This window comes from Magnolia sinica, chromosome 3, assembly GCF_029962835.1.
Source record: "Magnolia sinica isolate HGM2019 chromosome 3, MsV1, whole genome shotgun sequence".
NCBI classification, from domain to species: domain Eukaryota; kingdom Viridiplantae; phylum Streptophyta; class Magnoliopsida; order Magnoliales; family Magnoliaceae; genus Magnolia; species Magnolia sinica.
Genome location: NC_080575.1, coordinates 106887537 through 106959625, shown reverse-complemented (window position 1 = coordinate 106959625; position 72089 = coordinate 106887537). Strand labels below are relative to the sequence as shown.

At 38.6% G+C, this 72089-nt stretch overlaps 1 protein-coding gene and 3 long non-coding RNA genes across 4 annotated transcripts; all 4 read right to left on the bottom strand.

The window, feature by feature from the left end:
* Positions 1–31417: 31417 nt before the first annotated feature.
* On the bottom strand, positions 31418–32060 carry LOC131238683 (uncharacterized). The gene is made up of 2 exons (XR_009168021.1): positions 31889–32060; positions 31418–31636 (listed from the first exon to the last, which is right to left on the bottom strand). It is a non-coding gene; the product is annotated as an uncharacterized LOC131238683 (long non-coding RNA).
* A 2003-nt stretch (positions 32061–34063) lies between these two features.
* LOC131238682 (uncharacterized) lies at positions 34064–35292 on the bottom strand. The gene is made up of 2 exons (XR_009168020.1): positions 35196–35292; positions 34064–34564 (listed from the first exon to the last, which is right to left on the bottom strand). It is a non-coding gene; the product is annotated as an uncharacterized LOC131238682 (long non-coding RNA).
* Positions 35293–35422: 130 nt separating this feature from the next.
* LOC131238681 (uncharacterized) lies at positions 35423–36754 on the bottom strand. Its single transcript, XR_009168019.1, has 3 exons — positions 36496–36754; positions 35690–35728; positions 35423–35575 (listed from the first exon to the last, which is right to left on the bottom strand). It is a non-coding gene; the product is annotated as an uncharacterized LOC131238681 (long non-coding RNA).
* A 15709-nt stretch (positions 36755–52463) lies between these two features.
* On the bottom strand, positions 52464–54863 carry LOC131239048 (F-box protein SKIP1-like). Its single transcript, XM_058236610.1, has 2 exons — positions 54523–54863; positions 52464–52929 (listed from the first exon to the last, which is right to left on the bottom strand). Exons 1-2 carry the CDS (start codon positions 54861–54863, stop codon positions 52470–52472), a joined length of 801 nt encoding a protein of 266 aa, XP_058092593.1. The 3' UTR covers positions 52464–52469.
* Between the last annotated feature and the right edge of the window lie 17226 nt (positions 54864–72089).

The following is a 72089-nucleotide window of genomic DNA, read 5'->3' as shown; positions in this document are numbered from 1 at the left end:
TAAATAAAAACTTTAAATTTAAATGATAGAGAGAATTGGGACGAAATAGGGATTTCGAATGTGATGGGGGTAAGATTTAGAGATTTTTAATCGAAAATTCCTCATGTAATCATTTCTTAGGTTACAAAGCAGTGTGATGTGTTTTTGAAATCCACACTGACCAGCAGTTACAGTTGCGTGACTCAAATTTAAGTGTATGGCTAAAAAATGATTAGAAAAGGTGCATATTGCAATGCACGCCCACCAAACTGCTTCTCTTGACGTGGCTCACTTAAATCACTGATTGTCTTTATTTTTATAGTCAGGTCTAAATTTTGGTGTGGTGTCTGATCAATTTTTTATTTTTTTTTGGGTTAGCTTGTTAGTACACAACTTGTACACACACTCCATGTTAGCCACTCCCGCTAGGGATCGATACCAAGACCTCAAGTGTTGACCACATCATGGCGGGCCTTATAAAATATCAACTGCGAATGTCCATCTCTCAAATGTTTCGTTTGATGTGGTCAATGTAAATCAACAATCATCCTGATTGTTTGGCTTTGGACCTAACGTAGGATTACACGTGTAACTTATATACATCATGTGAGCTCCCGCAGGCATTATAACTTCTTTCTTCTTTTTCTTTTTATTTCTTTTATTTTAATACATAAAGCTAAGCCGCTTTCAATCAACCCGGAAAGCGACCGAGTCGGAGCGCAGCACGCAGGCCCAAGGGCAGCGTATGGTGATGCACAACCTCCATGGACCACCATGGTAAAGCCTGGTGATGTAAAAGGTAAATTAGATTTCTTTCCTTTTGACGCAGGGGAAGGACGTGAGGTCGAGCACCGTCTTCCTCAAGAGGATAACTATTCTGAATCCATGGAACTTCTCTAGACTCCTCATAGAGACTTCTCAAATCTACGAGGAAAGAAAGCAGAAATTAGAAATTAATTCTAATAAATTCGAAATTGATTAATGAATGAGTAAAAACGAGTTCACAACCCTTTAAATAGGGGTACCAAGCAATAGGAAAAAAATCAGAATCAAACTACAACTCAAACTCCTAGAATCCGCAACTTACTATAAATAGTAAACTTACTATTTATAGACGGTCGTGATGTCTACTAGTGCGCAAGGTTTTCGGCCAAAAATAGTAAGTGTCCTATTTGGCTTCACCAAACGGTTCTCCTAATTATTCTAAGCTCTTTTCACGTTGAGCGCAACTCCTAAAGCCCGACGGATGAAGAGTTATAATCAAACTAAAACTTACTATTTATAGTAAAAACGAAATTAAAACAGGGAAACGACCGTCGATCAGGGGGTTTTTCGCAATTCCAGGCTACATAACCCGGCGTAGCAGGGTTGGTTGGCTAAAGTAGCTCATTTAACCCCAAAATCATATATTTTACATCAGATAACTCATTCTGGATTGCGAGATACGCCCGATCTAAGGTCCGATGGTCCGGATCACTTCTGTCGTCGACCGGGCCTTTTCTGATCCATCTTAGCCATGAAACTGTCCGCGACCCACTCTACATCAGTCCCTTCCACTTCAAAAGAACTCGTCCTCGAGTTCTTATCCTGCGTTGGTTCATGATACTCGGTCAGGTCCGCGACGTTGAAAGTCTGTGAGATTGTCATGTCATCTGGAAGATCAACAACATAAGTGTTGTCATTGATCTTTCGGATGATTGGTACCGGTCTAATCTTTTTATTCTTCAACTTGTTGTACGTTCCGGTTGGAAATCGTTCTTTACGCGGATGGACCATTACTTGGTCACCTACCTCGAACACTTTTTGTCGTCGATGCTTGTCCGCTTACTCCTTGTACTTTTCGTTCGAGGCTTGTAGCTTGGTTTGTATGTCCGCATGAATGCCCATGATCTTGTCAGCCATATGTTCCGCTGCAATGCTTATGCCTGTGAGCTTGGGTAGAGGGACCAAGTCCAGTGTGTGGCGAGGTACTCGTCCATAAATAACCTGGAACGGGGATTTTCTTGTCGAGCGGTTCACCATGCTGTTGAATGCAAACTCCGCTTGAGACAAGGTCAAATCCCACTACTTCGCTTTTTCTCCTGAAATACATCGAAGGAGGTTTCCCAACGTGCGATTCACAACCTCAGTTTGACCGTCAGTCTGTGGATGGTAGGCGCTGCTGAACTGAAGTCATGTATCGAATCGAGTCTACAAAGTCTGCCAAAAGTGGCTTATGAACTTCGTGTCACGGTCAGAAGTAATAGTCTTGGGAACCCCGTGTAGCCGCACAATTTCTCTGAAGAATAGATTCGCCACGTGTGTTGCATCAAGAGTCTTCTTGTATGAAATAAAGTGCGCCATCTTGGAGAAACGATCTACTATCACGAGCACCGAATCCATGCCGCGTTGTGTTCGTGGGAGACCAAGCACGCAGTCCATAGATAAATCCTCCTAAGGGCCGTCAGCCACAGGTAACGGAGTGTAGAGGCCTGTATTATGAGATTGCCCCTTAGAGGTCTGATAAATATAACAACGTTGGACTGCCTTTCCCACATCACGTACCAATTGCGGTCAATAATACCGTTCTTTCACAAGAGCTCGCGTCTTGTCTCGCCCAAGGTGTCTACTGAGGCCACCTCTATGTAGCTCTTGGATTATCTGTTCCCTTAGCGAACTATTTGGGATGCACAGTCGATTTTCCTTGAAAAGGAACCCGTCTTGCATATGTAAGTCGCCGGGGTGACCCTCTTGGCATCTAACCCATGCGTCCTTGAAGTTGTCATCATCGACATATATGTCTTTGAGGCTCTCGAACCCGACAACCTCATTGCTCATAGTGACTAACAAAGTTGCACGGTGACTCAGTGCATCAACTACTTTGTTCTGTTGCCCTGACTTATGTTTTAGTACGAATGTGAATTCCTGCAAAAATGAGATCTATCTAGCATGTACACGGTTAACGTTAGCTTGACTATTAATGAATTTGAGACCTTGATGGTCTGTGTAAAGTATGAATTCCCTTTGAATCAAATAATGTTGCCAGTGCCGCAGTGCCTGGACCACCGCGTATAACTCGATCTCATATGTAGACCACTTATGTGCATCGCTAAGTTTCTCGCTGTAGAAGGCTACCGGCCTACCTTCTTGAGACAAAGCTCCTCCAATTTCGACATATGAGGCATCACATTCGACTTCAAACAGTTTGTCAAAGTTGGAAAGTACAAGAACAGGGGTCGTGGATAATCTGCGCTTGATTTCGGCAAAGCTCCTATCGGCTTCGTCAGTCCACTGAAACTGCCCTTTCTTCATGCAATCTGTGATTGGTGACACAATGGTACTGAAATTTTTCATGAACCGACGATAGAATGTCGCCAGTCCATGAAAACTTCGTACTTCGTGAATATTTGTAGGAACCGGCCATTCTCTGATTGCCTTCACCTTTTCCTCATCCACCCGAATGCCCGTGGATGTTACGACAAAACCCAAGAACAATAAACTATCAGTCATGAAGCTGCACTTTTTTAAATTGAGGTACAGTTTATTTTTAGTGAGCACTTGAAGGACCTTCTTGAGGTGTTCCATATGGGTGGTTTCGTCTTGACTGTATGTCAAAATATCATCGAAGTAAACCACAACGAACCACATGCATTATATCAGGCCTTGTTGCAGTCAAATACATTAAGCTCCCCACAATTTGCTTATAAAGAGTATTGTTAACCTTCTTTCATCCATCATCCACTACAAGAAACAGAGCTTTTACCGACAAAATTTTTACTAACGAAAAAAATTTCGTCGGTAAAAGTAGTGTTTTATAGATGAACCTTTTTTTCGTCGGTAAAACAACACTTTTACCGACGAAATTCTTTTCGTCGACAAAAACCACTTTTACTAACGAAAATTTTCATCGGTAAAACTGTTATATTTTTAAGATAAAAAATTTTTGCGCTATTTTGAAAACTTTCGCTGTAAGAGTTTTACCGACGAAAATTTTCGTTGGTAAAAACATTTTTCCCGATGAACAAAAATTTCATCGGCAAAAACCACTTTTACTAACGAAAATTTTCGTCGGTAAAACTGTTATATTTAAGATAGAAAATTTTCACGCTATATTGGAAACTTTCGCGGTAAGAGTTTTACCAATGAAAATTTTCATCATTAAAAACTTTTTTCCTGACAAAAAAAAATTTTGTCGGCAAAAAACTACTTTTACCGACGAAAATTTTTGTCAGTAAAACTAATATATTTTTAAGGTAGAAAACTTTCCCACTAAGAGTTTTATCGACGAACCAAAGCCGTCGAGAATAATGTTTTTACTGACGAAAAAAGTTTCGTCGCCGTCGGGAATAATGTTTTTACCAACAAATAAACTTTTGTCGGTAAAAAACCACTTTTACCGACGAAAATTTTTGTCGGTAAAACTGTTATATTTTTAAGGTAGAAAATTTTCCCACTAGGAGTTGTACCGATGAACCAAAGTCGTCGGGAATAGTATTTTAACCGATGAAAAAAGTTTCATCGGTAAAAAACCACTTTTATCGACAAACATATTTGTCAGTAAAACTGTTATATTTTTAAGATAGAAAGTTTTCCCATAGAGTTTTACTGACGAAGTAAAGCCATCGGGAATAATGTTTCTACCGATGAATAAACTTTTGTCGGTAAAAAACCACTTTTACCGAAGAGAATTTTTGTCGGTAAAACTGTTATATTTTGAAGATAGAAAATTTTTCCACTAAGAGTTTTACCGACGAACCAAAGCCGTCGGGAATAATGTTTTTCCCAACAAAAACAATTTCATTGGTAAAACTTCTGTTTTGCTGAAAAAAACTTTCAATGGTAAAAATGACATAAATTTTAACTTAAAAATTTTCTCGGTAAGAGGTTTCCGAAGAACCAAAGCCGTTAAGAATACTGTTTTTTCCCGACGGATGAAAACCGTCAGTAATGTTTTTTACCGACGAATAAAAATCATCAGTAAAGGTAGTATGCTTGTATATATATATTTAGTTTTTATATCACATGAGTAGAAATTTTTTTTATATATAATTAAAAGGTAATATTTAGGATTTGTAATATTACATGAAAAAGAATATTGAGAAGTGGAGTAATTTCAACTATGTTTGAGAAAAAAATTTGAGAACAAAATGATGCTTTTGAAGAAGAAAATTGGTATTTTGAAATTTTTGAGAAAAAAATTAAAATATGAGAAATTTTTTGAGATTTTGAAAATAAAAATTTAGAATTTGTATTTTAATTTTTTTTGAAATATTTTATAATAAAAATGATATTTTGTTAAAAGAGTAAAAAAATATACATTTTGAAAAAAAAAATGTTATTTTTAAATGGAATTTGAAATTTTTGTGAAAAATAAAATTACTAAATTATTAGGCACATCCACTAATTGAACCTTTAATCGTTTTTGGACGGATGTAGTTTATGTTTGGATGAGTGTAATTTATGTTTGTATAGATTTACGTAGTTTGGGTTTAGATGGATGTGAATGTGAATATGATGAAATATATTATATAATAGGTGTATATCAGGAAGAATATATTGTAACAAGTGTATATTAGGAATTTTGTGCTGGAATATTGAAAAAAAAAAAAAAAGACTTTAACCTACGAATTGAGATTTTGAAAATAAAAATTCAGAATTTGTATTTTAAATTTTTTTTTGAAATATTTTATAATAAAAATGATATTTTGTTAAAAGAGAAAAAATATACATTTTGAAAAAAAATGTTATTTTTAAATGGAAATTGAAATTTATCTGTGAAAAATAAAATTACTAAATTATTAGGCACATCCACTAATTAAACCTTTAATCGTTTTTGGACGGATGTAGTTTATGTTTGGATAGATTTACATAGTTTGGGTTTAGATGGATGTGAATGTGAATATGATGAAATATATTATATAACAGGTGTATATCAGGAAGAATATATTGTAACAGGTGTATATCAAGAATTTTGTGCTGAAAAATTGACAAAAAAAGAAGTGACTTTTACCTACGAAATATTTTGTAGGTAAAAGTCTCATCCACTTTTTCACCTACGAAGCAAGCAATATTTTAATTAAGAAAAATTTTTAACTTATTTTTTACCAACGAAACAATTCGTTGGGAAAAGTTTTGTAAATATTTTTAGCTACAACAATTTTCGTAGGTAAAAGTATCGTGAAATATTTTTACTAACAAAAAATAACGTCGGTGAAAATTTTTAACTTATTAAAGGTTTTGTAAATATTTGTAGCTATGAAAATTTTCGTAGGTAAAAGTATCGTGAAATATTTTTACCTACGAAAAAAAATCGTCGGTAAAAATTTTTTACTAACGAAAAAAATTCTTCGTTAAAAATCTTGCCATCGTCGACGATTCAAATTTTCGTCGGTAGCCTTTTCCGTTAGTCTTTTACCGACGAATTTTTTCGTCGGTAAAACTTTTTTTTTTTCAAAAATTATGAGATATATTCATTTTGGACAAAAATTACAAAGCTTCGGGTCGTCCTCCGAAAAAAGACCAAAGGAAAACCTATCGCAAAGCGGAACAGAAAAAAAAACAAAAGGAAACCGGAGAGAAGACACAACTTAAAGCTTCCTCTCTCTAATCGCTCCGAGCCCCACCTTGTCTCATCGGTAAAACGTTTTACCTACGAAAAAAAATCTCATTCAGCGACAAATATTTTCTTCGATAAAAGTAGGTTTTCTTGTAGTGATCCTAGTTTAGCTTCAAACCAAACTTAGACAGTGTATTCACAGGATTACAATCCTTCATTTGAAACCTGTCAAAGATTTCTCTCATATACTTTTTTTTAGAAATAAGAATGCCAGTAGAGGACTGCAACACTTCTATGCCAAAAAAGTAATGCATCATGCCAAGATCAGATATTTCAAATTCAGTCATCATGGATTTCTTAAAGCTTTCAAACATGGCCTAATTACTTCCAGTATGGATTAGATCATTTACATATAAGCAAAAAATGAACATTTTCCCTCCATCCTCAACTTTTATGAAAAGTGTATGTTCATAAGGACATTTTTGATATCATTCCTTCAAAAAATAAGTTTCTATACGATTATACCAAGCCCGTGGAGCTTGTTTTAATCCATATAGAGCCTTCTTTAGTCTATACACTTTATGCTCATTTCCATATTTCACATAATTACCAGGAGGTTGATCGATAAATACCAGTTCCTTCAAATCTCCATAGAGGAACGCCGACTTCACGTCTAGCTGGAAGATAGGCCATGAGTTCTGAGCTGCTAATGCAATCACCAATCTAATTGTGTCATGCCTAGCAACTGGAGCAAAGACTTTTTTATAATCAACACTGTACTCTTGCTTATAACCCTTGGCCACCAAGCGTGCCTTGTACTTGTCGACTTCACCATTATCCTTCACCTTTGTCTTGTAAACCTAGTTCACATCAATTGTTTTGTGCCCTTCTGGAAGATTAGATAACTCCCAAGTGTCATTCTTTTCGATGGCTGCAATTTTAGCATCCAAAGCCTTCCGCCATTTTGATTCTTTGACAGCACTTTCAAACACTGTAGGATCATAATCTGAAAATAGAGCAAAATGAGTGAGTTGGTCTTCAGATTGATCAATTTCGGTTACCTCATAATCTGACATCTATGCTGGCCTCCTTCGAACATGATAAGAACGTGATTCAGCTACTGCTTCTGGTGCTGTTGGAGTGACTTCAGAGGCTATAGGAGTTTCATTTTGAGGATTCTCAAATGCATCAGTTGCTGAAGCAAGGTGTTGCTGCGGCTGGTTTGCTTCATCACCATTTTCTCCATCAAAACTAGTTGGAATTGGCTCTCCAAATACATTTTTGCTTCATTCCCAGATTTGATCTTCATCAAAAACAACGTCTCGACTGATAAGTATTTTCTTAGTGTTAGAATTGTAAAGCTTATAAGCTTTTGACTGATCACTAACACCAAGAAAAATACATTTTTCTCCATTGTCATCCAGGTTCTTCCTCTTCTGATCTGGAATATGGGCATATGCAACACACCCAAAAATTCTGAAGTGATCAACAGCTGGTCTCCATCCGCTCCATGCTTCCTCTGGTGTCATATTTTGAACAGTAAGTGTGGGACTTCTATTTAATATATGAATGCTCCAATTATCTGCTTTAAGTCAGAAGCCCTTTCGAATACAACTCCTTATTAAAAGACTTCACACCATATTTATAATAGTGTGATTCTTCCTTTCACAAAAGCCATTCTGTTGGGGCGTATAAGCTGTTGTAAGCTGCCTCTTGATTACATGAGTCTCACAGAAACTTCCAAATTCATGTGAGTTATATTCTCCACCATGATCTGTGCGAAGAATTTTTATGAGACTACCAACTTCTTTCTCAACCAGCGCTTTATAGCTTTTAAAGGCTAGGAAGGCTTCAGACTTCTCTTGAAAAAAATAAACCCAGCTTTTGCGACTAAAATCATCAATGAAGGTAAGTATATATCTCTTACCTCCATTAGAGCATAGAGTTATTGGCCCGCAAATGTCGGAATGAACAAGCTCCAGTGCATCCTTCACCCTCCATGATTTCCCTTGTGGGAATTGATTACAGTGTTGTTTGCTAACAACACATTCTTCACAAACTTCAAAAGGAGATGTAATTTGAGGAAGACCAGTCACCATATTCTTCTGTTGTAAAGTCTTCAACTCACTAAAGCTAAGATGCCCATAGATTTTTGTGAAGATCTATGTATGATCTTGTATGATCTTTATGAAGATCTTTGTATGATCATAGACTTGTGCACTGAGCTAGACTATGTTAGTGTCAAATCTTGCCATCGACTGATCATGAACGAAAAACTCAAGAACAGGGCCACCAGAATTGCAGAGTTCAACTACTCCCATGGTGTTCAATTCCATATCCCGTCAATAGCATCCTGGGCCAGCCCACTGAATTTTTTATTTTTAAATTCAAATTTAGATTTGAGAGAGTATGGATCTTAGAATCCCTTTTCAATTTTTTTAATTTAAATTTAAATTTGAGAGAGAATTAAGAGGCAGGGAATTTAAATGTGATAAGAATAAGATGCAGGGTTAATTTAGTACCCAAAATTCCCCAAAGTGAAAAGTCTAATTTACTATTTAAAAGAATCACGCACGACATACGTAATAAAGTCAAGGGTGGTGTATGACGCAGCACCAAAGGTAGCGTGTCGTGGTGTAAAACCTCAATGGCCCCACCATGATATATGTGTTTATCCACCCTGTCTATCCAATTTTTTAGATCATTTTAACGCATCCGCCCCAAAATGAGATAGTTCCAAATATCAAGTGTACTACACTCTAAGATACGGAAACAGCGGTGATTGAAAGTTTTAGATCAAGCTGATATTTGTGTTTTCCCTTCATCAATGTCCTCATGACCTAATCAACGAATTAAATGCCAAATAAATATTATAGTGGGACTGGGATGTTTTCAATGGTGGGTGTTCAATCACCATTTTCCTGCTATGTAATCCACCCGAGATTTGGATCTTCTTTATTTTTGGGATCATGTCCTAAAATAATCTAGAAAAATAAAAGGACAGAGTGATTAACACTCTTACATAGTAGTGCTGTCTACAAAGCTTTTCCAGCACCACCTAGTAACTACGTTGGTATGTGCTACAATAGCCTGCCAAATCCAAGAGCGACCCATTTTTGGGGCCAGCCATGTGTATGTGAAATCCTCTTCGATCAGTAGATGTGCCTTGAATTGAACATGCTTATGGTCATAACTATATTGATGGAATGTCACATGATGATTTTGTTGTAGGACATGGTAACGTGATTTGTTTCCAAACTTGCATGGGATACAACATGCATGTCTGTAATCCCAAAATCAGTTGGGTAAGCTCATGTTACGATATTATCTCAAGTTGAATGCTCACTATTGAAAACTTTTTAGGTGCCATAAAGTTTTGGATCATGCTGATATTTGTATTTTCCCTTTATCCCTGTTGGAGTCACCATATGAACAGTTTAGATGGCATATAAACATCATGATGGACCCCATTTGTACAAATTGGTCTGTCAGCCTTCCTTCTAGTTCTAATGCGCCGGGGCTTCTGAATTTTCTTACCATTCATGGTACAAAAATAGTCATTGCAATTGCATGCCTTTCAGGTCCAATTTGAAAAAAAAAAAAAGAAAAGAAAAAAAAAAAGAAAAGAAAAAAAAGAGAGAGATTTAATTACAATTTGAGCCTGCTCTACAAATTTAAGCCTACTCTCCCAAACATAACTCGTTGCTAACTACAGTTTGCTCACTCTATATGGAGTTACATGTCACGATTCAGTTGGTTTCTGCATCCAAATGCAGCATTAGGACTGCTCACTAGGGATGCTGGTAAGCACCTCCACTCTATGAAAATTTTAAACATGTCTACTCCATAGAACTTTAGACACCACTCATTTGTTTTGGATTATGACATACACCGCCTTTTGTTTTATGAGAATTCTAAACACCTCCACACATGCAAAGGCAAAACTCTTCAGACATGGTATTTTACTCATTTTGTACATATTCCTCTAATCGATAATGCAAGGAGGTACCTTTATGCTTGTCATAAAACATTATAATTATTCCTTTTAATTAATATCAATTTTATATTAGAGATCATAATTTATATAAATTATTGATCATACTTTTAATCCCCACCAAAAAAAATATTGTGATCGTTAATACATAATTATGATTAAATAAAATGAGATGAACTCATTTTTAAGTGGTATCAAACACAACCTTTTTATTTGGCAGAGACAATCTTGGCAGGAGCTATTGGAAGTACTTGGGACTCTGAATTACATGCAATACATGTCTAAAGATCCGAAAGCTCATGGCGGTGGAAATGTAGTTTTTCTTTGCCACTAGTGGCAACGAAGTCTTTGGTAATCAGCAAGGGGGAAGGAAGATCTCCACTCATTCATTCAGTGCCTTTTTCCTGCAGTGAGGCGCGACTCACAACAAACGAAGGGGGAAAGCTTGTTGTAGCCCTATTTTAGTAAACTAGGCTTGGTAAGCATAAGCTATTTAAGTAGGCTCGCTCCTAATCTAAGTAGGCCCGAGAAGCGTAGGCTCACTGCCGCTTTGCTCAGTAGAAGAGTACGTGCACTAGCGAGGCTTGCTTCTTCTTATAATATGGGGTCTTCCCGTGCATGTTGGGACTCTTATGGTGTGTTGAACTCCTCCGCAAATACGCAGAGGGGAGTACTTGAACTCTTCAATTCTACTGGACCTGTTCTGGAGCTCGTTGTTCATGATCAGTTGACGGCACCATCTGACGCTAACGTGGTCTAGCTCAGGGCATGAGTCTAGGATGTTACAGAGAACTTCAGAAGATATAGTGGCATTGTTGAGGTTGAGCCACTTGAGTTTCGGCGTGAATTTCCTGATCGCTGTTGCCATTTCTTCTGTCACACGTTGATGGCTCAAATTGAGGCCTACTAGGCTTGCACAAGATTGACCCATTTCTTCGATTACTGAGGCAGAGACGGCCTTGCAGAACTTAACGTCGATGAGCTTCAGGTGCTTGCAAGTTCGGATTAGATTGAGAAGAGCAGCTGGTGAGATTCGATCAGCATCTCGAAGTGAGATTTGACTCAATTGACGGGCATCTAGCATGCAATTGGATTCAAAATGATTCGTGTTAATGAATTGAAATTTTAGGGCTTTAACCCCCTTTGACCCCAAAAATGACTAATAAACAATGATTACATGTTTCTAAAGAAAAGGTGCAAGACAAAAGGAGAAGCATATGCTTAATTTGGTCACGAGGGAACGTAAAATATTCCTAAACATGTAGTTAAATATGCCAAATGACCAATCCTCCATGTTCTAGTTCTATCATCCTCCATTGTGAGTGGCCTGCAAGTGGATTTTTCTAATGGATGAACAAAGAATACGACGGGTCATTGATGTGGTAGGCCCCTGATCAACAGCCTTGTCACTCTTTCTCTCAATTTGATTAACAGCCGGCATACTGCATTCCTCCTGCCTGAGATTTCTATCATACTAAATAGAAAAAGCCAGGCCAACCAATGACTCATCCTGATCTCTTTCTCTATATATAGAATGCTCAGCTACACACCACAGTTTTCGTGAGAACTCATGAGAACTTTTTCAAAACTCATCTCTGGTGACATGAATGCAAAATCTGAACTGTCCACGTGATGCAGCATTTTATGAAATGATAAGGGCCCAACTTTCAGACAAATCAAGGGAGAAAAATGTTTCCTTTTGTCATGGCCCACCAAAGTTTTGGATAAATTTAAAAGTTGGGCTTGCGGGTTTCATGGGGTGCTGCAGCATGTGGACCATTCAGATTTTGGGCTCATAATCGAAGATGAGTTCTGAAAAAGTTATCATGAGTTCTCGTGAGAACCGGTGGATAAGTGAGCATTACTCATTGACTGGAATGGGACTGGGTCACACCATGATTCGGCCTTGATAGGCCTCGGTCCATCCCAGCCAAGCATATTTGAACCACTTTCAAACACAACCAAGCCAGCTATCTCAGCACTTTTGGCATTGATTCAGTGTTTTCGATATGACTAGTTTATAACAAGCTATGCCTGCCCCGGTGGGACCACATGCAGAGATGATTGGGATATGATCGTCCAAATTCTGGATGCTCATATTCCTAAAGTTATGTTTGGAGGGAAACCCTGATCATTGATTGGTCCTGTTAAACTTTCCTTTTTAAACGGTTCCCATTCGACTACTATGCATTGCTAGAATAATCTATGAACAATTCTGATCATTCCACCATCTCTGCATCCCGGGCCCACAAGGCTGACCATTTGGTACCTAGAATCAATCGAAGAATCCAAACCTGTCAGCAATCATCTGGACCGTTGTGTCGTCAGCAATGCTGGGGACACAGATGGACTTGGCTCCTGCTCCAACATGCCTTATCATGTATTCAGACTCCCTGAACGTCCTCTCTCGATTATCAGGTATTACAGTTTCTTTGATGTAGTTGTCTAAAAATCTTTCATGATGATTGAAGTGGACACAATCCCAGCACTCCGGATAATGAGCCACGGAGCGCCACAAATGGCACACGCTTGCGGCCGGGATCAGCGAATAAAAGTCTAGCTTGGAGAAGATTTCGATCAGGACTCCATCGATGACCGATGCCCAACATACATTGCCGGCCCCGTTATCCATGGCTTGCTTGCGTTTGCTTGGTAACCTTTGGAATTATTTTTTGAAATTTGTTACAATACATCTCTACCTATCACAATATGATGCATCGTTAATTTATTATTAGGATTTGGATTCTTTTCAATGAACTAGATCGTTCATGTTGTAGGGCTCACTTTGGATGATGATGTCCCAAAAGAAAACTTTAAAAGATTTAGCGTGAAAACCGTTTGATTATATAAAGTACAAGATTACCATTTCTTTTAACAGTGAAAAGAGTCAAATTATCAAGGACTCAGATAATTTGATTTCAACCCATCTTATAAACGGTTTGGATGGTTGGATGTGAATACCGTTTGGATTGTTGGATGTAAATCAGGATTGAAAGGCTAAAATTGCGAAGCATCACAGTGAAATGCATCGGCATGTATTCTAAGTTCTGTTTTCGCCTTGAGCGATGATTCCTAGCATCTGGACTTTTCCGGAATTTGGGATTATGCGCCGCACACGTGCTTCCAAATGCGTGCCGATAAGGGATATGCTTTGCTAGGATCGCTAACATGCTGGTGGTTGCATAAACGTTGTATGCAGTTTCCTCCTGTGGATACACGTTGGGAAAATGGGCCTTGTGATCGGGACTGTTGTTCATGTGGGACTCCATGTAGGTAAGGTATATCCAAAGGAAAAAGGAGGATTAGATTTTGGGTATCAATCTAGTAACTTCCGAGCATGGGAAACGGTTGTGGCAGCGTTCTGATCATTTGAACGTGGACTGTTGATTTGTTTATTTTTTTGCCACAATTGAGAATTTAGAATTGTTTTGTAGAAGAGACTTTTGGGCAAGACCCACCTGTTATGATAGATATACCACCATTCACGACCAGGCCCAAATAGAAGTGGTCTGGATCACTCAGCACCATTCACGACCGGGATGTACATGTTGCTAGCATCGCAGAATATATGGTGGAACCATTGCAGATGGCAGACACCTTAGAAATACAGATATTACCGCCCATGAAGTCTTGGATCGTACATGTATTTCTGTTTCCCCTTCATCAGCGATGGAATCACCAGTCCAGCCCCAGATACTCTTAACGCCATTCTAACTATATGCCGTGTGGCACTCACTTATTTGGCCCGACCATGTTATTTTCCTAGCTTTTCTAAGCCCTTTTCGCCAGTGGGCACGACTCCTACAGCTCAAACTTCAAAAGTTATATTCGAACTAAAACTTTCTTTTGACCGTCGAATGAAATCTTACAAATCTGGCATGGGCAAGCCCTCGTAGCAATTTGGTTGGCTTAAGTAGCTTCTCCTACCCAAACTCGCATATGATATATTGAAAAATTATTCCCGTTTTACGAGATATGTCCAATTTAAGGTTCTGATGGTCCAGATCATTTCTACCTACGATCCAGCCTTCTCTGGTCCATCTTTACCATGAAAGTATCCGTGACCACTCTACATCATGCCAACTTACTGTGAGCGCGGCACACGGGAACTGTGTTTTAGTCCAAACGATGCTTTAAGCATTCGTCATGGTTACAGTTGTGTGTGCATGTACATGTCCACACGCATATACTCTAACTTTGCTTTCATTCAATCATAAGTTCCGCAGATATCTTATGATGCATTCTTCTTGCAGCAACGACCTCATCATTCTGTTCGTCCAATTGCAAAAATTTAGGAAAACAGGAATACTGATATGCTTTTTTATTCATTAGTCCTCTTTGGTAAGAACTTGTGTTTTGCATGCTTGTTAATGGCACCTGGATTTTGTGAATTCTTTTGCGAGTGTGTTTGTTCAAAAGCTTAAATTGATCATGGCAAAGGTTTCAGTCAGTGGCTTGCTTGTGTCTCCTCCCCGGAATATTTACTATTTTAATCAAATAAATTCTCAGACTGTTGCCATTGGATTTTTTGGTACTAGAAGGTATAGCTGGATAGAGACTTGAACATGTCTGCTGGGGTTGCGAATGCATTTTCTGTGATGGAGGTTAATAAGTATCTGTAGCCATATTCATGTAGGAGGTATTCTACAATGCATAGGGTGGCACCAGGCGTAGGCTCCTAACAATAAATGCTTTACATTTAAGAGGGGCCTTATATGATGGACAACCCACTTTAAAGGTTTGGCTCACACAATAGACTGTCCACATCAAAGGTGGGCTTCATATTGTTGTCAAACAGATGCCTTAAATATGTTTTGGGTTTGTCGATCGGTCGAGCTTTTGGCTCGACTGATCAAGTGAGCCGCTTGACTCAAAGTCCAGCGTGCTATTATTTTTGGTGTCCGGGCTTCTCGACCAGTCAAAGGGATGGCTCGACCGGTCAAGGGGGTTCCTCGACCAGTCGAAGTTATGCAGATCCTGCGCGGACTGCGTAAATTTGAGGCGCGGTTTCCGAAAATTTTCGGACTAGTTGCGTAAGTAGAGTTTCCTAAACTATAAATAGGGGTCCCTAGGGCTATTTTAAGGTATTCTAAAGCTTTCTAAAGGGGTTCTAGGGTTATTAAAGGGTGTAACAAGGGTGAGATTCGAGATTGTTCGAATCGAGTAAGTCCTTTCTCTTGTAATTTCTATTTCATAGTGGATTTTTGTCTCTTTGTGACGTGGCTTTTTTCCGCAAGGGTTTTCCATGTTAAATCTTTGTGTTCTCTTGTGGTTGCTTGACGTTATTGGATTGCTATCTTAGATCTAGATCTATGTGATTCCGCAACACAAATTCCCAACAAGTGGTATTAGAGCAATTGTTGGGGCACAGATCTGAATCTGCAAGATTAGTAATAATGGGAAACGACAAGTTTGATATTGAGAAGTACTCAAGAAAAAATAATTTTGAGTTATGGAAGGTTAAGATGATTAGCCTGTTAACCACGCAAGACGAGATTAAGGCTCTTGAGGAGCGAAAATCTACCATGAAAGATGATAAATGGAAAAACCTTGATTGTAATGTTTTTGCCTCTATTCATGTATGTCCCACAGATGAGGTTCTCTATAATGTTTTGAGGGAGAAAACTGTAGCTAATTTGTGGATGAAGTTAGGGAACATTTATGAAAAGAAGTCCTCTGAAAATCGCCTACACTTGAAGCTACAGTGTTATACCTTCAAGATGGCAGAGGGTGGAGATCTAGAAGCCCATATCAGCAACTTTAATAAATTGATGTGCAAATTACTAGATATGAAGGAAGTGGTCAAAGATGAGGAACATGCATGTATATTGTTGAATTCTCTTCTTGCATCATATGAGTCTTTCACGAACACGATGTACACCGCAAATAAAACCCTAAGTGTTAACACCGTTATCTCAGCCCTTCAAGGGAAGGCTATGAGAAAGCTAAACGGTGATATGGGGGCATCTTCCGATGCACTGATTACGAGGGGCAGAGATTCTGAGCGAGGTACAGGGTCTTCAAGACCTAGATCTAAATCCAAGGGTAAGCGCAAAGGAAAATTAAAGTATTGGAATTGTGAGTTGTCTAGACATATGAAGAAGGATTGTAAAAATTCTAAAACGATGAAAGAAAATTCAGCGGCTTCTTCCAAGGAGGCCAATGTGGTCACATCTGATGAAGAATCAAGTAGTAGTGATGTTCTATCTGTTTCCATGATTGGTCACTTACACGACAATCATAAAGACGAGTGGATACTTAACACAGAAACATCTTATCATATGACTCCTCATCAGAGTTGGTTTACCAGTTACAAGGAATGCGATGGTGGACGGGTTTATATGAGCAATGACAATGCCTGTAATGTTGTGGCTATTGGTACGGTGAGCATCAAGATGTTTGATGGGATAGAGCGTACCTTTACTGACGTCAGGCACGTTCCTGATAAGAAGAAAAGTCTGATTTCTCTCGGTGCATTCGAGGCTATAAGGTGCAAGTTCACCGGTATTGATGGTGTCCTTAAAATTTCAAAAGGGGCACTCATGGTTATGAGAGCGCAGAGGCACGGAAACCTTTACAGGTTGATTGGGAGTACTTCAGCAGGTAGAGCGGCAGCAGCTATTGCAGACTCCACGTCTCTACGTATGTGGCATGCTCGTCTAGGCAGCATGAGCGAGCGAGGCATGAAGGTACTTTCTGATCGATATTTGATTCCAGCTTTTAAAAATTCTGATTTAGATATATGCAAGCATTTTATATATTGTAAACAATTTAGACTGTCTTTTAAATCTGGAAAACATGTTTGTAAGAGAGTGCTTGATTATGTGCACTCTGACGTATGGGGGGCCATCGCCGGAAGTTTCCATTGGGGGGTTGTCATGGTTTGTTTCATTCATTGACGACTACTCCAGGAAAGTTTGGGTTTACTTAATGAAACATAAATCTGAAGTTTTCACTATATTCAAGCAATGGAAAAGAATGGTGGAAAACAGTCAGGGCAGAAAATAAAAGTTTTAAGGACTGACAATGGTGGAGAATTTACTTCCACTGAGTTTAATGAGTATTACAAGGATAAAGGGATCATCAGGCACAAAACAGTGCGCCACACGCTCGAGCAAAACGGTGTGGCTGAGCGAATGAATCGGACTCTCCTAGAGAAGGCCAGATGCATGTTAAGTAATGGTACGTTGGGCAAGGACCTATGCACTGAGGCCGTTAACATGGCTTATTATTTGGTAAACCAGTCTCTTTCAATGGCAATTGAATGTAAAATTCTAGAGGAAGTATGGAGTGGTTAGAAAATCGACTACTCAGATCTACGCATATTTGGTTGTATGGCTTACTCTCATGTACCATTAGTTGAGAGAAATAAGCTAGACCATAGGGCAAAAAAGTATATCTTTGTTGGCTATGGCATTGGTGTGAAAGGTTACAGGTTATTCGACAAGGTCAGACGAATGGTCATCACTAGCCATGACGTTAGATTCGATGAAAGCTCCCTATTTCGCAAGAATGATCAAAAGGAGTAAGAGGAAGCAGAAAGGGTGATCGTAGATGTCCAGATTAACACAGGTAATACTTAGGCAGAGATAGATGCGAAGACAGAGGTACAGGATCAGGTGGAGCAGCCACCTATGAGAAGGAATCCACCGCGTTATCGCAGGTTACCGGCAAGATACAGGGACGACTCTAGTATTGCATATGCCCTCATTATAGATGAGGGGGACCCATCTACTATTCAGGAGGCTCTTGATGAGCCTGATGCAGAAAAGTAGAAGGTGGCTATGGAGGATGAGAGGGACTTGTTGCACAAAAATCACACATGGGAGCTGGTGGAGCTTCCTATAAGCCGAAAAGCGATCGGATGCAAGTGGTTATTCAAAAGGAAACATGATAGATACAAATCAAGATTAGTAGCGAAGGGTTATGCTCAGAGAGAATGAATCGATCTCACAGAGATATTCGCACCGATGGTTAAGCAGGTATTTATCAAATTCGTGTTGGCGCTGGTTGCCCAATACGATCTCGAGCTAGAATAGATGGATGTAAAGACTACATTCCTGCACGGAGAATTGGAAGAGTAAATCTACATGAAGCAACCAGAGGGCTACGAAGTTAAAGGGGCAGAGAAAAATGTTTGCAGGTTAATGAGGTCGTTGTACAGCCTGAAACAGTCGCCTAGGCAGTGATATAAAAAATTTGATTCTTTCATGATGAGTCAGAAATTTACTCGGAGTGAATACGATCACTATGTTTATTACAAGACACCAAGTGATGAAAAATTCATCATCCTAGTACTGTATGTTGATGATATGTTGATCGCCTGTCATGATATGTCTGAAATCAACGTACTGGAGACTCAGTTATTAGAGACATTCGAGATGAAAGATCTGGGAGATACAAAGAGGGTTCTCGGCATAAATATACATAGAGACAGGAAAAGGAGCAGGCTTTTGTTATCACAGACAGAATACCTTGAAAAAGTGTTGATCAAGTATGGGATGGACCAAGCAAAGCCGGTGAGCGTTCCCCACGTGGCTCACTTCAAGCTTTCATTAGAATGATGTCTTAAATCAAATGAGAAAAAGAAAGTTATGTCTCATGTGCCTTATTCGAATGTGGTTGGCAGTTTAATATATGTCATGGTCTGTACTAGACCAGATATTTCACAGGCAGTCGGTGTTGTGAGCAGATACATGTTAAACCCCGGCAAGCAACATTGGGAAGCGGTGAAATGGCTACTTCGATACATTTGAGGTACGAAAGATTACGTCTTAACTTTTGAAAAAACATAGACAAAGTTGGTAGGGTATGTGGATTTCGACTACACAGGCAGTATATATTCTAGAAAGTCTACTTCAGGATACTCGTTTGTACTAGCGGGTGGAGCAATTAGTTGGATGTCGAAGCTTTAGTCCGTGGTGGCTCTTTCCACGACCAAAGCAGAATATATGGCAGTGACGGAAGCGTTTAAAGAAGGTGTTTGGCTCAGAGGCATGATAAATCAGTTGAGACTTCAGCAGGAGGCCGTATCAGTTAACTGTGATATTAAGAACGCTATCAATTTGGCTAAAAATTCTGTTTATCACTCACGTACTAAACACATTGATGTTTGTCACTACTTTATCCGACAGGTGCTTAAGGAAGGAGGTGTCACACTGGAAAAGATTCACACCAGCATGAATCCAGTAGACATGCTTACTAAAGTCATTCCTAAAGAGAAGTTCAAGTTCTGCCCAACTTATATGGGCTTGACGATGGCGTAAAAGAAGGACGGAGTGTGCACGAAGCGTTGATTGAAGCTATGATGTGATGCAAAGATAAGAAAAAAGGGCAGCAAGTTACGCGGTTGAAAATTGAAGGCATTGTGGAGATTATTGTCAGACAAATGCCTTAAATCTGTTTTGGGTCTCTCGACCGGCCGCTCGACTAGTCGAGCATTGCTCGACTCAAAGTCTAGTGTGCTATTATTTTTGGTGTCTGTGCCTCTCGACCAGTCGAGTTGATGGCTCAACTGGTCGAGGGGGTTCCTCGACCAGTTGAGGTTATGTAGATCCTGCGCGGATTGCGTAAATTTGAAGCGGTTTCTGGACTTTTCCGGACTGGGTGCGTGAGTTTCATAAACTATAAATAGGGGTCCTTAAGGTTATTTTAAGGTATTCTAAAGCTTTCTAAAGGGGTTCTAGGGTTATCAAAAGGTGTAGTAAGGGTGAGATTCGAGATTGTTCAAATCGGGTAAGTCCTCTCTCTTATAATTTCTATTTCATAGTGGATTTCTGTCGCTTTGTGCCATGATTTTTTCCTGCAAGGGTTTTCCACGTTAAATCTTTGTGTTCTCTTGTGATTGCTTGACGTTATTGGATTGTTATCCTAGATCTAGATCTGTGTGATTCCGCAGCACAAATCCCCAACACATATATGGTTGATCCACATATAACATACAAGATAATAGATGGCCCAAATGTCTTAAAATATGAAGATTGTAGTCATCAATTCTTTTGTCATTTGGGGCATAGGTCATCTATGATGAGATCCACAAAAACAACTATTTGGATTGCTCTTACAATAAAGTTATTGTAATATTTAAAAATGACATCAACTACTTCTGAAAAACTTACTTTGAAGGGTTTTTAGAAAAAAAGAAAATTTCACCTAGACATCAGGTTGTGGCCCACCTGAGCACAACCCATTTATGATCCATTAAGGTTTTTGGAAAAAGAAAATTTGAGAGTGTGATCACCACATTTAAGGGCATCTAACCCTTCTCCTTTGGACCTCTTCTTCTTTTGTTCTAAGCTCAATCTCTACCTCTTCTAGATGTGTATTTCATTGTTGGATCTTAGTTACTAGATTCGATCTTAGTTACTGGATTCGGTTTGATCTCAATCTTCGCCACTCCAAGCTCTCGTCTTCATCATCCTCATCCCAAAATGCCTCTTCCTTTGTGACTCCATACACCCACCAAGGAGCAAAGAAAGGAGACCGATGGTAAAAAATGAAAAAATAAAAAATGGATACAGAAATCGAACTAGTGGATGTAAAGGGAGGACAAAGATCTAGTCTGTTGATTCAGTGTCCGAAGATGATGGACCTCATGATGGAGATCATTTGTCTATATAAAGAAAAAGAAGCAAGAGAGAATTTTGAATGGATTGAAAAATTAACGGGCTGCTGATCTAATAGGCTATTGGATGGCTAAGTCCAAGCCTAGCCTGCTTGGAAAATGAACTCAAATTTTAAGCACGAACCTAATCCTTGGGCCTAGTTCCCCAACCTGAGCCTAGCCTGAGGCGAGCCAAGCTCGAAAACTTGTCAGGCTAGCCCAACCCATTGACAACCCTTGCTTCGAAGGGCAATGATCTATGGGTTTTATCCACACTGTCTATTCATTTTCCCATATCATTTTGGGTTATGTAGACACCTCACCTAATGCTGACAAGTTAACAAAATTGGACGATCTTGAAGGATGGACAAACCCTTAACCCAAACATAGATCCAAACCTTAAACCTAAACATTGATGCAAACCCTAAACTTTAAACCTCAAACTCAAACCTTGATCCTAAAAACCTTAACCTAGATCCTAAATCCTAGACCCCTATAAACTCAAACCCTAGGACTTTCTAGACCTGATTTAAGCAAGTTAACCCACTGAGTCAACTCACCTAGTCAACCTAAGCCCTAGACAAACCCAAGACCAAGCCTAAAGTCCAAACCCATAAGCTCAATAGAAATTTTGCAACCTAGACGATGTGTGAACATCACGACAGACAAAGGTCCCTCGCACATATGGGAACCCCCCCCCCCCCCCCCCCATTCGGCCAAAACAGGGGAAAAGTTATGCCTTGGGGGCCGGTCTAACTGCCGCTTGCCACATACCCCATATTTTGGCAGGGAGCTCTCCACGAGTGCCATACCTCCCCTTGTAATGTATGCATGAGTGAAAATGCATAATTACCTCTTTGTCACTTGTTTGAACCCAAAATCACACTTTTACTAAGCCATCTATCCATTCAGATCACGTCACATGGCACTTTAGAATCTCAACCATTCACCCTTGATTGAACCTAGACTTGCTAGGAAGTACTCGCCCTCCCCTTCTCGTTTCAATAACAACAAGCATCCAATAAGAATAATCCAACAAGTTCATAGCCTCTAAAGTCTTAGTAATCCCATCCCTCCACTATGGAGAGTGAGAGCAAGGAAAGAGAGCCTAGTCCTAGTTCAACCCTAATCCTAGCTTCTCAAGCTAACGAGATCTCAATTTGAGCTGCTTAAACTAATCCTTGTGACAATATTGTCCATCCAACCGTTTAAACTCTGGGCAGCTTCGACCAATTCTAATATTAGAATTGTGCAACATCTATTTCCTTCTCCACCTCGTTGCTTGGTATGATCACTTATTTTTGCATTTCACTCTGTCAGTCAAGGCATATGTCTTGTGGCTTATCGATATAATCGGATCCTGCCTATCAAAAGCCTTGGTCAATAGTTATGACATCAGAAGCATCACATCGCATATCCATCTGTTTATCCAATCGGTATAAACATATGTTCTGTAGCTTGCAGATATAATCAGATCATGCTCATAAAAAAATTGTGCTTACTTATACATCTAGCATTACACTATACATATTCAAAGTGTAAGAGCTAGAGCTATTCTTTATACATAGTTGAATTCTACGAAGTAGACACTGCACATTCGTACGGGTAGAGTAGATGCGTAACACAATCCCTCTTTGTAACTGCAATCTTTACCTTAAATCTCTAAATGCAAATCAAAAAGTCACTTTAGGGTGAAGTATTTTTGAATCCTTTCTACCATAACGTTTCTATAGGGTCTAGTTAATTATAGAGATGGAGTGACTGGCTAGTGGCGACTCAATCAAACACTCTTAAATACTCAAACACCTAAAGCCCTTGAAAAAGGCACCCGTGGAAGTCACGAGTTGATTTTGTTTGAGATCCAACGTCCATATGGTATAAGTCCGAAATGAGGCAGATCCAAGGTTGAAGTGAAATAATGATTAAATGCCTACCGTTAAAAACTTCGTAAGGGCCACAAAAGTTTAGGATTTAATGGTAACTTCTTTAGAGCATCAAAAGTTTAGGATTAAATGGCTACCATTGAAAACTTCTAAGGAGCCACATGAGTCTTTGATCAAGCTGATATTTGATATTTGTGCTTTCCCTTCATCTAGATCTATCTGACTTATGAATAGGTAAGATTAAAAATAAACGTCACGGTGAGCCTTATAAAGGTTTCAATGGTGGACTTATATATTACACTGATACAACAAAATAGAAGGATGGTGTAGATAAAACACATACATCACGGTGGCTCCTCAAAGCCCCTGCATGTGCCAAGCCCTGGAAGGTATTATACCCAATTCGTGCTCCTTTTTTTAGGCCAAAGATATAACCATAGTTATTGTTGAGGTTAAAATCTGGACCACCCTCCACTCAATGCTACAAGCCTCGAACGGACCCTAGTCCTGCACAAAAAGGTGAGCAAAGGAGACCCTGACTTTAAACAGGGGACCCTCCGATGCCTAAGTTAGGCTAGGGAATCTGGGTCTAAGTCGCGTAATGTAGAGAGACGGTGTGAGATATTGCGTACCTGTTGCAATGGGGTCCCCTAATATTTATACCTATGGGTAGAGAGGATCGCGTCCGTTAATCTCGGCACGATTTGCTCAATCATGCGAATATTGTAATCATGGGGATATTATCCGTAATCTTTACGTCGTTTAGCATATCATGTCTTAAGGGCGTTTATCCTCAGGCGAGATCTTTGGTCACATCCGCATTTAGGGTAATGCCCAAGCTCAGTACTCGGAGCGTCACGACCTGGGCTCGGCCTCGTCTTGCCTAAGCCTGGGACCGAGCAATAGTAGTCAGAGTTTACCATCGGAACGATCAGGGTCAGAGTTCATTGAATGTCGTCGTCTTCAGATGAGGACGAAAACGAAGACGAGATCAAGAGCTCATCTCGGCCAGCCTATAGGTGTATCGAAGGTCGGCTTGCACCTGACACAATGTTCTCCTTCCTAGGCCTTAATAGCTAATTCAGATAACTCAGGACAACCCTAGTTGTCCTTATTCAGGTTTCCCCATAATAGTTATCTTTCACACAAATGACACGTGTACAAAAAGCGTGGGACGCATAGTCTAGCTCTGTGATTTACAGGGAAAGCCTTTTAAGTAAGAAGTTACAGGATGCTAAGTGGGGCCCACTGTGATGTTCGTGAGAATTCCACTCCGTCCATCTATTTTGCTGAATTATTTTAGGACACGAGATCAAAAATTAGGTGGATTCAAAAATCAAGGTGGCATGTGGGAGGGAAAATTGGAGAAAGAGTTGCCTACCGTTGAAACTTTTTAGTCTCCAACTTTATGTCTATATGCCATCCAAACCATTTATAAGGTCAATCCCACTAGGATGAAGTGAAAAAACAAAAACTTAGCTTGATACGAAAATTTTGTGGCTATATAAATGTTTAAACCTGATCAATGACTGTAATTTTAAGTTTCTTGTCCTATAATGATCTATAAAGAAAGGATGGACGAGGTGGATTTCTCACAAACATCATGGTAGTCCCATCTAACATCCCAGCGCATCAACTTTCCACCAAAGGCTTTTGCAAGAAATCCGCTTCTCATCACCCTCAGTGGTGACGAAAGCGGATTGCGTACTAAGTAACTCAGTACGTTGAGGGCCTGTTTGGATTGATGGTCGGGATTGAATTACATTGTATTAAATGTGAAAATATACCATATACAATATTGTTTGAATTGGAGTTCAAGTCCGTGGAGTACGAAGCATGCGAATACCTCACGAGATCAAAATTTTCAAACGGCGGTAATGTAAAGTTAGACGGCAGTGCATCATGCAGTGTAGTCTATTCATGAGGCAGTATTCACGTGCGAAAGCTTCTTTCTTTTACAAGGGTTTGTATCTATAGACAATAAAATATTTCTACTCCCTCATCGCTCCTGATCATCTACCTTCTATTGTATGTGGCTAGTCAGCTCCTCCGGTTTTCTTCCGAAGATTTGAGATTCATAATATAGTCAATACACTTCTCGGAGAGTTGGATTAGGGCAAAGTGAGATTTCATTTACCGAATCGGAGTTATGAAAGAAGATCATTTTTTGGAACTTACATTTGAACTCGTTCAACTGTCTAGCAGATTGGATCGACAATCCAATCACATGTTCAAGGTTTTAACAACTTTTAATTTGTCACATATTTTTTTTCTATTTTTTTCATGATTTATCAACTTCTATTCTACGTGTTGGTTTTCTCGAGATTGTACGGATAAAAAACAGTGGGCCATATCATGATGGGTCCCACAATTCGTAGATGCACGGTTGGAATTAGATCACCTTCCAAACATGAAAATGTTGCTGATGTTAGATCCTATATGTGTCCCAATACTTTACTCGGACGACATCGATTAGGTACATGACCCTAATTTAAACATGATCTGACAACTGTAAAATAGATGGACGGCCTGGATGGGTCACAGACATCATTGAGGGGCCCACATAGCACTGACAATCAATCTTGAGAAGCCTGACAATGGGAATAGCCAGCTCTATTCGGCCTCAATATTATATGTATATATACTACATAGCCCTAATACGTCGTATCCAAACATTGATCACTGGATGCATTTGTATACCTGCCCAAACAAGCACTCTGATCCAAACATTGATTTATCATATGTTGATGTGGATGTATAATGATTTCTCTCGAACCTATACATGAACAGTACTTGGATATAATATAATACACTAGTATACGTCAATCCAAACAGGCCCTAAGTGTACTGAGTAAAACCTGTGGGGCCCACCGTAGTTTATGTATTTTATCCACTCCGTCCATCCGTTTTAACAAATAATTTTATTGCATGAGATAAAAAAATGAAGCATATAAAAAGCTCAAGTTGACCACACCATAGGAAAAAGTATGAATTGAACACCTACCATTGAAAAATTCTTAGAGGCCACGGTACGTTTTAGATCAAGCTGATATTTCTGTTTTCCCTTCATCCATGTCCTTGTGATCTTATTAACAGGTTAGATGACAAATAAACATTACTGTGGGCCATAGGAAGGTTTTAAGTGTGGAAATCATTATTCCCATTGTTTCCTATAGTGTGGTCCACTTGAGCTTTGAATATTCTTCAATTTCTAAGTCAACAACTAAAATGATCTGGAAAAACGGATGGACATACGGCATGAATAAACAAAATACATGCACAGTGGGCCCAACTGAGTTTACTCAGTACCGTAAGAGCGTACTGAATAACTCAGTACGCAATCCGATTTCGGTGGTGACGGGGTGAGATTTGATACGGATTGGGTGAGACCTCGGCGTAACCCCATATGGTGCGGCCATTACAGTAGAGCCTACTTTGATGTATCTATTCTGTATCCACGCAGCCCAACCTTTTTCCTGTCATGTTAGCGCCCTGTCCCAAAAATGAAGTAGATCTAATTATCAGGTGGACCGTACCATAGGAAACAGTGTTGATTGACCATTAATGAGCTAAAGTTTTGGATCAATATGATAATTGTTTTTTTTTTTTTTAAATAATAATAATTAAGATAGGGCATTCAATCACCATTGTTTCAAAGAGTATTATCCACCTGAGATTTGAATCTTCTTCAATTTTGGAATCATGCTCTAAAATGATCCAACAAAAAATGGATGGACGGCATGGTACAGAATGTATAAATCAAGGTGGACCCACGGCAAGGGCCGCTCGGTCTTGGGTGAGGCCGGGTATTACCTAATCCGCTCCTGCTCTGTCGAATCAAACATTTCAAGTAATGCAAGTAGAGCAAAAAAATAAAAATAAAAATACCACACATCCACCATCTACTCTCCGATTCTTTGAAATTGAAAGAAGTTAGAAAAAAAAAAAAAAAAAAAAAAAAATCGTAAAAAAAAAAAAACCACCCATTCAAAAAACATACTGTCCGAAAGAAGTAACACCACTGAAAAAAAAAACCACCCACCCACCCACCTACTCGCTGGGATTATTGAGTCTTTGAATCATTGAAGTTGAAAGAAATGAGAAATAAAAAATAAAAAATTACCCCACCCATCCACTCATCCGAATCTTTGAATCTTCCAAGTAGATATGATATAAAAGTACAAAACACTCCAGGAATAGAAAAAACAACCCACCCATCCAAAAAACACTCATTAATCCAATGGGTGCGGTTTGGCTACTGGATGAAACACATACATCATGGTAGGGCCCACATAGCACCGACCAGTAGCCATAGCCAATCCGCCTCCTAATCTAGTGGCTGCAATTTCGAACAGTTAGGATTATATCTCTAGGTTCCGATCCACTGATAATGGATCCCACCTCAAGCTTTGAATGGAAGATTTCCCGTTAATTAAGACTGTTACTGAGCACTATTTCTACCCGTTTATTTTTAGGTGAATACGACATCAGATATGTATAGTTCTGACCATATTTTCGGAGTCAGCCCCTGTTTCCTACTAATGAAGTGGATTGCGTGGTATGCAATAAAACGATCTCTCCAGATGGACGGACGGTTTTGATATAACATATATATCATGTGGCCCACAGAACTTGGTGACGTCAACATACCACCGGTGGTGTGTGGCACACCACGCAATGAGGTTCCCCTCCCAATAAATGGACGCGGATTGCGTCTGAACAAATCTGCATGGGGTTTGTGAGAAATCCACTCCGTCTATCCGTTTTTTCAGCTCATTTTAGCAAAGGGAACGAAGAATTAGTAGGATCCAAAACTCAAGTGAGTCACACAAAAGCAAAATTTGTGGATTAAACGACCACCACCGTTGAAACATTCATACGGCCAGAAGAGTTTCGTATCAGTCTAAGATTTTTGTGCTTTCATTTCATCAAGTTGGAATCAAATTATGAATGGTTTGGATGGCAGATAAACATCAAGGTGGACCCCAGGAAGATTTCAGCAGTGGGCATTTCTTTACCAACCTTTGACTCTTGAGTGGCACACTTGAGTTTTGAATCTCTCTCATTTTTATTTTTTAATCCTAGAATGAGAGAGAAAAACGGATGGACGGGGTGGATTTCTCGCAAACATCAGGGTGGGCCCCACGTAGCTTCTGAGTGCAGGAACATCCTGCGACTGGAAATCGATCGGCGTTCTAGAACTCCGAAGCGTGGCGCACATGTAGAAAGTGGTATCAGGACCTTGTAGTTACTCTAAATTGAAGGCCAGAACCCTCATCACCTCTCTCTCTATATATAGCAACCCCTCCTTTCATTCTCATCACCTTCATTAAAACGACTCCTCCTTTCATTCCATCTCTTTCCCAGAAAACCCACATAAAGAAAAACTTCCCTTCAACCTATCCTAATCTCAAACATGGAGTTTTACAAAAGAAATCCTTCTACTATAACATCCCTTGTATCCTACTTCTTCATCTTCCTGATTCTGAATTCTCAGCCTCTTGAAGCAACTAGACCTTTGGAGGGACTGAGAATATCCCCGACTCATGGTCTCCCATTTCAGTCCCTCCGGAGAGCCCTCCCTCCACCTTCCCATCATTCCAATTGCGTCTACGTCCCGAAGGCAGATCCCGGCTGCCCTATCCCTGACAAGAATTTCGCAGGACTTGTCCACGTAGGATCTCCTACCTGATGAGGAAGAACTTCTAACTCCCCTCACGTGGTAAGGAAGCCACACGTGTGGAGAAAAACCCTCTCTCACAACTCTGTACACGAGAGTTTAATGAAGGCTCCTTCTGTACTACTCATATACGAAAGATGAATATAATTATCTTTTCTAATATTTCCAATATTCCTAAGACCCCTTCTCCCTCTTCGTCTTTTTATTATAAATAAGCAATAACTATGGTGAGCGTTCATGCAATTGGCGTGTGAACGAGTTTCTTCCACACGTGTCTCACTCACACATGTGGAGATTTGAAGTCCTTCCTCATCACTAGTATCCATGGAACCATCGGCCATTTACGTGCGCAGCTGCCGTTGACGTCAGAAATCCCTGCACAGATTGACTCTTGTGATCTCAGTTACAAGTAGGATAGTCCTGCATGTATTTCCATGATGTGAAAAATAATCCATTTACATTTTGCATGATGCATGGTTTTTTGTTTCGACTATCTATGATTGCTTTAAAAAACATAATTATGGATGATTGCTTAGGGCCTGTTTGGTAGATGCATGACTGGGTCCTTATTTTGTTGGAAAAGATGGATTTCTCATAGATGGAAAAATAAAAAGGATTACACCAAGACAGCCAAATGAAAATAACATGAAAAAAACTCAAATATTTTATTGAACGATGTCTAATGTATATGCCTATTGAACAAGTTGTTTATTACTTCAAGCATGCAATTGAACGAATACCGGTTGAAAATTTGTTTATCGCTATACTATTAAGCAACTAAGTTATGACATTATCTTCTGTTTAATACTAATATAATTTCTTCCACTGATCTTGTTAGATACATGTTAACTTGGCCTATTTGGAGGCTGAATAGGCAAATGGATTTTAGATTTATCTGAATTCAACGTTAATTATGTGCCTAAAAAAATTGTAAAAGGACAAGTTATTGCCAATTTTTGGCTGATCACTTGACTAAAATATACAAATTTAACTGCTAATGAATCAATCGACATACATATGACAAGTCTTGCAGCATGAAAATTGATGTCTGATGGGTCAAAAACATATCAATTGACTGGGGCAAGAATTAGCATCACAACCCCAATTAGTGAAAAACAAGAGTCGGCATTTCAATTAGAATTCCAATGTATGAACAATCAAGCCAAATATAAAGTTTTGATAATCGGTTCAGACATATAGCATGATCTTAAAGAAAAGGCAGTAGAAGTTTACGGTGATTCTCAGTTGGTCGTTAACCAGATCAAAGGAACGTACAAATGTACCAATGATAATTTAATCCCATATCTAATTACTACCCAAAAATTGATTTAATGTTTCGATGAAATCATCATAGATTATATACTGAGAGAAGAGAATACGGACGCCAATGCAATGGCACAACTCACATTCGGCTTGAAGCTCCTGATAGGAGTGCTAAACAATTCATCTCTACCCAAAGGTAATTGTTACCATCGATCAAAGAATAGAAACCTTGTGTAAGGATATATAAAGCAAGTGCTGATCTATCTAAGTGGTAAGAACTTGTGTTTTGCAAATCCCTAAACCTATAACTTAAACCTAAACCTAAACCTATAACCTACAACTTGAACATTACCAAAAAAACAGAGCAACGCCGACGGCTAAAAACCGTCGGCAATGACCTTCTCCGACGGCTACCCGTCGCAAGGTCCGTCGGGAAAGGGTGCGTCGGCGATGCTCGCCGACGGATAAAAACCGTCGGAGTTGTCGACGGCTAAAAACTGTCGGCGATTCTCATTAATTAAAAAATATAAGAACTTGGATGATATATTTGATTTTGATTTTGATTTCTTCTTTTCTGTAGACTTTTCCTTCTCAAATAAGTTGGTTCATTAGGACTGGAGAAATTGGTATATCTAATTATGAATGTATATTAATCAACGCACACATCCAAAACTAAATATACCCATTTCTCCAAAGCTTTGAACGAACCAACCTATTTGAGAAGGTAAGTCTACAAAATAGAAAAGGAAGAAATCAAAATCAAATATATCATCCAAATTCCAAATATTTGGATTGGATATATGCCTTAAAAACAAAGAGACCACATATCATTCAAGTCTCCTTGTTTTTTTTTTTTTTACTGCTTGACCTGTGGGGGTTTTCTTGAAGTCTTTGGCTTTAAATCTAGAAACACAGTCCACATTCAACTGATGGGCCCTTGCATGGATGCCAAAAAAAACTCACATACACTTCAATTTTGATACAGAGTACAAGTGGGGGGCTCATAATTTTAGGGATATGTGCAGTTGATCTGATGGGCCCACCATGCATACTACAAGAACCTTCCAGGCACTTCAACTTCGATGATCTATGCAAGTGGGACAGATGATTAAGTGATCTGGAGGATTGATCTGATGACCACATGGACATCACAAAAACCTCAGGGACAACTAGGCTGTGATGTGTCACAATACATGCATTTTCATTTCTTAAATATTTCTACTAAACTTCCACAACCTCATGGACACTTTGATTCTGATAACCCACAGATATATGTTTCTTTTCATATTTCTCATATTTCTACATATTTCCACAAAATGTCTCCAGAATAATGCGTATATATTATAAAGCGTCAAAAGCTTATGGATGCTTCATCCATTGATATTTTTTATACCTGTGTCAATATGCATACTTTCCTATTTTATCATTCCACTCATCATGCAAATGACATATATGTTGTATCCATGTGGGATGTACCATGTCCTAAATTTTGGGGCAGTTTCCTCGCTATGAGTACTAAATGAAATATTCACAATTCAATTTGCTTGTGCATCGAAATGCAGTGTAAGCTAATAAATATAAAGAGTATTGAAAGCTCAGAGTAGGAATTAGTATCAACAAAAATTACCGTCATGTCTATTTGTGCTGACTGCTTCTGGAATTCTTGCATCACTTTGGCCTGCTTTGCTGGTGCCATTTGCTGAAAACACCAATGTATTTGGAAGGTCATAAGCGAATGTACAAGAAACATTATACTACCCTAGGAGACAAACAATATTTTCACTATTAAGAGAGGAAAAGGCAAGGTAAATGATCATACAATAAACACAGATGACTTGCATTGGTAAGCTTGGGAAGCTGTACACTTGAACTCTACATTTGATTTTTGGACATTGACAATAAAAGTTAAATCACATCTAATGGTCCGTTACATGTAAGCAAAAGTACATACTTTATTCATAGCTGCCATTGCTTTGCTTGCACCTTTCATTCCAATAGAGATGGAAGTATTGGAATACATGGCCTGAAAAGATAAAATAAAAATAAAATCAAATGTTGTTTATAGAAGCAGATAAATGAAAGCCAATTACAGAGAATTAACCACACTGTGTTGTTGTTAGAAATTCAGACCTGTGCATGAGTTGCTACCCCTCTGATCTGTGCACAACTCCCTTGCAAGTTGGTGATTTGCTACCTCAGACGGATGAGTTGACGGGCCAAGATTTTAGTGGCAGCCTCATTGCATCTGCTGATGCTCCATGCATGCAAGGTTCCATCTCCAGGGCCTGCAACAGGTGTAGACACTAGACTCAGTACTGGTACTTTCAATAAAAGGACTTCCAACATTGAAATAAGTTTTCACAGTAAAACTGTTACTCTCTACAGCTAAGATAACTGAGCTGCTGATAGAAAAGCAAAACAAAGATAAACTACAGTAAATAAGCTGAGCGGTTTGTCGGAATTACTGGGGGGTAACTTTAGAAGTTGATGCAAGTAATAAAGAAGTAAAAGTAAAAGAAGTTGCAAATGTAAGAATATCACAGAACTTGAACTGTAAGCTTCAGATGACAAGTTAACCGAAATGAAATGTGCTAAACAATTAGAAAGAAAAAAAAAACATCTTTATATGAGCTGCATACAGGATTGTTGGGTGCACAGAAATGGACAAGCATCAATGCAGTAAAATTTAAAGAAGTGAAGTCCCCTGTTACATAGGAAAAACCAAAAATGAGCAGATCCAATCACAGTAGCTTTATCAGTGGTATTGAATCAGCCCTGCCTTGATGTATATATTGTATATCAACATCTTCCATCATTTTTTCAGATCATTTTAGAGCATGATCCAAAAAAATGAAGCAGATCCAAATATCTCGTTCACCAATCCAAAAAAATGAAACAGATCCAAATATCTGGTGAACCATATTGGAGGAACGGTAGTTGTTGAATCTCAACTGCTACAAAATTTTTGTGGGCTACAAAAGTTTTTGATGAAGCTGATATTTGTTTTTCCCATCATCCAGGTCCTTGTGTCTTGATCAACAAGTTTGATGGCAAATAAACTCACGGCGGGTATTACATTGAGCCCTACGAAATTTTTAATGGTGGGAATTCAATTAGCACTGTGGTCCACTTGAGATTTGGACGTACCTTTTTTTTTCCCCTCAAAAGGAGCAGAAATATGGATGGATAGCTTGGATATACAATACATGCATCAATGTGGGCTCCATAGCAGTACCAATTTCTGGCCCTTAAAAGAGAAAATGAGAGAGAGAGAGAGAGAGAGAGTACCTTTCACTTTGTGTGCTCTAATTTCTTCTATTCTCTTCAGCTATTGGAGGGAGATCGATCAATGGCTGCTTCGAAGAGAACATACCATAATGTTTATGAGTACCTCTCCGTCTCTCTCTTGAAGCAAAAAAGGAGGAAAAAAAATCTCTTTTATGTTTTTTCAATCCATCTTCCATTTTCTTCTTAACAAGAAAATCCATATTTACTAATATTCCCATTTCTCTATTTTTCAAAAGAATGAGTTCGGACTACAGACTCCGAAAGCGTCGGCTCTAGCACTAGTACTTTCAGCCCAAACCCTAACCAAGGACTCCAAAATTACCAAGTACCCCAAGTCCAAGTCCGTCGGCTTTGCCCAGTTTTTTGGTAGTGGTCATTCACTTGTCCTTTTTTTGTTGGATTTGGATTGTGTTTGAGGCAATTTGGGGCCCCTTCAATGGTGTATCTAGCAGATTAATGATGTGGATCACCAAACATGCATAAGGTGTATTTAGCAGCATGTGGGGAAGATGATAAGCATTTCCCATTTGTCATCTAATTTTTTACTCCTATTAGACAATTCCATCCAAATGATAATATTGTGGCCATTAAATTGATGGCAGTGACGACAAAAAAAACAAGCAAATAATCTACAAAAGTACAAATTGGCCCAAATAACATGCCTACCGTTTTCAAAGAAATAAGAGGTCATTTTAATCCAATGAATACATACTGGAGACTGCCGCTTGCACATTGAAAACATTTTTAAAATTTTAAAAGAATAAGAACAATGACATGTTCTTCATGTAGAAAAATCCAATAAATGAATGCCAAACCATCTCACAGTACTTAAATGATAGCAGAGATAATAACCAACAGGTAAATATATGAACAATCCATGCATTTATAACCATATGTTTCTAGTGCATGTTTATATCATGACCAAATTCAACTGCCTCAATGCTTTCGGGGATACTAAAAAAATCCAAGTAGGAATTTATCCATAACCCACCTATGTCAATAGCACCATACATGTTCTAAAGTAAAATGCCCAAACTAACCAGCCCATACTTGAGTACTGAAGACCCAACACAACTCTCTGGACACCAAAACCCACCAACCTATAGTGTCTTTGATATCAGCACCAACTTCCAGCTTCTGAAGTTACTTTCTGCATGTTCCAGCCTTTCGCTTCCCAGATTGCACCCAACAGACATGATGAAACCTAGAGAGAGAGAGAGAGAGAGAGAGAGAGAGAGAGAGAGGCATACCTACCTGCTAAGAACCAAGGTGCTAATTGGCTCTTGGAGAAGGGAAGCTGCTGCTGCGGCTGTTGCTGGTGCTTCTTCCTCTTGCAGGCCTACACAACAAAGCCAAAAAGGAGTAAAAACTACAGAAAACCAAAGGAAGCAGGTGTTATTTGGGGCATAGAAAAAAATGCTAGTCTTCCATCAACAACAACAACAACAACAACAAAAAACATTTGGTCTGAGCAAATGAGCAAATGAACTGAACATATGAGGCTTGCCTTTGGATGATAAAATGACCCATATGATGGGCCACATGGCTTATGGGTGATCCCCCACAAAAAGCACATGACAACAATCAAATAAATGTAAACATCAGACCGGGCCCCTTTACTTGTTAACCATCAGTTGTAATTGCACATTCATCAGGTAGCGAAGATCGTTTGACAGGAGAGAGATTCATGTCATGATGTGTGCACCACACCAAAAGCTCCAGTTACCAAAATTTGGCCCCACACATACCATTACTGGATTAAACCAAAAACATCTCCGTTGATCAAGCACCATGTTTCTTTTGGTTCTTAAGAAGTGATTTTTCATGAAGCCTTCAGAGAATCCAAGGCAATGAGAACATAAAGGCACAACAATTTCAAAATTTTACAAAAGATTGTGTGGTTCAAGTTGGATAGGATAGGTGGATAATTCAGATGTTTGCAAGAAACCAAATGAAGAACAACAGACTACCTTCTCGGGCTACGGCTTCTAGAAATCTTCCATACTCCCTGTGGCACAAAATTTGAGTTAGAACATCACCCTTTTCAAGAACATAGGGGTGAGATCCAATCATCCAAAAGATTGAGTGGTTCAAGTTGGATAGGATAGGTGGATAATTTAGATGTTTGCAAAGAAACCAAATGAAGAACAACAGACTACCTTCTCGGGCTATGGCTTCTAGAAATCTTCCATACTCCCTATGGCACAAAAATTGAGTTAGAACATCACCCTTTTCATGAACATAGGGGTGAGATCCAATCATCCATCAGGCTGGTACGACCATGCAATTTTTGAGGAATGGAGAGAAGAAAAATGCAATTTTTGAGGAATGGAGTCGAACATCTTCCGTACTAAAGAAGAAGAAGAAGAAGAAGAATTACTGGTCCTCAATTTGGTTTAAATGTCTTCTTCATAAGTGATCTGTTGAGTAGCAGTGATGTGAAGGCAATGAGTATGCCTCTCACCTCTGAAACCAATGCTTTGCGACTCCAAACAAAGGCACCCTGTAAAGCAGCACAACAAAAGTAAATAGTTGTTTTTAAAACCAGCACTGAATATAAGGTAGGCATGCTGCAGGTAATGGACAATGTAGTTACATGAGTAAAAGATAAATGACTTCATACACATACATGACATGCAACATCTCTGACAAAATCGGAGATAGAGTAACAATCATTCAACGGAAATAAAGATTCTCCCCTTACGGATGCCTACCTTTATTTATTCCCATTTCTCACATTGTTTATATTTTTGTATAACTACTACAGAAAATATCGTAAACAAAGATGTTTCTTGCTTTCATTTCTGCATTCATTTGTCAGTTAACTACAATCAAGCCATTTAAATGTCTTGAACTGAAAGAACATGCAGAGGGTCAACAGTCTTTTTTTACAAGTCAGACAAGTCTTAGTCACTCAATCCTAGAAATATGGTTCTTTCCCCAGCCTTAATCAAAAATACATCTTACAGATGTTAACTAATTCAGTTCCCATTGAAGGCTTGGAAAGAAAAGAATACAGGTGTATTTACTATTGATAGAGTACAAAACTCTCTACGTGCAGAGCTCCATACCGAAAAAAAAAAAACCAGAACAAAACCAAAAACCAGACCACCCGCAAGACGCAGATCAGATTTTTCCACCATGTATGACATGTATGCAATTTCTAAGTGCGTGCGTATCATCCATCACACTCTGCAAGATATTTCAGACATGATGAAACCAGGAGAGAGAGAGAGAGAGAGAGAGAGAGAGAGAGGGAGAGTAGCATACTGCTGCGGCTATTGGAGAAGGGGAGCTACTGTTGCGGCTGTTGCTGGTGCTTCTTCTCTTGCGGGCCTTCTCGGACTTTGGCGTGTTCCAGCAAGGAGGGCAACGACCGAGAGATCCGCGTCTTCAACAAGCAATGGAAATGGAAGCCATATCAAGAGAGGCCGGAGTGGAGAAGGGAGATCGAGAGACGTTGGAGAGAGGAAGAGAGAGAGACTTTCGGGATTTAGGGATATGGGTGCGCGATTTGGGGATGGGGCGAGGGAAGAAGGGTTTGGGAGAGAAATGGCACGAGCGATTTGGGAAAGTGGGGGCAAATGCCGCTTGATATCCCGAATCCTCTTCTGCATCAGATAACTTTTCAAATCCGAGATAGTGTACGTTTACCATTGTTTATAACAAAAATGTCTGTTAACAGTCGTACATGCAAGAGGGACCAATTTATGGACGGTTAAGATTTGATTATATAAGAAAATTAAAAATATTAAACACCTAAAACTAGACAAATTATTTGAATGGTCTGGATAACTCTACATCATTGTCACTAATTTCATGAACGAGTCACCACTATTTAACATCTTATACAAAACTCACAGGCTTTTACAAAAGAAAAAAACGGTAAACCTATCTTTGGAGAGGGGAGGGCTCTATGGGCCCCACCATGATGTATATTTTTCATCCACGCCGTCCATCCATTTTCCAAGATCATTCTGGGGTTGATCCCCAAATATGAGCTCTAAATAAGTCTCACTTAAACCACGAAATGAGAAACATCTAGATGGTTGGACGTCCACCATTCAAAACTGAACCTATGGCGATGGATTAGTGACCTTCGCCGACAGATTTTAGCCGTCGGTGAAGCCAACGGATTTTAGTCGTAGCTAAAGCCACACCAAGTCCGTTGGCTTAGACCATTTTTTTGGTAGTGAAATATAAACCTAAACCTATAACCTATAACCTAAACCTATTCTCAAATCCCTAAACCTAAACCCAAACCCGAACCTGAATTCTTAAACCTAAACCTAAACCCATTCTCAAATCCCTCAACCTATAACCTAAACCTAAAACTAAACCTATAACCTGTAACCGTAACCTAAACTTAAACCTAAACCTATAACCTAAACCTAAACTTAATTCACTTAACTTAAACCTACACTTAAATCCAAACCTATAACTCTAACCCGAACCCGAATTCCTAAACCTAAACCTATACCTATTCTCAAATTCCTAAACCTATAACTTAAACTTAAACCTAAACCTAAACCTATAACATATAACCTAAACCTAAACCTATAACCTGTAACCTAAACCTAAACCTAAACTTAATTCACTTAACTTAAACTACGCCTAAACCCAAACCTATAACCCTAACCCGAACCCAAATTCCTAAACCTAAACCTAAACCTATTCTCAAATCCCTAAACCTATAATTTAAACCTAAACTCAAACCCAAACTCGAATTCCTAAACCTAAACCTAAACCTATTCTCAAATCCCTCAACCTATAACCTAAACATAAACTTAAACCTATAACATGTAACCTAAACCTAAACCTAAACCTTAACCTATAACCTAAACCTAAACTTAATTCACTTAACTTAAACCTACACCTAAACCCAAACCTATAACCCTATCCCGAACCCGAACCCGAATTCCTAAACTTAAACCTAAACCTATTCTCAAATTCTTAAACCTATAACTTAAACTTAGACCTAAACCTAGACCTATAACCTATAACCTAAACCTAAACCTATAACTTGAACCTATAACCTGTAACCTAAATCTAAACCTAAACCTATAACCTAAACCTAAACTTAATTCACTTAACTTAAACCTACACCTAAACCCAAACCTATAACCCTAACCCTAACCCGAACCCGAACCCGAATTCCTAAACCTAAACCTAAACCTATTCTCAAATCCCTAAACCTATAACTTAAACCTAAACCTATAACCTATAACCCAAACCTATAACCTAAACCTAAACCTAAACCTATAACCTATAACCCAAACCTATAACCTAAACCTAAACCTATAACGTAAATCTAAACCTAAACCTATAAGTTATAACCTAAACCTAAACTTAAACCTAAACCTATAACCTATAATCTACACCATAACATATAGCCTATAACCTAAACCTAAACCTATTCTCAAATCCCTAAACCTAAACCCGAACTCGAACCCGAATTCCTAAACCTAAACCTATTCTCAAATCCCTAAACCTAAACCCAAACTCGAACCCAAATTCCTAAACCTAAACCTAAACCTATTCTCAAATTCCTAAACCTAAACCTAAACCCTAAACCCATAACCTATAAGCTAAACATAAACCTATAACCTATAACCTTAACCTAAACCTGTAACCTAAACTTAAACCTAAACTTAAACCTAAACCTAAACCTATAACATACACTATAACCTAAACCTAAACTTAATTCATTTAACTTAAACTTACACCTAAACCCAAACCTATAACCATAACCCGAACCCGAACCCGAATTCCTAAACTTAAACATATTCTCAAATCCCTAAACCTATAACCTAAACCTAAACCTAAACCTATAACTTAAAACTAAACCCATAACATATCACATAAACCTAAACATATAACCTATAACCTAATCCTATAACCTATATAACCTAAACCTAAACATAAACCTATAATCATAACCTAAACCTAAACCTATAACATATAACATAAACCTAAACCTATAACCTACAACCTACAACTTACAAACTATACCTAACCTATAACCTATAACTCAAACCTAAACCTAAACCTAAACCTATAACCTATAACCTAAACCTATAACTTATAACCTTTATGATTTTTTGTATTCTATTTATGATTTATTTTATATATGAATATTAAACTTATATGTATTTGTACGTGGTTGAATGTAATGTGGATAAGATTGTTTATGTATGTATGGATGTGGTTTGTGTTTGGATAGATGTGAATATAAGTATGATGAAATATATTGTAACATGTATATATTAGGGATTTTTGCCTGAATTTTGAAAAAAAAAAAAAAAGTCTTTTACCGACGAAATGTTTCGTAGGTAAAAGTTTCAATCACATTTTTACCTACGAAAAGTCTTACTAGCTAAAAGTCTTTTTACCTACAAAAAATTTTATAGAAAAATTTTATAGCTAAAAGTTTCATCAACATTTTCCCTCATGAAAGGTCATAGGTACACGTTTTTACCTACGAAAATTTCGTAGGTGATAGCTAAAAGTCTTTTTACCTACGAAACATTTCGTAGCTAAAAGTTTCATCAACATACAATAATTTTCGTCGACGAAAAATCATGTTTTATTGACGAAAAAATTCGTCAGTAAAAGTGTAATTTCCTGTAGTGGAAAGGTCCGAATATCATAAGCCCAATACAATTGTTATTCTTTTATCTACTGAAACTCATATAAATAACATGCAAATTTTAATATTGCTTCTTGAGTCCCTTGGGAGTTGCATTGTACCAGTTGAAATAAATGTACCAAGTAATTTGGATGCTATGCATGCTGGGGAGTTATATATTGGGACATTGCCCAATGACTTCGCTTCCATTGAGCATACATGCAGGCCTTCAATCATGTATGCACGTGTTGCGCAAGTTGAATTTGCTATTTATTTCCTCATACATTTGCCTCTATAGTTGTAGAACTTTTTGCCTGACAGTTGTATTCATCCATGTTATTCGACATACTAATTTCTTTGGATATAATTTCTAGGGTGCTGAACTAGCTGCTCAGGAAGGAAGAAGTGCAGCCACTTCAGCTGCTTGCAAAACATTGGCAAAGGAGCTCACTGAACAGTGGTTTCCTGCTCCCCGTATCCTGGCGTTCAAAGTTTGTTTGCCTCCAATTATCCTTATGTTTCCTTTTAAAAACTGCCATGTTACTTATTTCTAGTCACTGGCCATGCTTTTAGTTCCAATCAAGATCTTGAGCTTTGCGACTTGGCCTGAGGATCAACCACATTGGTTTTTGTCGAGTGTTTCTAGCATTGTATACAGATTCTATTCTCGACCACACTGTTTCGTATAGTGAAACCAGGGAACTCAGAATTTATACTTTGCGACTTTGCTCTATGAACTGCAGGCTACAATAGACATTGATTTCCTGTCGAAGACTGTACCTTGAAGATCAGACAATTCGTTTGCAGCTTTGGTAGGATATCTTTCTTTCCTATTAGTCTGCAATTGTAGCCTCATTTCCAGTTCCCTCATTTAGTTTTCCCAATTGCATGAAAAGCTATTGTCTATGCTCCAAAACTCATGGGAAATGAGAGCTTGAGAAGACAGTAATGCCAACAAAATGTGGGAAATGCTTTTATCATATTTGTTGTTTGTGTTCATAGGTTATGGTTCACCCAGTGAATAACTTCTAACTTGCTAAGTGCATGGGTTATGGTCTACATACAATCTGTGAGTTATTTGCTACATTTAAAAAAGCAGGTGTTTTGGGCAGAGGTTTGTGGGGTATGTCCTAAATTTGGGTTTCTTAAGGGCTTTTTGGGGCAGAAATCTGTAGGGCATATGCTATACTTTGTTCTTCTGTTTTTTTCTTTTCAAGGGTTCTGAGGATGGTTTGGTGCTGAGATTGGCTGTTGTGTATTTGGGTTTCTAGGCTGAGAATATTGGGTTGGAAGTGGGTTTGTTCCATTTGGGGTGGTTGGAGTTGGCGAAATTCGCCAGGCAGTTTTTAAATTGAAATTTGTGGGTTTGGAGCAGAAGCATTTGGGGTGGTTATAGAACTAGGTTTTGGAATTTATAGTGATTTTACAGCTGAAATTTGTAGCTCTTGCTTTGAAATTGTATGGAATATTTGAATTTGGAGGTCTCCTCTTGAGGGTAGATTCTTGGGGACTAGGTGTTGTTTTGGCTTAAGTTCGGGTTCTGTTTGAAAGCTTTCAATTTCTGTTTTGATTGTTGGACTTGTTGAAAGATGGCTCGTATGAAGCTGGAATCGAAATCTGATGCATTTCCAACGACAAGGGCAGGCATGGTATGGAGCATTTTCTTTGTTCGTTTTTTTTTTTAAAAAAAAGAAAAATTAATATGTGGAAACCAGTTTTAATTTTGTTGGTTTGCATTCTTCCCTGTTTTGAATTAGTTTCACATGTATTCAATTAGAAAAAGACGGTTTTAGAAGCTTAGACACGGATCTGAGACGAGTGTGTGTACAAGGTAGCTCATGTGCATGCTAAGCCTACATGGATCTGAGACGGTTTTAATTGCGCTTTGCTAAGCCTACATGTGTGTACAAGGTAGCTCATGTGCATGCATGCATTTGCCAGTGTGGGATGAGATCCAATCAATTCATTAGAGCACTACCACTGTAGATGTTCTTGCCTAAGAATCAGGTTGGTCCTCCTCGTGAAGCTTTTTTTTGCTATATCCAACTGCTTTGAAAACTGTGGTCCACCTATTGATTGAACCAGATTTGTTTTCATGCAAAAGCATCTACATGGTCAAACCCACTTGAGACAGTTTGGATATTGCACCTGTACACTCTGTTGAGAGTCTTGAGACACAATGTCGTGTGCATGAGCTGCCTTGCATGCAAATGTGGGCTTTGCAGAGCTCCTTTCATTTTGTTAGCCTTTAGCCTGCGTTTTGTGCCATGGGGCCTTGTTAATGTACATTATCATTGGAAATGAAAAGCCACAGAGACGATTTTCATTATTTAGTATCACTATGATGAACATTGTTGTAGATGTCAGGGATTTATTGCAGGACCCTTTTTAGACAAGGCCCTGCTCCTGTTCACATTTCAGAATCCTGCTTCTTAGGTGTTCACATATGCATATGTACTTGAGGATAAATGCTTCTTCTTTTGTTTGTTCATTTATTTATTTTTATTCCTGCTCAATATGCCCAAAACAGGTATTTGGATGTACAACATGGATTTTCAACATAAATTGCTTCAAATGATTGATTTGTTGTGCCTCCTTTCTCAATACAAATATAGAAAATTATGATTTCAATGGGGAATCTGGTGTTATTTTTTAATTAGTGAATTGGATTTTTGTTAGATGCCACTTATTTTCATCTGCTGGGTTTGTTTTATTTGAATTTCTATAGAAAATGTTCATTTTTTTTAATGATTTTTCATGCAAAATTCCCTGTTTTCATTGATGATTTGATTTAATTGAAGTTGGGTTCGTTTGGAAATTGGTTTGGGATCTGTTTGATAGTATTTCGATGTTTGTTGAGTTGAATTCTTGATAGAAGGATGGAGGTTTTGCGTTGGGCTGATCTATATATTGGTTTTTTTCTATATGTAATCATCTTTTTTTTATCTCTCTTGATTTTCCATATGTTATGCAGGGTGCAACGTTGGTGTCAATCAAGCCATCGGGACCTGCATGCTTAAAGTTTGATTGAGGATGCTAGCTTCAAAGATCCCCAAGATTGTAAGATCCAATCATCTAAACAATAGTCAATCAGAAGAGGGAAGAAAAACCAAATCATATTTGTTGTGCATGCAATGGTCATCTGATCCATCGGAACTGCTATCTATTTTTTCATATATATATTGGTTCACTACCTCTGAGTCAAAAGGCGAAGAGATATTTCCTTCGTGCTCTTTTTACACTTTGAACTAGATTTTTCTAACTTTCTTTATGTAAAGAATTGTTTGTAGTACCTACTGCCTTATAAAATTCACTGAGACGAGTCAGGAATTTGAATTTGTTACTCTTTTTCTTCTTGTTTGTCGTACTCGATCCTGCTTTAACATCGTATTATCTTTGACTCGAATATCGCTGAAGTGTAGAAACTTTTTCCATACTGCATTTTAAGGCGAGTTGGAATTGTTCTTCCTCCAAAGCTTTTAATCTAGCTTCCTCCTCTGCATCTTTTGTGGATTCCATTCATGTAGTAGATCCAGAAGCAGAAAGGTTTGGATGGAGTGGAAGGTTTTCTATTTGAATCTAACAAGGCTTGAAAAAGAATTTGGACATCCTTAGGAGCATTGGGGCATGGTTTTGCATCACTACCTCGATATGACAAGTGTAATCGAAACTAATTAGTCTTGTTCACAAACTTTGCGCTACACAAACCACACTTAATCTTTATTTTTCCAGACCTTGGTGGTGATTCGACTAGGGAAGCGTAGTTCCAAATGTTTGTCGATGGGTTAGATGACGACATATCTACACTCAATTTTTAATATAAAAAAAAATCAGAATATTGATAAATAATTTGAACTCGATATATGAACAAAATAAAGCAATATAAATGTATCAAAAATAAAAGCAAATGAACAGACATATGTAAATAAATATCAAAGATTCAAAGTCTTCCAAACGACCAAACCACATTCCAACACTTTCATATTTGCAGTTGCAGTGAAATAATATTAGAGATCATTCAACTTTCAATAAAAAAGAATTGAAAAACTGAAAATAATTACTGATCTGCAGGTAGACTCATCACGAATCTCAATCTCCTCTTCTTCATCATTATCATTCATATCTCATCCCCATATCAGGCGCAACCAATCTTCCGTACAAAACAACGCATCAACTGTATTTAGTGAAAGTGAGCTTCAATACTTGCTCACAACCCTGCTTCCTGTGCTGAATGTGGATTTTGATGCCACTGTTGAAATTGGTATTGATAATATGTCTCGTGCCATCACAGATAATGTAGGGTATTTTGATTCACTGACCCTCATTTTCCATCATTCCAACACATCAAATTCGGATCGTACTACGATTGACTCATTGAGATACATTTCTAGTTCTGATTCTTTAGTATCAACTCCCATTTGTGCTTGTGCCAAGTATGATATGTATTTATTTAGCATATTTGGATTACCAGGTACAGAAATATCCGCATCTCTACTTTCTTCAACACCCGTTACAGGTAAAGTACTAACATACGATTTGTACAAATCTTCAAGGGCTTGACGAACCTAGGATGTCTCTGTTGCCGCTCTTTCAATAGGATAAAGCTTTATGAAAATAAAGCTAACCAACCCTATATTACAACGAGGATCAAGAACAACTACCAAGGACATCAACAAATGACATTCGTCCCAGTATTTATCGAACTTCGTTTTCATACCAACTGTCATCTAGCGTATGAAATTTGGACCCGCACTGGCATTTTTCTATAGAGCATCCTTAATCTTCCAAAGAGACAGAAGAAACAGATTCGCGGTTGGATACTGATTCCCAGAAAAAATCTTCGTGCAATCGTAGAAAACTTTAAGAAATGTGTGAACTTGTTTTGCTTTGGCCGAATCATCTGTGTTCGGCAACCAAAAATACATTCTGTCACACACCGCGTATTTAGAAAATACAAGTTGTAATTCCATTACCGTATCTAACATTTCATAAGTCGAGTTCCAATGTGTACACATATCCAACTTCAACATTTTTTTAGATGGCACTTCAAACGTTGGATGATGTCATTTCATACACTCAGTCTCGATGACACCCCCTTATATATTTCACTTTCTCTTATGTTCTCTATAGTGTTATTAATTTCTTTCAGTCCTTCTTATTCAATCAAATTTACAATATGGGCACAATATCTGACCTGGAATATTTTTCCTTCAAAAAATAAATTCTCTGTAGCCCTGAACTGGTTACGTAAGCATGAAATAACACTGTCATTTGCTGAAGCATTGATTAAAGTTATTTCTAAAAAATTTTCTCAATGCCCCAGCCTTCTAGACAACTGTAAATGCAATCTGAAATAAGTAAACCAGTATGTGAAGGAGGAAGGTTGCGGAAGTTCAAAATTCTCTTGTACAGTTTCCAATCCTTATCGACATAGTGAGCGGTTAATGAAATGTATCTTTTTCTTTAATTGGACGTCATCCATAAATCAGGCGTCAAACTTATTCTGGACACTAAAGTCAAAACTTCTTTCAATTTCATCTTCTCCTTTGTGTACATCTTCGTGCACTCTCTCTGCACTGTGACGCGAGAGACATTCTTGGCCCGAGGGTTAAGAAATTGACAGAAAGCCCTAAATCCTTTACTTTCTATCATTCTGAAAGGTTTTTCTTCCAGAATCACTAATGTAGCATACCACTCATTTAGCTTCTCTTTGTCAAACTTATGAGTGGACACTACGCCTTGTGAGTCGTCTCCTTCTGACTTCGTAAATGACAGTAATTATTGGCCGGGAGGAGGGAGTCTTGGTCTCTTAGGACACATCTTCAAATGTATGTTTAGATGTGTCGCAGATCTTCCTAGAATCTTGCTGTATAACCCTTTACAGTAATTACACTTTATCTTCTGTACACCGTTAACTGTCACATCTTCAAAATCATCCCACACTACTGATCTCATCTTCTTCCCTTTGTATGCAGTTGACGTGTCTGTGTTTCCCTCTACGATTAGAGGAGATATGGCTGATGCACCCATTCCATGGGTATTTGGATTTTCGTCTTTACTAGTCATCTATAAAATAAAGTTTTCGATATGTTATACAGCTATACCTAGATGGCTAGACCGCTAGACGGGCATACTTACTTAACTGTCTAAATCAGTCATCTATTCAAGGTTGGATAGATTGTAATGCCTTCATTTTCCAATTTAAATGCTACGCCGAAATTTTGGCAGCATCTCCCCTTATTTCTCCAGAATATATTAATCTTGTATTTGATTCTTATGTCAATCATCAACAAAAAGTGTAGACATTTGACGACGAAAACAAATACATGAAATATATCTAGAGAGAAAAAGGAGAGACGAAATCAGAACAGGCATATGCATTTAAATTGTAATAAATGAAAACATTACAATCTATATAACCCTGAACTGTCCAAAAAAGGACAATTTGAGAATTTCTATACATCCAAAAACACACTGAATCTATGTCTGGCAACATAGAAATCCTCAAATGGACAACTGATTATCCTATACTATAAGTAGAATAATACAAATAATTCATATCTATGCAAACAAAGGAGCGGGCTGAAATTGACATTCATCATCTAGCTAACTAATAACAAAATGTAAAATGAAAAACCAAAAACATCTTAAAGTGGTAGCATTCAACACTAACAAAGTAACAATTAAACTGTCATTTATAAAGTAAATTAAGAAACATGAAAAAAATAACTATTAGGTCATGGGACTTAAATAGTAGAGGACAATAATTAATATATTAATAATTTCTATATTAACATATATTAGCTATATTAACATATATTAACATATATTAACAATTTTAACATATATTAGCTATATTAGCTATATTAACATATATTAATAATTTTAACATACATTAACTATATTAACATATTAACAATTTTTATATTAACGTATATTAGGTATATTAACATATATTAGGTATATTAATACACAATATTAACATATAAACAATTTCTATATTAACATATATTAGCTATATTAACATATATTAACAATTTCTGACATATATTAACAATATATGATATCAATTTCTGACATATATTAACAATTTATACAATAATAATAATAATAATAAATCAACACCACACAATATTCTAAAAAAATAATAATAAATCAACACCACACAATATTTCAAAAAAATAATAATAAATCAATTTTTGACATATATTAATAAATTATACAAAATAATAATAATAAATCAACACCATACATTACCGGGCAAGCTACGGCAGGAACGACTGGCACCATGCGTGCATGGCAGGGATGATGAATGAGTAGCAGGGACGAGCTGCGACATCGGACAAGGGCACCGGGCAGGCCGCATGGACTAGCACCGCCGAACAGGGGAGAGAGAGAGAGAGAGAGAGAGAGAGAGAGAGAGGGAATGAGTTTTTTCGGACGGGCGCTGGGAGGGAAAGAAAGGGGTTTTTTTTCGAACAAGCGGGCTGCTGAAAATGACTGGAAGGAAAAAGGGGGCGTAGGGTTTTTTTTTTGGGTGGGTATATATACCCTCGAGTACGAGTCAAGTACCGAGTCGAGTACCGAGTCGAGTACTGCCCAGCTCGTACTCTACTCGAAATCAAAACGAGTATAAAAAATCAGCTCGTGCTTAGCTCAAACTCATGATGAGTCGAGTCGAGTCGAGTAATTTCGAGTCGAGTCAAGCGAGTAACCGAGCTTACTCTGCTCGTGTACAGCTCTACTAGCAATGGTAAGAGACGACATTATTATTTCTTTTTTAAAAAAATAGAGAATAGCTACGGCTATTAACCTTAGCTCGAGATCTTACAATTGCAGCATTACCAACTTTGTCCTATAGCTACAAATCTAGTCATACTTTTAGCTACAAAGATCATTCGTAGCTGTATGTACATTTTGCTACAGAAAATGAGGCTACTGATTGTGTTTGTAGCCATTGATATCTATCACTACGGATGAAATCCGTAGCCATAGATTTCAGACCTGTGGCTACGGGTCGTGCTACGGAGGATAACTGTAGCCATAGATCTTTAGCCACGGTTTTCATCCGTAGCCTTTGCCCCTTTTTCTGGTAATGATTTCCTTGACCTTGTCAGGAGCGGCACGAAAGTAGTATAGGCAACTGAAGTCAAGATCCATCAATTATTTCACCTGGCTCAGCAAAGACTTTATCACCCAGTTCATCGTTGGAAAAGATGGAAGAAAGCCGGCAACTCATCTCTTCACCATTACCCAGAGAGAAGACGAGCTACTGAAGGACTACATCATCTGCTTCAATGCGGAGGTAGTGTAGGTGGACGGTTATTCGGAAGAAATAACTTTGGCCGCCATGATATCTGACCTCGGGGAAGGCCGATTCCTCTTCTCGATCAGCAAAAACCCTCCTACCATATCGGTTGATCTTCTCGGCCAAGCACTATTTTTTAATGGTGTGCGTGCAATAACCACTGTTTTCTATGGTACAGTCCACTAAAGATTTGGATCCACCTCATTTTTGGGTTCCAATCCTAAAATGATGTAAAAAACAAAATATATATAAAAAAAAACGGATGGACAGCGTAGATAAAACACATACATCATGATGAGGCCCACAAAGGTTTTTAAGTACTACACGATACCATGAGATTTTCATTTCCACATTATAAAAATTATAAGCTGCCACTCTAGCTTATCATGATGTGTGTGTGGGTCAGTGAAATCGCATTATATGTTTAATCCCATGCGCCAGATCCGAGGCTAAAAACTAGGCTTATCTGTGATTCAAATAGACCATATCAAATGAAACTAGGAGAGAGATCCACTATTGATTTTTCTTATTGAGCCCATTGTGATGATTAGGTAAAATCTACTCAAGACAATCTGTGCTTCAGATGGGCCATATCGAGGGAAGTAGTTTGGAGGGTAGGTATCACCCCTTTTTCAATCATTTGGACCATCTGATTCAAGTATAGAGATTTTCTTAGACTTATAGCTAAAATTAGTTCATGCAACTGGTAATCGGTCTGGATTTCATAAACACATCATATAGTAGTCGGTGTGGATTTACTAAATACATCATGGTGGGGCCAAATAACTTCATTACGTGACAAATGCAAATCCGTTTTCTCGTAGTAATATCAATTAATAAGAGAAATTTTTAGGTTTTTTTTTTTAATTCAAATTTAGATTTGAGAGAGAGTTTGGATCTCAGAATCCCTTTTCAATTTCTTTTTAATTAAAATTTAAATTTGAAGAGAATTAATAGGTAGGGAGTTTAAATGTGATAAGAATAAGATATAGGGCTAATTTGTTACCCAAAATTCCTCAAAGTGAAAAGTCTAATTTACAATTTAAATTAATCACGCACTAATTAAGTCAAGGGTAGTGTATGACGCAGCACCAAAGGTAACGTGTGGTGGTGTAAAACCTCAATGGCGCCCCCACCATGCTATGTGTTTATCCGGGCTTTCTATCTAATTTTTTAGATCATTTTACCGCATCAGCCCCAAAATGAGATAGTTCCAAATATCAGGAGTACCGAGTACTATACTCTAAGATACTGAAACAGTGGTGATGAACACCCCACCATTAGAAATTTTTGGCTGATACAAAAGTTTTAGATCAAGCTGATATTTGTCTTTTCCCTTCATCAAGGTCCTTGTGACCTAATCAACAGATTAGGCAAATAAATATTATAGTGGGCCAAGGAAGTTTTCAATGTTGGGCGTTCAATCATCATTTTCCTGCTATGTAATCTACCTAAGAGTAATTTGGATCTACTTTATTTTTGGGATCATGCCCTAAATAACCTAGAAAAATGGATAGAGAGAGTGAATAAAACTGTTACACAATAGTGTGGTCCAGAAAGCTTTTCCAGCACCACCAAGTAACTACGTTGGTATGTGCTACAATAGCCTGCCAAATCCAAGAGCGACCCATTTTGGGGCCAGCCATGTATACGTGAAATCCTCTTGGATCAGAAGATGTGCCTTGAATTGAAGATTCTTATGGTTATAACTATATTGATGGAATGTCACATGATGATTTTGTTGTAGGACATGGTAACGTGATTTGCTTTCGAACTCGCATGGGATACAACATGTCTGTAATCCCAAAATCCCCTTTAAGTTCTTCGGACCGACTCTGATGTCTCTGTTGCTTTGTCCATCAGTTGTGTAAGCTGATATTTGTGTTTTCCCTTTATCCCTGCTGGAGTCACCATATGACCAGTTTAGATGGCATATAAATATCTTGATGGACTCCATTTGTACAAATTGGTCCGTCAGCCTTCCTTCTAGCTCTAATGCGCTGGGGCTTCTGAATTTTCTTACCATTCATGGCACAAAAGTAGTCATTGCAATTGCATGCCTTTCAGGTCCGATCTACATTGCGAAGATGGTGAGTGGTGAGTCTTTATCATAACTTGAGCCTGCTCTACAAATTTGAGCCTACTCTCCCAAACATAACTTGTTGCTAACTACAGTTTCCTCACTCTATATGGAGTTAAATGTCACCATTCAATTGGTTTCGGCATCCAAATGCAGCATTAGGACTGCTCGTTTGCCACTTAGAAATGAATTCATCACTTTTTAGTTAGGGATGCTTGTAAGCAACTTCACTCTATGAAAATTTTAAACATGTCTGCTCACTCATTTGTTTTGGATTATGACATACACTGCCTTTTGTTTTATGAGAATTCTAAACACTTCCACACGCATGCAAAGGCAAAACTCAGACTATAGTATTTTGCTCATTTCGTACATATTCCTCTAATAGATAGTGGAAGGAGGTACCTTTACGATTGTCATCACAAACCATTATTACCTACCTCCTGACCGGCAACAGGGGCGGCTCAAAGGGTTAGGAAGGTGAGGCAATCGCTTAAGGCCCCTAATTAAGAAGGCTCTATATTATAGCAAAATTAAAATTTCTTAACCACGATGATCTTATATTATAGCAAAATTAAAATTAAGAACAAGGGAAAAAGTCTAAATTTTTTGAAATAAAACTCATTGAAAGGCCTACAAAATATTAACATCTAAAAATTAGTTTACATGGTGGCCGTACAAAACATTATGATAGGCCCTGGGAAGTTTTTAATGGTGGGTATTCAATGTCTACTCTTTTATGTGTTGTGATCCACTTAAAATTTGGATCTACTTCATTTTTAAGATCATACACTAGAATGATGTGTAAAAACTGCTGAATGGCGTGGATATAGAGCGCATAGATGCTGTGGGCCCCAAGGTCAGTTAAGCACCCATCTGCTTTGTTACGGACGCGGATTGCGTCCTACCCCGGCCCGTATCTGGCCCCGAACGGGCAGTTCTGTGGGCGAGCCCACTGTGATGTATCGGTTTATCCACGCCGTCCATCCCTCTTCTAAGATCATTTTAAAATATAACAACAAAAATGAGGCAGATCCAATGCTCCAATGGACCACACCAGAGATTATCCTTACATTTAATGCAACTGGCATTTACTGGTCTGTGCATTTAATGCAACACAAGCTTATTATTTGGTGTGGTCCAATTGAGCGTTGGATCTACTTCATTTTTGTGCTTATAGCTTAGAATTATCCGAGAGGGGGGATGGACGGCGTGGATAAACCGATACATCACAGTGGGCCCGCCCACAGAACTGCCCGTTCGGGGCTAGAGAAGGGCGGGGGTAGGACGCAATCTGCGTCCCTTTGGTACCCGGTAACACTGATCCACTCCCCCACGGATCTCGGGAATGTCCGACGTTTTTGGGAACCAACCGTACAAAAGGTCCACCCTTTTTATTTGCACATGGCCTACCGTTATGCGTACCACGAAATCTACTCCAACCATTGGATGTTTAATCATGTGCAGGGTACAGAACCAAAAAATCAGGCTGATACGGTGATTCAAGTGGGCCATATTAATAGAAACAGTTGGGAGAGACGTCCACCCTTGATTGTTACCAGGCTCACCATGATGAGCATGAGAAATCCATTCCAACTATTGGATTGCACACCAGATTCTAGGCCTGATGACTAAGATGAAAGCTCATAAATGATTCAATTGAGGCCAAGGGAAACAATTTTCAGGGTAAGCATTCTTTGTAGATTGTTTTTAATCGTGTGGTCAATCTAAACCACTGATGGGGCTGATTTAAGAGCCGTGGATGCAACATTGGGTAACTTAGCTAATGGCTGAGGTGGATTTTACATGGACACCGTGGTGGAGCCATCCCAGCCAGTAACTCCTTTTCCTCTTTAAAGTATCTTTTGCATGGGCACCCTTCATTAACATTAATTAGCATTAATTAACAACGCAAGCATCTCTCTTCTAAAAATTAGTTTACAATTTTAAAATTGAAAATAAAAAACAAATCATAGAAACCAGCAATATCAATAATAACAGTCTAACTCTATCATTTCTTTTTAAAATAATAGCATCATTCCCAATAAATTCTTCTCCAACTTAGGACCACAAGTACCTATTTTATTGCTAATTAAGTTCTCAAAAAATTAAATTGTAACGTCATTTTTATAAATTAAATTCTAAAAACGCTAGAAGCAAAATTTTTGTTTAATTTTGAATTTATTAATTATTTTTTAAAACTAAAAAGGTTTATTTTTATGACTTGCCTAAGGCATCCAAAAATGTTGAGCCGCCCCTGATCGGCAAATAAACAGAGGGGAGTACTTGAACTCTTCAATTCTACTGGACCTGTTCTTGAGCTCGTTGTTCATGATCAGTTGATGGCACCGTTTGACGCTAACGTGGTCTAGCTCAGTGCACGAGTCTAGGATGTTACATAGAACTTCAGAAGATATAGTGGCATTGTTGAGGTTGAGCCACTTGAGTTTTGGCATGAATTTTCCGATCGCTCTTGCCATATCTTCTGTTACACGTTGATGGCCCAAATTGAGGCCCACTAGGCTTGGACAAGATTGACCCATTTCTTCGATTAATGAGGCGGAGACAGCCTTGCAGAACTTAACGTCGATGAGTTTCAGGTGCTTGGAAGTGCGGATTAGATTGAGAAGAGCAGCTGGTGAGATTCGATCTGTATCTCGAAGGGAGATTGACTCAATTGACGGGCATCTAGCATGCAATTGGATTCAACATGATTCATGTTAATGAATTGAAATTTTAGGTCTTTAAGCCCCTTTGATGGTGTTGATGACCAAACGCGCGCCCCCCCAAAAAAAAAAAAAAAAAAAAAAAAACCACCGTTCCTTGTGATAGATTTTGATTCTTGTAAGATACGTACAAACAATCACTATTGCTATGAACGGCAGAATTACATCGGTTCAACAAACAAAATCTGGACCACCAAATTCACCACAAAAGAGTGGACGGATTTGTTCATGATAATATTGCATCCATATTTGACTTAAGTGGCTGTTTGGATGCAAGTAATTAAACTTTGTTTCGAACCTTGGTTAGAACTCATCTCCTGTGATGTGAGCCCAAATCAAGGGAGAAGAAACTGTTTCCTTTTTCCATGTCCCATCAAAGTTTTGAATTAGGGTGAAAGTTAGGCCAAGAGGGTTTCTGGGGTGCTGCAGTACGTGGACGGTTCAGATTTTGAGCTCATATCACAAGAAATGATTTCTAAAAATGTTCCAACGATAAGCAGAACTGGTGAGAACCGGCACCACATATATGCATTCCTTCTCACGGTAGCACCAACTTTCAGTCCCATACAAAACTCTGGTGCGCCATACCAAAGAGAAATGCAAATCATAAACATATATGTGTGTGTATGTGTAGAACATCTACCCCATCAGTCAGATGCATCATTCCATGGTGGGCCACGGGCTTAAAAATCAGATCAAATCCATGACTTAGGTGGACCACACCACATACAACAGTTGAGAGGGGTTACCCTCACATTAAAACCTTCATGATCATTTATTGGGCCCACCGAGATATGGTTCACAATTCCAGCCCATCCATTGTGTGTGTCCCACTTGGATGAGGGGTCAGACTGAGTTTCAGACACATCCAAAATTCAGGTGGGCCCCACCAAGTTCCATATACTACTGATTTTTAGGATATCCCATAACCTGGGACTCATAAATACACGGTGTTGATGTCCGAGACACATCATTATGGGACCCACACAGCTCGACCTCACAAGAAGTTCCCATGAGGTCAACCTTATATTACCATTTCATATATATATATATATATATATATATATATAGAGAGAGAGAGAGAGAGAGAGAGAGAGAGAGAGAGAGAGAGAGAGAGAGAGAGAGAGAGAGAGATGATTGGGGCTGAATTCCCTGAATCATGGACTGGAATTGGACTGGGTCACACCATGATTCAGGCTTGCTTAGCCAAGCCTATTTAACCACTTTCAAATACAAACCAAGCCAGCTATCTGGGCAGTTTTGGCATTGGTTCAGTGTTTTAGATATGACTCGTTTATAACAAGCAATGCATGACCCGGTGGGGCCACATGCAGAGATGATTGGGATGATCGTCCAAATTCTGGATGCTGATAGTCCTAAAAGTTATGTTTGGAGCGAAACCTGATCATCGACTTTCGTTTTTAAACGGTTCCCATTCGACTACTATTGCATTGCTAGAATAATCTATGAACAATTCCGATCATTCCACCATCTCTGCATCCCGAGCCCTCAGGGCTGACCATTTGGTACTTAGAGTCAATCGAAGAATCCAAACCTGTCCGCAATCATCATGACCGTTGTGTCATCAGCAATGCGGCGGACACAGATTGACTTGGCTCCGGCTCCAACATGCCTTATCATGTATTCAGACTCCCTGAACGTCCTCTCTCGATTATCAGTAGGTATTGCAGTTTCTTTGATGTAGTTGTCTAGAAATCTTTCATAATGATTGAAGTGGACACAATCCCAGCACTCTGGATAATGAGCCACGCAGCGCCACGAATGGCACACGCTTGCGGCCGATATCAGCGAATCAAAGTCTAGCTTGGAGAAGATTTCGATCAGGACTCCATCGATGACCGATGCCCAACATACATTGCCGGCCCGGTTATCCATGTCTCACTACGTTTGCTTGCGTTTGCTCTCTTTCCTTCTTTCCATATATAGAGGATCATGGCGATCATAACCAGGCAAACTTTGGAATTATCTTTTGAAATTTGTTATAATACATCCCTACATATTGCAATATGATGCATCGTTAATTTATTATTTGGATTTGGATTCATTTCAATGAACTAGATCGTTCATGTGATATGGCTCACTTTAGATGATGATGTTCAAAATTGAAAAACTTTCAAAGATTTAGCATGAAAACGTTTGATTATATAAAGTTCATGATTACCATTTCTTTTAACAGTGAAAAGAGTCAAATTATCAAGGACTCAGATAATTAGATATCTATTCAAGATACAAACTGATACGATCTTATAAACGGTTTGGATCTTTGAATGAGAACCCGGATTGAAAGGGTAAAATTGCGAAGTATCACAGTGAAATGCATCGGCATGTATTCTAAGTTCTGTTTTCGCCCTGAACGATGACTCCTAGCATCTGGACTTTTCCGGGATTTGGTATTATGCGCCGCACACGTGCTTCCAGATGCATGCCGATAAGGGATATGCTTTGATAGGATCGCTAACATGCAGGTGGTTGCATAAACGTTGTATGCAGTTTCCTCGTGTGGATACACATTGGGAAAATGGGCCTTGTGATCGGGACTGTTGTTCTCGTGGGACTCCATGTAGGTAAGGTATATCCAAAAGAAAAAGGAGGATTGGATTTTGGGTTTCAATCTAGTAACTTCCGAGCATGGGAAACGGTTGTGGCAGCGGTCTGATCATTTGAACGTGGACTGTTGATTTGTTTATATATTTTCTTGCCACAGTTGAGAATTTAGAATTGTTCTGTAGAGGAAACTTTTGGGGCATGACCCACCTGTTATGATAGATATACCACCATTCACAACCAGGCCCAAATAGAAGTGGTCTGGATCACTCAGCACCATTCACGACGGGGATGTTGATGGCATCGCAGAATATACGGTGGAACCATTGCAGATGGCAGACACCTTAGAAATACAGATATTACCGCCCACGAAGTCTTGGATCGTACATGTATTTCTGTTTTCCCTTCATCAGCGCTGGAATCACCAGTCCAGCCCCAGATATATACTCTTAACGCCATTCTAACTATATGCCGTGTGGCACTCACTTATTTGACCCAACCACGTTATTTTCCTAACTTTTCTAAGCCCTTTTCGCCAGTGGGCACGACTCCTACAGCTCAAACTCCAATGGTTATATTCGAACTAAAACTTTCTTTTGACCGTCGAATGAAATCTTACAAATCTGGCATGGGCAAGCCCTCGTAGCAATTTGGTTGGCTTAAGTAGCTTCTCCCACCCAAACTCACATATGATATATTGAAAAATTATTCCCATTTTGCGAGATATGTCCAATTTAAAGTTCTGATGGTCCAGATCATTTCTACCTACGATCCAGCCTTCTCTGGTCCATCTTTACCATGAAAGTATCCGTGACCACTCTACATCATGCCAACTTACTGTGAGCGCAGCACACGGGATCTGTGTTCTAGTCCAAACGACACTTTAAGCATTCGTCATGATTACAGTTGTGTGTGCATGTACATGTCCACGCGCATATACTCTAACTTTGCTTTCATTCAATCATAAGTTCCGCAGAAATCTTATGATGCATTCTTCTTGCAGCAACGACCTCATCATTCTGTTCGTCCAATTGCAAAAATTTAGGAAAACAGGAATACTGAAATGCTTTTTTATTCATTAGTCCTTTTTGGTGAGAACTTGTGTTTTGCATGCTTGTTAATGGCACCTGGATTTTGTGAATTCTTTTGCGAGTGTGTTTGTTCAAAAGCTTAAATTGATCATGGCAAAGGTTTCAGTCAGTGGCTTGCTTGTGTCTCCTTCCCCGAAATATTTACTATTTTAATCAAATAAATTCTCAGACTGTTGCCATTGGATTTTTTTTTGGTACCAGAAGCTATTGCTGGATAGCGACTTGAACATGTCTGCTGGGGTTGCGAATGCATTTTCTGTGATGGAGGTTAATAAGTATCTGTAGCCATATTCATGTAAGAGGTATTCTACAATGCGTAGGGTCAGACCCGGTGTAGGCTCCTAACAATGAATGCCCCACATTTAAGAGGGGCCTTATATGATGGACAACCCACTTTAAAGGTTTGGCTCACACAATAGACTGTCCACATCAAAGTTGGGCTCCATATTGTTGTCAGACAGATGCCTTAAATCTGTTTTGGGTCTGTCGACCGGTCGAGCGTTTGGCTCGACCGGTCGAGTGAGCCGCTCGACTCAAAGTCCAACGTGCTATTATTTTTGGTGTCCGGGCCTCTCGACCAGTCGAGGGGATGACTCAACCGGTCAAGGGGGTTTTTCGACCAGTCGAGGTTTCGCAGATCCTAGGCGAACTGCGTAAATTTGAGGCGCGGTCTCTGGAATTTTTCGGACTAGTTGCGTAAGTAGAGTTTTCTAAACTATAAATAGGGGTCCCTAGGGCTATTCTAAGGTATTCTAAAGCTTTCTAAAGGGGTTTTAGGGTTATCAAAGGGTGTAGCAAGGGTGAGATTCGAGATTGTTCAAATCGGGTAAGTCCTCTCTCTTGTTATTTCTATTTCATAGTGGATTTCTATCGCTTTGTGCCGTGATTTTTTCCCGCAAGGGTTTTCCACGTTAAATCTTTGTGTTCTCTTGTGATTGCTTGACATTATTGGATTGCTATCCTAGATCTAGAACTGTGTGATTCTGCAGCACAAATCCCCAACAAGTGGTATCAGAGCAATCGTTGGGGCACAGATCTGAATCTGTAGGATGTAATAATGGGAAACGACATGTTTGATATTGAGAAGTACTCAGGCAAAAACAACTTTGAGCTATGGAAGGTTAAGATGATTAGCCTGTTAACCAAGCAAGGAGAGATTAAGGCTCTTGAGGAGTGGAAATCTACCATGAAAGATGATGAATGGGAAAACCTTGATTGTAATGCTTTAGCTTCTATTCGTTTATGTCTCATGGATAAGGTCTCATGGATGAGGTTCTCTATAATGTTTTGAGGGAGAAAACTGCAGCTAGTTTGTGAGCGAAGTTAGAGAACATTTATGAAAAGAAGTTCTCTGAAAATCGCCTACACTTAAAGCTACAGTGTTATACCTTCAAGATGGCAGATGATGGAGATCTAGAAGCCCATATCAGCGACTTTAATAAATTGATGTGCAAATTGCTGGATATGGAGGAAGTGGTAAAAGATGAAGAACATGCATGTATATTGTTGAATTCTCTTTCTGCATCATATGAGTCTTTCAGGGACGATGTGTACCACAAATAAAACCTCAAGTGTTGACACCGTTATCTCAGTCCTTCAAAGGAAGGCTATGAGAAAGCTAAACGGCAATATGGAGGCATCTTCCGATGCACTGATTACGAGGGGCAGAAATTCTGAGCGAGGTACAGGGTCTTCAAGACCTAGATCTAAATCCAAGGGCAAGTGCAAAGGAAAATTAAAGTGTTGGAATTGTCGGTTGTCTGGACACATGAAGAAGGATTGTAGAAATCCTAAAACGATGAAAGAAAATTCAGCGGCTTCTTCCAAGGAGGCCAATGTGGTCACATCTGATGAAGAATCAAGTAGTGGCTATCTGTTTCCATGATTGGTTACTTACACAACAATCATAAAGAAGAGTGGAGCATCTTATCACGTGACTCCTCATTGGAGTTGGTTTACCAATTACAAGAAATGCGATGGTGGACAGGTTTATATGAGCAATGACAATGCCTGTAATGTTGTGACTATTGGTACAGTGAACATCAAGATGTTTGATGGGATGGAGCGTACCTTGACTGACGTCAAGTACATTCCTAATATGAAGAAAAGTCTGATTTCTCTCTGTGCACTCGAGGTTATAGGGTGTAAGTTCACTGGTATTGATGCATGGTGTCCTTAAAATTTCAAAAGGGGCACTCGTAGTTATGAGAGCGCAGAGGTACGGAAACCTTTACAGGTTGATTGAGAGCACTTCAGCAGGTGAAGCGGCAACAACTATTGCAGACTCTACGTCTCTACGTATGTGGCATGCTCGTCTGGGCCACACGAGCGAGCGAGGCATGAAGGTACTTTCTGATCGATATTTGATTCCAACTTTTAAAAATTCTGATTTAAATATATACGAGTATGGTAAACAATCTAGACTGTCTTTTAAATCTGGAAAACATGTTTGTAAGAGAGTGCTTGATTATGTGCACTCTGACATATGGGGGCCATCGCCGAAAGTTTCCATTGGGGGGTTGTCATAGTTTGTTTCATTCATTGACGACTACTCCAAGAAAGTTTGGGTTTACTTCATGAAACATAAATCTGAAGTTTTCACTATATTCAAGCAATGGAAGGCAATGGTGGAAAACAGTCAGGGCAGAAAATAAAAGTTTTAAGGACTAACAATGGTGGATAATTTACTTCTACTGAGTTTAATGAGTATTATAAGGATGAAGGGATCATCAGGCACAAACAGTGCGCCACACGCTCGAGTAAAACAGTGTGGCTGAGTGAATGAATCGGACTCTCCTAGAGAGGGCCAGATGCATGTTAAGTAATACTGCGTTGGGAAAGAACCTATGGACTGAGGCCGTTGACACGGCTTGTTATTTGGTAAACTGGTCTCTTTCAACGGCAATTGAATGTAAAATTCCAGAGGATGTATGGAGTGGTCAGAAAATCGACTACTTAGATCTACGCATATTTGGTTGTAAGGCTTACTCTCATGTACCGTTAGTTGAGAGAGATAAGCTAGACCATAGGGCCAAAAAGTATATCTTTGTTGGCTATGGCATTGGTGTGAAAGGTTACAGGTTATTCGACAAGGTCACACGCAAGGTCATCACTAGCCGTGACGTCAGATTCGATGAAAGCTCCCTATTTTGCAAGAATGATCAAAAGGAGCAAGAGGACCAGAAAGGGTGATCGTAGACATCTAGATTGGCACAGGTAATACTTAGGCAGAGATAGATGCGAAGACAGAGGTACAGGATCAGGTGGAGCAGCCACCTGTGAGAAAGAATCCACCGCGTGATCGCAGGTTACCGGCAAGATATAGGGACGACTCTAATATTGCATATGCCCTCATTATAGATGAGGGGGACCCGTCTACTATTCAGGAGGCTCTTAATGAGCCTCATGTAGAAAAGTAGAAGGCGGCTATAGACGATGAGATGGACTCGTTACACAAAAATCACACATGGGAGCTGGTGGAGCTTCTTGTAAGCCGAAAAGCGATCAGATGCAAGTGGTTATTCAAAAGGAAACATGATAGATACAAATTAAGATTAGTAGCGAAGGGTTATGCTCAGAGAGAAGGAATCGACTTTACAAAGATATTTGCACCGGTGGTTAAGCAGGTATCTATCAGATTCGTGTTAGCGTTGGTTGCCCAATACGATCTCGAGCTGGAATAGATGGATGTGAAGACTACATTCCTACATAAGGAATTGGAAAAGTAAATCTACATGAAGCAACCAAAGGGCTATAAAGTTAAAGGGGCAAAGAAAAAGGTTTGCAGGTTAATGAGGTCATTGTACAGCCTGAAACAGTTGCCTAGGCAGTGGTAAAAAATTTGATTCTTTCATGGTGAGTTAGAAATTTTCTCGGAGTGAATACGATCACTGTGTCTATTACAAGACACCAAGTGATGAAAAATTCATCATCTTAGTACTGTATGTTGATGATATGTTGATCGCCTGTCATGATATGTCTGAAATCAAAGTACTAAAGACTCAGTTATCAGGGACATTCGAGATGAAAGATCTGGGGGCTACAAAGAGGGTTCTCGGCATAGATATATATAGAGACAAGAAGAGGAGCAGGCTTTTGTTATCACAGGCAGAATACCTTAAAAAAGTGTTGATCAAGTATGGGATGGACCAAGCAAAACCGGTGAGCGTTCCCCACGCGACTCACTTCAAGCTTTCATCAGAACAATGTCTTAAATCAAATGAGAAAAAGCAAGTTATGTCTCATGTGCCTTATTCGAATGCGGTTGGCAGTTTAATATATGTCATAGTCTGTACTAGACCAGATATTTCACAGGCAGTCATTGTTGTGAGCAGATACATGTCAAACCCCGGCAAGCAACATTGGGAAGTGGTGAAATGGCTACTTCCATACATTTGAGGTACGAAAGACTACGTCTTAACTTTTGAAAAGACAGGGATAAAGTTGGTAGGGTATGTGGATTCTGACTACGTAGGCAGTATAAATTTCAGGAAGTCTACTTCAGGATACTCGTTTGTACTAGTGGGTAGAGCAATTATTTGGATATTGAAGCTTCAGTCCGTGGTGGCTCTTTTCACGATCGAAGCAGAATATATGACAGTGACGGAAGCGTTTAAAGAAGGGCTTAGAGGCATGATAAATCAGTTGAGACTTCAGCAGGAAGCCGTACCGGTTAACTGTGATAGCGAGAACGCTATCAATTTGGCTAAAAATTTTATTTATCACTCACGTACTAAACACATTGATGTTCGTCACCACTTTATCCGACAGGTGCTTGAGGAAGGAGGCGTCACACTGGAAAATATTCACACCAGCATGAATCCAGCAGACATGCTCACCAAGGTCGTTCCTAAAGAGAAGTTCAAGTTCTACGCAACTTCTTTAGGCTTAGCGATGGCGTGAAAGAAGGACAGAGTGTGCACGAGAAGTGTTGATTGAAGCTATGATGTGATGCAGAGATAAGAAAAGAGGGCAGCAAGCTACACGGTTGAAAACTGAAGGCATTGTGGAGATTGTTGTCAGACAAATGCCTTAAATATGTTTTGGGTCTCTCGACCGATCGAGTGAGCCGCTCGACTAGTCGAGCACTGCTTGACTCAAAGCCTAGCATGCTATTATTTTTGGTGTCCGTGCCTCTCAACTAGTTGAGTTGATGGCTCGACTAGTCGAGGGGGTTCCTTGACCAGTCGAGGTTATGCAGATCCTGCGCGGACTGCGTAAATTTGAAGCAGTTTTTGGACTAGGTGCGTAAGTAGAGTTTCTTAAACTATAAATAAGGGTCCTTAGGGCTATTCTAAGGTACTCTAAAGCTTTCTAAAGGGGTTTTAGGGTTATCAAAGGGTGTAGCAAGGGTGAGATTCGAGATTGTTCGAATCGAGTAAGTCCTCTCTCTTGTAATTTCTATTTCATAGTGGATTTCTGTCGCTTTGTGCCGTGATTTTTTCCTGCAAGGGTTTTTCACATTAAATCTTTGTGTTCTCTTATGATTGCTCGACGTTATTGGATTGCTATCCTAGATCTAGATCTGTGTGATTCCGCAGCACAAATCCCCAACACATATATGGTTGATCCACATATAACATACAAGATAATAGATGGCCCAAATGTCTTAAAATATGAAGATTGTAGTCATCAATTCTTTTGTCATTTGGGGCATAGGTCATCTATGATGAGATCCACAAAAACAACTATTTGGATTGCTCTTACAATAAAGTTGTTGTAATATTTAAAAATGACATCAACTACTTCTGAAAAAACTTAATTTGAAGGGTTTTTAGAAAAAAGAAAATTTCACCTAGACATCAGGTTGTGGCCCACCAGAGCACAACCCATTTATGATGCATTAAGGTTTTTGGAAAAAGAAAATTTTAGAGTGTGATCACCACATTTAAGGGCATCTAACCCTTCTCCTTTGGACCTCTTCTTCTTTTGTTCTAAGCTCAATCTCTACCTCTTCTAGATGTGTATTTCATTGTTGGATCTTAGTTACTGGATTCGATCTTAGTTATTGGATTCGGTTTGATCTCAATCTTCGCCACTCCAAGCTCTCATCTTCATCGGCCTCGTCCCAAAATGCCTCTTCCTTTGTGACTCCATACACCCACCAAGGAGCAAAGAAAGGAGACCGATGTAAAAAATAAAAAAATAAAAAATGGATACAGAAATCCAACTAGTGGATGCGAAGGGAGGACAAAGATCTAGTCTGTTGATTCAGTGTCCGAAGATGATGGACCTCATGATGGAGATCATTTGTCTATATAAAGAAAAAGAAGCAAGAGAGAATTTTGAATGGATTGAAAAATTAACGGGCTGCTGATCTGACAGGCTTTTGGATGGCTAAGTCCAAGCCTAGCCTGCTTGGAAAATGAACTCAAATTTTAAGCATGAACCTAATCCTTGGGCCTAGTTCTCCAACCTGAGCCTAGCCTGAGGCGAGCCAAGCTCGAAAACTTGTCAGGTCAACCCAACCCATTGACAACCCTTGCTTCGAAGGGCAATGATCTATGGGTTTTATCCACACCGTCTATTCATTTTCCCATATCATTTTGGGTTATGTAGACACCCCACCTAATGCTGACAAGTTAACAAAATTGGACGATCTTGAAGGTTGGACAAACCCTTAACCCAAACATAGATCCAAACCTTAAACCCAAACATTGATGCAAACCCTAAACTTTAAACCTCAAACTCAAACCTTGATCCCAAAAACCTTAACCTAGATCCTAAATCCTAGACCCCTATAAACTTAAACCCTAGGACTTTCAAGACCTGATTCAAGCAAGTTAACCCACTGAGTCAACTCACCAAGTCAACCCAAGCCCTAGACAAACCCAAGACCAAGCCTAAAGTCCAAACCCATAAGCTCAATAGAATTTTGCGACCTAGACGATGTGTGAACATCATAACAGACAAAGGTCCCTCGCACCTATGGGAACCCCATCCCCCCCCCCCCCCCCCCAATTCGGCCAAAACAGGGAAAAAGTTGTGCCTTGGGGACCGGTCTAACCGCCGCCTGCCGCATACCCCATATTTTGGCAGGGAGCTCTCCACGAGTGCCATACCTCCCCTTGTAATGTATGCATGAGTGAAAATGCATAATTACCTCTTTGTCACTTGTTTGAACCCAAAATCACACTTTTACTAAGCCATCTATCCATTCAGATCACGTCACATGGCACTTTAGAATCTCAACCATTCACCCTTGAATGAACCTAGACTTGCTAGGAAGTACTCGCCCCTCCCCTTCTCATTTCAATAACAATAAGCATCCAATAAGAATAATCCAACAAGTACATAGCCTCTAAAGTCTTAGTAATCCCATCCCTCCACTTAAACCTATAACATATAACCTATAACCTAAACCTAAACCTATTCTCAAATCCTTAAACCTAAACCCAAACCCAAACCCAAACCCAAATTCCTAAACCTAAACCTAAACCTATTCTCAAATCCCTAAACTTATAACCTAAACCTATAACCTGTAACCTAAACCTAAACCTATAACCTAAACCTAAACTTAATTCACTTAACTTAAACCTACACCTAAACCTAAACCTATAACCCTAATCCGAACCCGAACCCGAATTCCTAAACCTAAACGTAAACCTATTCTCAAATTCCTAAACCTATAACTTAAACTTAAACCTAAACCTAAACATATAACCTATAACCTAAACCTAAACCTATAACTTGAACCTATAACCTGTAACCAAAACCTAAACCTAAACTTAATTCACTTAACTTAAACCTACACCTAAACCCAAACCTATAACCCTAACCTGAACCCGAACCCAAACCCAAATTCCTAAACCTAAACCTAAACCTATTCTCAAATCCCTAAACCTATAACTTAAACCTAAACCCAAACCCAAACCCGAATTCCTAAACCTAAAACTAAACCTATTCTCAAATCCCTAAACCTATAACCTAAACTTAAACCTAAACCTATAACCTGTAACCTAAACCTAAACTTAATTCACTTAACTTAAACCTACACCTAAACCCAAACCTATAACCCTAACCCGAACCCGAACCCGAATTCCTAAACCTAAACTTAAACCTATTCTTAAATTCCTAAACCTATAACTTAAACTTAAACCTAAACCTAAACCTATAACCTATAACCTAAACCTAAACCTATAACTTGAACCTATAACCTGTAATCTAAACCTAAACCTATAACTTAAACCTAAACTTAATTCACTTAACTTAAACCTACACCTAAACTCAAACCTATAACCCTAACCCGAACCCGAACCCAAACCTGAATTCCTAAACCTAAACCTAAACTTATTCTCAAATCCTTAAACCTATAACTTAAACCTAAACCTATAACATATAACCCAAACCTATAACCTAAACCTAAACCTAGACCTATAACCTAAACTTAAACCTAAACCTAAACTTATAACTTATAACCTAAACCTAAACTTAAACCTAAACCTAAACCTATAACGTATAACCTACACCATAACATATAGCCTATAACCTAAACCTAAACTAATTCTCAAATCCCTAAACCTAAACCCGAACCCGAACCTGAACCCGAATTCCTAAACCTAAACCTAAACCTAAACCTAAATCCTAAACCCATAACCTATAAGCTAAACATAAACTTATAACTTATAACCTTAACCTAAACTTAAACCTAAACCTAAACCTAAACCTAAACCTATAATCATAACCTAAACCTAAACCTATAACCCACAACCTACAACCTACAAACTATACCTAACCTATAACCTATAACTCAAACCTAAACCTAAACCTATAACCTATAACCAAAACCTATAACTTATAACCTTTATGATTTTTTGTATTCTATTTATAATTTATTTTATATACGAATTTTAAACTTATATGTATTTGTACATGAATGAATGTGATGTGGATAAAATTGTTTGTGTATGTATAGATGTAGTTTGCGTTTGGATAGATGTAGTTTGTGTTTGGATAGATGTGAATGTAAATATGATGAAATATATTGTAACTTGTGTATATTAGGGATTTTTGCCTGAATTTTGGAGGGAAAAAAAAAACGTGTCTTTTACCGACGAAATATTTCGTAGGTAAAAGTTTCGACCACATTTGTACCTACGAAATATTGCGTAGGTAAAAGGTTTATTTCGTAGGTAAAAGTCTCACCGGTAAAAGTCTTTTTACCTACGAAAAAATCTAGCTAAAAGTTTCATCCACATTTTCACCAATGAAAATTCGTAGGGGTAAGAGTTTTAAAAGTCTTTTTACCTACGAAATATTTCGTAGCTAAAAGTTTCATCAACATTTTCACCTACAAAAATTTTCGCCGGTAAAGGTAGCCTTTACCTAAACACTCATTACCGACGAAAAATCATGCTTTACTGACAAAAAAATTCATCAGTAAAAGTGCAATTTCCTGTAGTGGAAAGGTCCGAATATCATAAGCCCAATATAGTTGTTATTCTTTTATCTACTTAAACTCATATAAATAACATGCAAATTTTAATATTGCCTCTAAAGTCCCTTGGGAGTTGCATCGTACCAGTTGAAATAAATGTACCAAGTAATTTGGATGTTATGCATGTTGGGGAGTTATATATTGGGACATTGCCCAATGACTTCGCTTCCAGTGAGCATACATGCAGGCCTTCAATCATGTATGCACATGTTGTGCAAGTTGAATTTGCTATTTATTTCCTCATACATTTGCCTCTATAGTTGTAGAACTTTCTGCCTGACAGTTGTGTTCATCCATGTTATTCGACATACTAATTTCTTTGGATATAATTTTTAGGGTGCTGAACTAGCTGCTCAGGAAGGAAGAAGTGCATCAACTTCAGCTGCTTGCAGAACATTGGCAGAGGAGCTCACTGAACAGTGGTTTCCTGCTCCCCGTATCCTGGCGTTCAAAGTTTGTTTTCCTCCAATTATCCTTATGTTTCCTTTTAAAAACTGCCATGTTACTTATTTCTAGTCACTGGCCATGCTTTTAGTTCCAATCAAGATCTTGAGCTTTGCGACTTGGCCTGAGGATCAACCACATTGGTTTTTGTCGAGTGTTTCTAGCATTATGTACAGATTCTATTCTCGACCACACTGTTTTCGTATAGTGAAACCAGGGAACTCAGAATTTATACTTTACGACTTTGCTCTATGAACTGCAGGCTACAATAGACATTGATTTCCTGTTGAAGACTGTACCTTGAAGATCAGACGGTTCGTTTGCAGCTTTGGTAGGATATCTTTCTTTCCTATTAGTCTGCAATTGTAGCCTCATTTCCAGTTCCCTCATTTAGTTTTCCCAGTTGCATGAAAAGCTATTGTCTATGCTCCAAAACTCATGAGAAATGAGAGCTTGAGAAGACAGTGATGCCAACAAAATGTGGGAAATGCTTTTATCATATTTGTTGTTTGTGTTCATAGGTTATGGTTCACCCAGTGAATAACTTCTAACCTGCTAAGTGCATGGGTTATGGTCTACATACAATCTGTGAGTTATTTACTACATTTAAAAAAGCAGGTGTTTTGGGCAGAGGTTTGTGGGGTATGTCCTAAATCTGGGTTTCTTAAGGGCTTTTTGGGGCAGAAATCTGTGGGGCATATGCTACACTTTGTTCTTTTGTTTTTTCTTTTCAAGGGTTCTGAGGATGGTTTGGTGCTGAGATTGGCTGTTTTGTATTTGGGTTTCTGGGCTGAGAATATTGGGTTGGAAGTGGGTTTGTTCCATTTGGGGTGGTTGGAGTTGCCGAAATTCGCCAAGCAGTTTTTAAATTGAAATTTGTGGTTTTGGGGCAGAAGCATTTGGGGTGGTTATAGAACTAGGTTTTGGAATTTATAGTGATTTTACAGCTGAAATTTGTAGCTCTTGCTTTGAAATTGTATGGAATATTTGAATTTGGAGGTCTCCTCTTGAGGGTAGATTCTTGGGGACTAGGTGTTGTTTTAGCTTAAGTTCGGGTTCTGTTTGAAAGCTTTCAATTTCTATTTTGATTGTTGGATTTGTTGAAAAATGGCTTGTATGAAGCTGGAATCGAAATCCGATGCATTTCCAACAACAAGGGCAGGCATGGTATGGAGCATTCTCTTTGTTCGTTTTTAAAAAAAAAAAAAAAAATTTAATATGTGGAAACCAGTTTTAATTTTGTTGGTTTGCATTCTTCCCTGTTTTGAATTAGTTTCACATGTATTCAATTAGAAAAAGACGGTTTTAGAAGCTTAGACACGGATCTGAGACAAGTGTGTGTACAAGGTAGCTCATTTGCATGCTAAGCCTACATGGATCTGAGACGGTTTTAATTGTGCTTTGCTAAGCCTACATGTGTGTACAAGGTAGCTCATGTGCATGCATGCATTTGCCAGTGTGGGATGAGATCCAATCCATTCATTAGAGCTCTACCACTGTAGATGTTCTTGCCTAAGAATCAGGTTGGTCCTCCTCGTTGAAGCTTTTTTTTGCTATATCCAACTGCTTTGAAAACTGTGGTCCACCTATTGATTGAACCAGATTTGTTTTCATGCAAAATCATCTACATGGTCAAACCCATTTGAGACGGTTTGGATATTGCACCTGTACACTCTGTTGAGAATCTTGAGACACAATGTCATGTGCATGAGCTGCCTTGCATGCAAATGTGGGCTTTGCAAAGCTCCTTTCATTTTGTTAGCCTTTAGCCTGCATTTTGTGCCATGGGGCCTTGTTGATGTACATTATCATTGGAAATGAAAAGCCACATAGACGATTTTCATTATTTAGTATCACTATGATGAACACTGTTGCAGATGTCATGGATTTATTGCAGGACCCTTTTTAGACAAGGCCCTGCTCCTATTCACATTTCAGAAACCTGCTTCTTAGGTGTTCACATATGCATATGTACTTGAGGATGAATGCTTCTTCTTTTGTTTGTTCATTTATTTATTTTTATTCCTGCTCAATATGCCCAAAACAGGTATTTGGATGTACAACGTGGATTTTCAACATAAATTGCTTCAAATGATTGATTTGTTGTGCCTCCTTTCTCAATACAAATATAGAAAATTATGATTTCAATGGGGAATCTGGTGTTATTTTTTAATTAGTGAATTGGATTTTTGTTAGATGCCACTTATTTTCATCTGCTGGGTTTGTTTTATTTGAATTTCTATAGAAAATGTTCATTTTTTTAAAATGATTTTTCATGCAGAATTCCCTGTTTTCATTGATGATTTGATTTAATTGAAGTTGGGTTTATTTGGAAATTGGTTTGGGATCTGTTTGATAGTATTTCGATGTTTGTTGAGTTGAATTCTTGATAGAAGGATGGAGATTTTGGGTTGGGCTGATCTATATATTGGTTTTTTTCTATATGTAATCATTTGATTTTTTTATCTCTCTTGATTTTCCATATGTTATGCAGGGTGCAACGTTTGTGACAATCAAGCCATTGGGACCTGCATGCTTAAAGTTTGACTGAGGATGCTAGCTTCAAAGATCCCTAAGATTGTAAGATCCAATCATCCAAACAATAGTCAATGAGAAGAGGGAAGAAAAACCAAATCATATTTGTTGTGTATGCAATGGTCATCTGATCCATCGGAACTGCTATCTATTTTTTCATATACATATTGATTCACTTCCTCTGAGTCAGAAGGCGAAGAGATATTTCCTTCGTGCTCTTTTACAATTTGAACTAGATTTTTCAAACTTTCTTTATGTGAAGAATTGTATGTAGTATCCACTGCCGTATAAAATTCATCGAGATAGGTCAGGAATTTGAATTTGTTACTTTTTTTCTTCTTGTTTGTCGTACTCGATCATGCTTCAACATCGTATTGTCTTTGACTCGAATATCGCTGAAGTCTAGAAACTTCTTCCATACAGCGTTTTAAGGTGAGTTGGAATTGTTCTTCCTCCAAAGCTTTTAATCTAGCTTCCTCTTCTACATCTTTTGTGGATGTCATTCGTGTAGTAGATCCAGAAGCAGAAAGGTTTAGATGAAGTGGAAGGTTTTCTATTCGAATCTAACAGGGCTTGAAAAAGAATTTGGACATCCTTAGGGGGCATTGGAGCATGGTTTTGCATCATTACCTCGATATGACAAGTGTAACTGAAACCGATTAGTCTTGTTCACAAACTTTGCGCTACACAAACTGCACTTAATCTTTATTTTTCCAAACCTTGGGTGGATTCAACTAGGGAAGCGTAGTCCCAAATGTTTGTTGATGTGTCAGATGACAACATATCTACACTTAATTTTTAATATAAAAAAATCAGAATATTGATAAATAATTTGAACTTGATATAAGAACAAAATAAAGCAATATAAATGTATCAAAAATAAAATTAAATGAACAGACATATGTAAATAAATATCAAAGATTCAAAGTCTTCCAAACGACTAAACCATATTCCAACACTTTCATGTTTGCAGTTGCAGTGAAATAATATTATAGATCATTTCACTTTCAACTAAAAGAATTGAAAAACTGAAAATAATTACTGATCTGCAGGTAGAGACTCGTCACGAATCTCAATCTCCTCTTCTTCATCATCATCATTCATATCTCCTCCCCATATCAGGCGCAACCAATCTTCCGTACAAATCAACGCATCAACTGTATTTGGCGAAAGTGAGCTTCAATACTTGCTCACAACCCTGCTCCCTGTGCTGAATGTTGATTCTGATGCCACTGTTGAAATTGGTATTGATAATATGTCTCGTGCCATCACAAATAATGTTAAGGTATTTTGATTCACTAACCCTCATTTTCCACCATTCCAACATATCAAATTCGTATCGCACTACGATTGGCTCATTGAGGTACATTTCTAGCTCTGATTCTTTAGTATCAACTCCCATTCGTGCTTGTGCCAAGTATGATATGTATTTATTTAGTACATCCGGTTTACCAGGTACAGAAATATCCGCATCTCTACTTTCTTCAACACCCGCTGCAGGTAAAGTACTAACATACGATTTGTACAAATCTTCAAGGGCTTGAGGAACCTAGGACGTCTCTATTTTCACTCTTTCAGTAGGATAAAGTTTTATAAAAATAAAGCTAACCAACCCCATATTACAACGAGGATCAAGAACAACTGCCAAGGACATCAACAAATGACATTCGTCCCAGTATTTATTGAACTTCGTCTTCATATCAACTGTCATCTAGCGTATGAAATCTGGACTCGCACTGGCATTTTTCTATAGAACATCCTTAATCTTCCAAAGAGACGGAAGAAACAGATTCGCAGTTGCATACTGATTCCCAGAAAAAATCTTCGTACAATCGTAGAAAACTTTAAGAAATGTGTGAACTTGTTTTGCTTTGGTCCAATCATCTGTACTCGGCAACCAAGAATACGTTCTGTTACGCGCCGCGTATTCAGGAAATGTAAGTTGTAATTCCATTGCCGTATCTAACATTTCATAGGTCGAGTTCCAATGTGTACACACATCCAACTTCAATGTTTTTTTAGATGGCACTTCAAACATTGGATGATGTCATTTCATACACTCAGTCTCAATGACACCCCCTTATATATTTCACACTTTCTCTTATGTTCTCTATAGTGTTGTCAATTTCTTTCAGCACTTCTTGTACAATCAAATTTACAATATGGGCACAACATCTAACCTGGAATATTTTTCCTTCAAAAAATAAATTTTCTGTAGCCCTGAACTGGTTACGTAAGTATGAAATGACACTGTCATTTGCAGAAGCATTGACAAAAGTTATTGCTGAAATTTTCTTTTCAATATCCCAGCCTTCTAGACAACTGTAGATGCAATCTGAAATAAGTAAACCAGTATGTGAAGGAGGAAGGTTGCGGAAGTTCAAAATTCTCTTGTAGAGTTTTCAATCCTTATCGACATAGTGAGCAGTTAATGAAATGTATCTTTTTCTTTAATTGGACGTCGTCCATAAATCAGGCGTCAAACTTATTCTGGACACTAAAGCCAAAACTTCTTTCAGTTTCATCTTCTCCTTTGTGTACATCTTCGTGCACTCTCTCTGCACTGTGACGCGGGAGACATTCTCAGGCCGAGGGCTAAGAAATTGATAGAAAGCCCTAAACCCTTTACTTTCTATCATTCTAAAACATTTTTCTTCCAAAATCACTAATCTAGCATACCACTCATTCAGTTTCTCTTTGTCAAACTTATGAGTGGACACTACGCCTTGTGAGTCGTCCCCTTCTGACTTCGTAAATGACAGCAACTAATGGCCGTGAGGAGGGAGTTTTAGTCTCTTAGGACACATCTTCAAATGTCTGTTTAGATGTGTCGCAGATTCTCCGGGAATCTTGCTGTATAACCCTTTGCAGTGATTACACTTTATCTTTTGTACACCGTTAACTGTCACATCTTTAAAATCATCCCACACTGCTGATCTCTTCTTCTTCCCTTTGCGTGCAGTTGACGTGTCTGTGTCTCCCTCTACGATTAGAGGAGATGTGGCTGATGCACCCATTCCATGGGTATTTGGGCTTTCGTCTTTACTAATC

Coding starts and splice junctions, on each gene's coding strand:
- LOC131239048 (XM_058236610.1), bottom strand. CDS start 54,863: ATGGATAACCGGGCCGGCAATGTATGTTGGGCATCGGTCATCGATGGA. Junction 52,930..54,522: donor GTCATGATGATTGCGGACAG/GTTTGGATTCTT, acceptor ATTGCATGCTAG/ATGCCCGTCAATTGAGTCAA.